General features: G+C 37.5%; 3 protein-coding genes across 5 annotated transcripts in view; 1 reads left to right on the top strand and 2 right to left on the bottom strand.

Annotated features, from left to right (window-relative positions):
• Positions 1-10,137, bottom strand: part of LOC131684057 (uncharacterized) — a 249,954-nt gene extending 239,817 nt beyond the window's left edge. Inside the window, exon 1 of the mRNA XM_058966583.1 lies at positions 10,014-10,137. The gene's annotated coding sequence lies outside the window, so the exon portion shown is untranslated. The remainder of the gene's footprint in view (positions 1-10,013) is intronic.
• Positions 10,138-27,058: 16,921 nt separating this feature from the next.
• LOC131684055 (vacuolar protein sorting-associated protein 37A) lies at positions 27,059-28,343 on the bottom strand. The gene is made up of 3 exons (XM_058966580.1): positions 28,184-28,343; positions 27,925-28,117; positions 27,059-27,868 (listed from the first exon to the last, which is right to left on the bottom strand). Exons 1-3 carry the CDS (start codon positions 28,225-28,227, stop codon positions 27,194-27,196), a joined length of 912 nt encoding a protein of 303 aa, XP_058822563.1. The 5' UTR covers positions 28,228-28,343; the 3' UTR covers positions 27,059-27,193.
• Positions 28,344-30,567: 2,224 nt separating this feature from the next.
• LOC131684053 (FAM172 family protein homolog CG10038) lies at positions 30,568-43,477 on the top strand. 3 transcript variants are annotated; one of them, XM_058966577.1, is made up of 6 exons: positions 30,568-30,729; positions 30,872-30,980; positions 31,051-31,357; positions 42,529-42,886; positions 42,964-43,048; positions 43,241-43,477. In XM_058966577.1, the coding sequence occupies exons 1-6, from the start codon at positions 30,583-30,585 to the stop codon at positions 43,369-43,371; spliced, it is 1,137 nt and encodes a 378-aa protein (XP_058822560.1). In that variant the 5' UTR covers positions 30,568-30,582; the 3' UTR covers positions 43,372-43,477. The 3 variants fall into 3 exon arrangements, with proteins under 3 accessions (XP_058822560.1, XP_058822562.1, XP_058822561.1); XM_058966579.1 differs by having other exon boundaries at positions 30,623-30,729; positions 30,838-30,980; XM_058966578.1 differs by having other exon boundaries at positions 30,668-30,806.
• The last annotated feature ends 28,612 nt before the right edge of the window (positions 43,478-72,089 follow it).

Below are 72,089 nucleotides of genomic sequence, written 5' to 3'. Positions count from 1 at the left end.
ATATAAATTTCTTAAATCACTTCGACCTAATGGATACGGAGGAGTAGGCTTACTAATAAAAAATGATATACAATATGACGATTTCCCACTACCAAACTTAAATCCATTAGAAACGATAGCCATCAAAACAATTAATACTTTCCCGCAGATTTTAATTATATCTATATACATACCACCATTACCAATCAGAAACAGTGATATTAAAGACCCACTAACAAAACTTATTAATATAATAGAAAGAAGTAACTTACAAACAATTTTAGGAGGAGATTTTAACGCACATCACCGCATATGGAACCCATTACAAAATACTTGCGCAAGAGGAGAATTACTAGAAAATATTATACAAAATACTGATTTTATCATCTTGAATGATGGATCCTCAACCTTAATTAAACCCCCTGGTACTACCCCATCTTCAATAGACCTAACCTTAGCCACTTCTAATATAGCACATAAAATAGACTGGACTGTACTACAAGATGAAATAACTAGTAATCATAAAATAATCATGATTGAAATCCAAAATACAGCAAAAGAAACATTTACAAAAAGAGAATATATAAGCAAAAGGAAAGCAATAAAAAAAAATAAATGACATAGAACCCACATCAATACAACACCCACACGAATTAATACCAATAATAAAAGAGCAAATAGACAACTCAAAATATACATTAACAAATCGCAAACACACACCGAAATACTGGTGGAACAATGAAATTGATCAACAACTAAAACTAAAAAATAAGCACCTCATAGAATACTTCAGAAATCAAACATACGAAAATTTAATCAAATTCAAAAAATCAAAAGCTAAATTAAAACAGATGATACGCAAAGCCTCTAGAAAAGATTGGAATAACTTAATAGATACCATCAATCCAGATACTACAACAAAACAAATATGGGATACAATCAAAAGAATAAGTGGCGGATTTCCATCTAAGAACAACATACATATATTAAATGACAAAAAACTCGCCAATCAATTCATTGAAAATAACTTCCCACAAATTCAGACTGTAAGAAACTACACACTTATAGACACAAATGAACAGCTACACATAGATTTTTCCGAAATATACAAAATAATACACTCCAAGAAAGACACATCCTCCCCTGGAATAGATGGAATTTCTTTTTACTTTCTTAAAAATTGCAGACCACCAATAATAATTAAAGATTCTTAATGAAGTAGTAAACTCTGGTAAAATTCCAAACGAGTGGAGAGACATACGAATAGTTCCAATCTTAAAACCAACGAAGGATCCCAACAATGTAGGCTCATATAGACCCCTTGCCATGATATGTGTTATATTAAAACTTATTAACTTCATTGTAAAACGACACCTAACAGAATACATTGAAACGAATAAATTAATACCAACATATTTATTTGGATTCAAGAAAAAAAACTTCAGCAATAAACTGCGTAATGCATTATTATCACATGTGCACGAAGCAAAACGAGAAAATGAAGTAGTAGTAGCGACATTTCTGGACCTAACCAAGGCATTCGACAATGTTAATTTAAACAAATTGATGAAAACTTTAGATGAAGCAAACATACCTGCTGTAATAATGAACTGGATATATCAATATTTAAAAAAACGAAATGTGGTTTTAAAGATGAACGACGCGACCGAAATAAAACGTACGACGAACAACGGAATACCACAAGGATGTCCACTATCACCAATATTATTTAACATTTATACAATGAAAATACACAATCTGGCAGGAAAAGACAAAGTACTCTTTCAATTCGCTGATGATTTCACTGTACTGGTGAAGGCAAAAAATCTTAACATAGCAACGTAAAAAATGAATGAATTCTTAGTTGATATAACACTCTTTCTCAATAACATAGGCATGATAATAAATCCTGATAAATGTGCAACAATAATATTAACCCATAAATTTCACCCTATATCAAACATAGTAATTAATAACCAACCCATAGAATCTAAAGCATTTCATAAAATTCTATGAATATATATCGACCACAAACTAAATTTTAACAAACATATAGAATCTACAGTTATAAAAGCACAACGGAAAATCACCTTACTCAAAATGATAGCCAGACGAAAAAATGGTGCTCACCCGTCCACAATGCTACGAATCGCTAAAGCAATTGTCCAGCCACACATAGACTATGGATTGACAATTGTAGCGTCTGCGTTAAAAACAGCTTTTGCGAAACTAGAAACAATACAACATCTAGCTATAAGAATATCTATGAGATACCTTAAATCCACTTCAAACCATGTTATTCTATCAGAATCAGGAGAATTCCCCCTAAGGGAAAGAGCCGAATATTTAACTTACAAGGAAATAGTTAAAGCAATATATTACCAAATAAGTCCAATAATACCAATTTTAAACAAATTAATTCAAACAGATAACTTACCCAAAAACTCGTCATATCTAGAAAAAACAGTTAATCTTAACAACTTTCATATATTACAAATAGCTCAGGCAATAAAATTTGAACATTCTAATAAACTTCACATTCACTCTGAAATAGAACAACTATCTAAAACAAATTGCTCAAAAGGAACCCAAAGACAAATAGTTTTAAACAAGATAAGAACAGATTACCCGAATCATTATAAGATATACAGGGTGTTTGGTTCATGAGTAAGAATCTCTCGAGGGGTAATTTACTATCATATTTGGAGCAAAAAATCGTTCTACACATACCATCAAATCTCAACCGTTACAGAGTTATTGAACTTTTTGTGTAAAAAACTTGTTTATCTTAAAACACCTCTAACTCAAAAAGTATACCTTGTATTTTAAATCTTTTACTGCCATTGGAAAGGTGAGAAAATTTTCTATTGAATAATGTTCTCATATCTTTCAGATAATTAGTTTTAATTACCTTTTAGTTGTAATGTAGTTAAAAGTTAGTGTTTTTGATGAGGTTTTTGTTAATTTTCTCAAAACAATGAATCATGATTATAGCAATATCTATTATCTAAAAGTTGGGTTTGAGGACGATTCATAATTTGTTCTTCAACATAACATTCCTATCTCTTCTCGTTTCCTTGTAATTTGACTTCTAAACTTTTCCTGTAATTGACTTGCAAGTTCTTAACAGACTCTAATCTAAAAAATATGCTTTATATCGCTATTATCAGGACTTCATTGGAAAGCTGAGAAAATTTCCTTTCGATGTATGTACAGATATCTTTTAGTTAAGTGTACTACATGACTTTTTACTAGCAGTATAACTCAAAATTTGCGTTTTTTGGTGATTTTTGCAATTATTCTAATTATTAATCAACTAAATTTATCGTCACTATTGTTCATTTGGTACCCATTAATATTCTCTACAACTTGTTGTTTGACACTTTATCCCTATCGCTTTTCATTTCGCTACAATTTAATAGTTAACACAGCATGGCCTCATCACAAATGCAGTGGGTTCGAAATCGTTGTTTTTGCATATGAAACGAGAAGATAAAAATGATTTTGCTTCGAAACTGAAAGAGATAATTGAATGGAGTCAAAGGAAGAATTGTAGAACTTGCTGAGATGCATTCATTCCATGATAATAATGGTGAAGCTTATTATTTACTATTTTAAGAAAATAACGAAAATAATAACACTAACTTTAAACTAATTAACTTCTAAAAGAATACTAAATTCACTTAACTGAAAGGTATTAATACATTTTTCTCTGCAAAATTTTCCTGGCTTTCGAATAAAAATAAGAAAAGGTACAATAAGTACCATACTTTTTCAATAAGAACTAGTATTAGTGAATATGAGATAAAAATATCCAAGTTCAATAACCCAAACACATGAAAACAAGACAAGATAAGTGCATCATGTCAAAGAACAAATTATACAACTTTTCAAGACTAACAATTTGAATTATTAAAATAGTGATATTAACTATTAGGATTTTCGCGAAGTGGACGAAAAATCGATCAAAATTGTAAAATTTTAAATAAATTACTGTGAAAAGATTACTTAACCTCTTTAGCTGTAACATTTGAAGACATTTTTCAGTGGAAAATTTTCTCACCTATCCAATGGATCTAAAAGATTTGAAATACAAAGTATATTTTTTGAGTTAGAGCTATTTTAAGACAACTAAGTATTTAACATAAAAAGTTCAATAACTTAGTAACGGTTGAGAATTCATGGTATGTGTGGAACGATTTTTTTCTCCAAATATGACAGTTAATCATCCCTCGAGAGATTCTTAACCATGAACCAAACACCCTGTATACAGATGGCTCAAAAATAAATGGCAGAACAGGCTATGGGATGTACGACCAATTAGAACAATTTTCATACAGTGGTAGGTTAAAAACCCAATTTACGATAATGAATGCGGAGATAGTAGCAATTCTCAAAGCAATTGTTGACTATATAATATCAAAAAACATTGAAATAGCCGTAATTTTCACCGACAGCCAAAGCGCAACTAAATTAATAGCTAACACTATAACTAATGAAAATTATCTAATTTGTAGTATACACAAAAAAGTGAATGATTCACAAATAAAATCTCTAACTATCCAATGGATCCCAGGACATATCAACCTCAATGGCAATGACAGAGCGGATCATGCAGCAAAATTAGGAACGATAAGAACTCAAATCGACGACTTTTCTCTGACCAAAGATGACTCAATACTCAGCCTTAAGAATGAAACACTCTGCTTATGGAACGAACGATACAGAATTATCTCTGAAGAAAAAGGAACATTTCATTACAAAATTTTACCAACACTTCAATTGAAACCATGGTTTCTTAACATAAAACTACCACTCGACCAAACCGTATCGATATCCAGACTACGATCAGGTCATTTAGCGACTAAAGAGAGACTTTGTAGATGGGGATTGATAAACAGCGATAGATGCGACCAATGAAATGTTATAGAGGATATATTTCATATTTTACATGACTACACTAAATACTCCACTCAAAGAACCCAATATCCTATATTACATAATAAAAGGGAAATAACTACAATTCTAGCTGAGAATGATGAACAATATATAAAACAAATAGCAAAGTTCATAAGAGAAACAAAAGTCAGTGTTTGGAACTCAAATATTCATAAAATTGTATCCGGCAATATTCCATTTGCGATATTCGGTACAGTTTTTCTTCATACATATCCCGACTGTGGATTCAAAAGCTTTTTCAAAGATCCCGTTATTAAATTAGTACATTTAAGGGTTAAAGACCCGTCATTTGACAAAAACAAAACTTGGCTGCCATGGATCAACAGATCTGCGCCAAAGCGAGAAGAGAAAAAAAAAACTTACCTTTCTCATTTTCACATTCAAAACTTCGTCCTATAAGTGTACGTGTATCGAGAAAAGAGATTTTAACTAGAAAAACTCTCGTAAGAGAACTGCGGAGAGAGAACAGCATTTTTGGCAACGTATGCCTCGGAATTGTATGGCAACACGTCCAATGTTATAAGGATAGGCTATGTTCGATTGGATTCGTTTTTTGACAGCTAAAGGCGAATCCAATCGATGCAAAATGGAGTCTCCGCAGTTCTCTTTCTAGAGTTTTTCTAATTTTAACTACTAGAAGGAGCGAAGCGCTACTGTCTCCATGTATTCACGTACTAACACATGGGGTCTCGTTCTAGCATATTGTATCCCATTGCTTTGACATGTGTGTACCCGGGGCAATATGTGTCAAACCACAGATAACAGACGTTTGGGCTTGATTTGAATCATGTGTAAATACCCGCTACTGAAATTCTGAATAAATCAGACGTCTGAAACACGTTTGGCAAACGTTTGTAGATGGCGCAGTGATCAATACAATGCAGTTAGAGTGCAGCTGTCAAACAAGTGTAACAATCAGTTGGGCAGAAGGCAATAGTGAAACACGGATTTCCAATGTTTATCAATTTGAAAGTTTACACAGGTTTTTGAACAGATTTTGTTCTAGCATAAACGTCTGTTATCTGTGGTCAAACTATTGGGCCTAGCATATGTAAAAGCGAGATGATAAGTTATCAGTATTAACAGTGACATGCGACGTCTAGTAGTTATAATCTATTTTGTATCGAGTTAACGGGACCATTAATAGATTTTGAATTGGAAGTTGATCATTTAGACAATTCAATAGTGGAAATTTTTTTGGCGCTGTAAAACGAGGAAACATTTATCCCTTTTTGGTGATGTTTCTCGAGCATTTTTGAAGAATTTTTTGTAAATTTTCTTTCTTATACACAGAAAAAAATATTGGTAAAAGTATGAGTATTCCGCTCTTAGCAAAAAACAACCCATGCCTACTATCAGGTTGAAAGTAAAACTTTTGAATTAAACAACAATAATAATCAAAATAAAAGTTTTCTTTGTAAGCTAATGAAGAATAGTAATCAAAATAAAAGTTTTATTTTCAAACTAAGAGTATGGGTTGGTTGCTTTTTGCTAAGAGTGAAAAACTCTTATTTTAACCAACATTTTTTTTCTGTATGTAGGTTTCGTAGTAATTTTGATCAGTAACATCTTTGAACTGAAAAGAGCAGTATTGCGTTTTCAAAATTCAACTTTACGACGTTCAGGGAGAAAAATAAGTGATTAAAATGGTTAAAATGCTTGTTATTACTAAAGAAATTGCTGATCAGTTTAATTAATTATACACTACGTTGAGGCAAAAGTATCGTTTTTTGGGAATAAAGTCTTTTTGCCTCAAATAACTGTGCAAAATTTGGGGTCTAGTGGTTATGATCCGGCGTAGCGCATTGCGTGTAAAATTTGTAAGGGAATTTGCCTGACGGAGCCAACTTTTTTGCATTTTTAATTCTAGAGACCTCAGTTTTTCCTGCAGTATGTAACTAATTACGTATAGTATAGTATATAGTTCAGGATTTGTCTAAAAATTTTACCAAAGTAAGCATAGTCATAGAGCATAGAATGTCTCTGAACAAAGTTATAGCTGTTCAAAATTCGATGTTTGAATTGAATGGCAAAAATCATTTATTTTAACAACACTGCCGGTGTATCATTGGTACTTCAAGCTGAAATAACTTCGTAGTTTTTTTTCGTTTTACTGAATTCGTATGTTCGGATAAATTATTCAAAAGCATTAGGCCAATTTCACAGATGTAGTTAGATGATGAAAAGGGCGTAGGGAGAGTGTAATGGGAGGGGTACTATAAATATAAACACAAGCAGAGTTTCGAACTGAAATACACCTAGGTTTTTTTTAACGCGGGGTATACGAACCGCGTAAAAAACCGCGTTAATTGGACAATCAGTTTAAAAAACCGCGGTAATTGGAAAATCCGCGTAAAAAACGTGTTATTCGAAAATCCGCGTAAAAACCGCGTTAATTCGAAAATCCGCGTAAAAACTCTCAGCAAAGGACTTAGAATACTTTTGGAAGTAGCCATCTTGAATTTCAAAATGGCGTCAAAAATTAATTTCTGGCACCTACTCTTCAAGACCATTCCGAAAATACCCATATTTATTGGGTTATAGCGAATTTTGTTAAACCGGAAGTCGCCATCTTAGCTTTCAAAATGGCGTCAAAAATCAATTTCTGGCACCTACTCTTTAAGACCATTCCGAAAATATCCATATTTATTGGGTTATAGCGATTTCACTAAACCGGAAGTTGACATCTTGAATTTTAAAGTGACGTCAAAAATCAATTTCTGGCACCTACTCTTGAAGTCCATTCCGACAATACCCATATTGATTGTGTTTGAGCGAATTTTGCTAAACCGGAAGTCGCCATCTTTGATTTGAAAATGGCGTCAAAAATCAATTTCTGGCACCTACTAGTCAAGTCCATTCCGAAAATACCCATATTTTTGAGGTGCGGGCCATACGCACTCTTCCAGACCCGTCTCTTCCATCTTTCCGAAAGTCTTTTGCATTCAAAAGGACTTAGAACTTTTTTTGCAAAACCCGTGTTAATTGCGAAATCCGCGCAAAATAAAAACTGCCAAAATTCTTCTAAGTTATTTGCATTTAAAAGGACTTAGAAATTTTTTTCAGACTCTTTTGCATTCAAAAGGAATATTTTTGCAAAACCGCGTTAATTGGAAAATCCGCGTAAAAAACCGCGTAATCTCCTCTGCCCTCACTTGGATCAGTGGTAGTAAAGCCGATAATGATGTTGATTTCTAGGATACTCTTTTTAATGCAATTTGTTGACCGTGATGTAGCTGAATGAGGCAAGACACTAATTTCCGATTTCACCGAGAAATCCAATTTAAAAGCAACATCTGCTTCAGTTGATTGAACAGCATCGAAAAGATCATTGTATACGTATCGTATATATCATATATCAAATCGCAATAGCAAACGTTTTTGAATAATTCACCTAAACATACAAATTGGATAATATTAACAGTAATAATATGTTCACACTACAGAGTTAAAACATGTTATAATAATTGATAACAAGAAAAATGTCATCAAGCTAGCGTTCAAACACGTTTTAACTCGTAGTGTGAACGTAGTATTATACTACGTTCACACTACGAGTTAAAACGTGTTTTAACGCTATCTTGATGACATTTTTCTTGTTGCCAATTATTATAACGTGTTTTAACTCTGTAGTGTGAGCATAGTATAATATATGAAAATTATCTTCGGTCTATTTATCCCTAAATCGATGCTCCTAGATGTATTAATAACCGCTCGTTGGGTAGATATAATAGCTTTATATAGGGTGAAGTGCCTATTTTCACCATACTAAGGAGGGCGCCTCACTGATTCATTAATTACTCGGCCTACAAACAATGGAATGCGTACAAATTGCCATCAACAGCTTTGCTTCGTTGTTAAGTACCAACATAATAACATACATACGCTGAAAACAGTGAAATTCTCGTGTTTGAGCGAAACGTAAACACGAATCGAGTGCCCCTATTGTTGCGCTACCATTTGACTCAATGCGTTAAACAAAGATGGCAGACACTGCTCTAACCAGAGTTAAAAATAATCGAAGCTCTTTTTTGACGGCTGAAAATGAACCTGTTGCGACTCGCGGTGAATAGAAAAAAATATTCATTCAACTATCCATCTTATTCATTCAGTTGAATATCGTACAATATATTCATTACACCAATTAACTAGGAAAATGTTTTCAAATGCCGATAAAGCATATGAAACAACAATCATCATCGCTTACATTGTGCCAGGGCCTACTTTGAAGCGTTTGATTCGTTGCTGAACGGTCGCTTCGTGTAATAATCGGAGACGAATGAAAATATGCATGGATGAATGGGTGGTTTGTTCGTTTGACGTTTTCAGCTGCGTCACTGAATATTGAAAATGAATGCGCCTGAATATGATCAATTTTCATTCAATGAATTTGAATATTTTTAACTCTGGCTCTAACCAACGGCTTCAAATGGGTAGCGTGATAATAGAAACATAGCGATAATGGGCTCATCACCCTACCTGCCGAAGCAGCTTTGATTGTGTAAATTTTGAATTATTTGCCTGGCGTGGGAGGATTTGATTGCAGTATTCATTTGTGTACACGCCGGAACCTAAATACAGGACAGTTTAGGATATTTTGGACAATGGATCGGAGAAGCATCAATCATTAGATGACACGTAAATGAATTAGTAAAATCGAAGCAGGCCGGATCCCAGATCTCGCGGATGAGATGAAAAAGTTTTTCGTTCAATCATTGTATCCTAGTTGGAAACCGTACGCGAAGAAATTCCACTTTCATTCACAGATTCTAGAGCTTTGATGTTAAATTCCGAGCGGGGAGAACAAGACCGCAATCGTTTTTTATCTAACTCCTCTTCATTCTTCTTCAGCAGAGCATATCTTCACAAAGAGTTTGGTACTAATCCGTTTTCACTGTCCTAACTGGTGGAATCGAGGGTATCCTTTTTCCTTTCACGCTATGTAGCCCCGAATGGAACTTTCGACCTGGTCACATAACACTCGCGCACAGAAGCACTTCTACGGATCTGCTCTGATAAACCTCAGGAAAATCCCTGACTCGCGGTGTTGTGCTGGGTGAAAAACCTCTTCCTACCGAAATTTGTGGTCAGGAGCAGGGATGAAATTTCACAGAAATAATTAACAAGAATTTATCGCGGACCACGGAAAAGTTACTGGACATCCGTTTCGACTAACTTCGGCACAAAGAATGAGGGTTGTTATGAAATTTTCCGATGTTTTATCTCGTTTTTCTCGGCGCGAGATGAACTGAGAGAAAGCATCTCTTTGGAGCGTAGTTTTTCGTAGGTGACAGTTTGCCAGCCTGTTTCGACGATTTGTAGTGGGTGGATCGGGTGCTAGCGAGCGCGTGGCATTTTAAGGTTGGACAGAGAATGCGCAAAATTCGCAAACGAAAAAAGCAGTTTTTTTCCACACCGTATGTCGGATCTTCATAAAAATCAATCAGCGTATGTAAAATGTTGTTACAGTACTGCTGATTGATTTTTATGAAGATCTGACATACGGTGTGGAAAAAAAACAGCTTTTTTCGTTTGCGAATTTTACCCTTTCTCTGTCAAACCTTAATAAGTATACTGGAAGTAATACTGAGAGATAGAGCAACATGTACCTTTCATGTTGTGGTTCCTGTGAGAGGCGCAAGTATCAGGGACGAGCTGATAGGGTGTAAGTTAGAATGGAAAAGCATTTGCTTTCTGTACATTATAATATTATTTGTTTGAAATATTTTGCTTCTTTTCTTTTTTATTAACGACTAAAAGTTAGTCAAGTTGTCCTTTTTTAGCATTCAATTAGCAAGGGGCTGGAAGGGGTGAAATATTTGACAATATTAATATTCGTCATAGTACTCAAGGAAGAGCAAGGACTCGAAGGAAGAAAGTTTAGAAAAGCGTGAAATAGGATCATATAAACAAGTTTAGAGTTTCACGGCGACTTAACCTTTTGATTTCTACCGCAGGACTCAGGTTATTTTGGCATTGTTAATAGCGAATCATCTGCAGTGAGTCCATAATTATTGCTACACTTTCAAACATACATAACTTTTTTCATCAAAATTGAATGAAATTTCATTAAATTTTGCCCAGTTTTTCTTTAGAGTTTGTTTACAGTTGTCAGTAAGATTCCGGTCAATATGGAAGAAAATGAGCAAACCGTTCGCGAAAGGATATGGATATGGGTTGTCGACATCTTATCACGCCTCGGGTAAACTGATGAATATACATCATTCGATCGCCTTAAAAGTTCCCTTGAGGTTCTAGGAACAATTGATAATGGAGTACAAGCCAGGAGCTGGACGATAACCGAGAGCCATGCGCACAAAAAAACGAGAGCGCTGATTGTTCATTCCAAGCGGAATCCGAACGTTTCGATGCCGGAATTGGATGCCATTTAAGCCAATATATTCTGATTCCTGAAAACAATACTTTTGGGCTTGATTATAATGTTAGAAGAAAATAAAGAGTCAACAGGAACTCTGTAAATGGTTGTTTAAGGCATGCGATACAACAGTTTTCCAACTCCTACATTTTTTTCCTCCAAACAACTCATTATTTTTAAATTTCATTTAGTTTTTTTATACTGTAACGGCATTAATTTAGCAAGAGGCATGAAAGTGTGAAAATTTTTTTAATATTAAGAGCCATAGTACTCAAGGAAGAGCAACGAGTTGAAGGAAGAAAGTTTAGAAAAGCGTAGAATAGGGTCATATGAGCAACATTAGAGTTTCCAGGCGACTTGCAACGCAAGAGTCAGGATATTTTGGCATTAAATGCGTATCACCTGAGTATGGTTTTTCTCTTTCATTTAAAAGTAAAATTAAAATATTCTGTCGGGGGCTTCCGAACAACTTTTTATTTTAAAGTTTTTTTTGTTTTCCAAAGAAACTGGTTCACATTTTTTGTCCCTAGGTAGTACTTTAAACATTCAAATATTAGAAAAAGTGAGAGTCTGGTGGACAATTTCATTGTATACAACTTTGTAGAAAACTACACCACGATCTAAAATCGCCAGAGAAAGCTATTAAAGTTTTATCAAAGTTTCTAGATTCACACGGGGCCTATTGGTAAAGAAGCTTTATTCCAAAAATATTTTCATTTGTAAAAAACCAACTTAATCCACCTAGCAGTGAGATGAGACATTTCTTATGCAAGTCACTGTTGAAAAATTCATTAGTTTGCAGAACTCGTTCATTACGTTGCAGTTTCTAGTCCTGCACGAAAACCTCGAATAAACTGAATAAAGTATAGAAAATCAATAAAAAAAATAAAACAAGAACTTAAAAACAAAATTAAATTGACTCAAACTAACAAATTGAATGAAACAAATAAGTAGAATGACTGATTATGAAATGAATAAAGGTTAAAAAAATGAACAAAATGAATCAAATTAATCAAAATAACCAAAATAATCAAATTAATCAATTGAATCAAATGAATCAAATAAGCCAAATGATTCAAATGAATAAAAATGAATCAAATGAATCAAATGAATCAAATGAATCAAATGAATCAAATGAATCAAATGAATCAAATGAATCAAATGAATCAAATGAATCAAATGAATCAAATGAATCAAATAAATCATATGAATCTAATGAATCCAATTAATCAAATGAATCAAATAAATCATATGAATCTAATGAATCCAATTAATCAAATGAATCAAATGAACGAAATGGATAAAATGAATAAAATGATTGGAATGAATGAAAAGAATAAAACTAATAAAAAAAGAATTGAATAAAATAAACAAATAGAACAAATCAAATCAAATAAACACAACGGATAGAATTTTTATCAATTCTATTCGTGAATGAAATGAAGAAGAAAATGAATTGATTAAAATGAAAAATTAAGCGACATTAAAAAGTTATAAATAGAAAAAAAAAAAGTAAATTGTGTCAAATAAATAATTTGGATGAAATGAGTAAATCTGAAAAATTAGTCAAATTATTAAAATGAGGAAATGTATAAAATAAGTTAAATAAATGATATGAATAAAATGTACGAAAAAAATAAACTGATCAGATTGAATCCAAATAATGAATAAATAGATAAAATGAGCCCAAATGAACAAAATGAATAAAAATAATGCTGAATGATATAAATAATTAAAACGCAAAGATGTTATATTTAAAATTAGTCAAATATTCAAAATGAATAAAATAAACAAGACGTATAAAAGCCATGAAATGAAGAAACTGAAAAAAATAACTATTTAGAATGAAAATAAAAATGGTTTGGGAATAAAGTAAACGAATAAACGGGTTTATACGAATTTGAAAACTATTGTATCAGAAAATTATAAAATAGTTATTGAAAATCCCATCATGTGAAAAATAAATAATTAGTATGCAATGAACTTTCTACAGTTTTCATTCTTTTTTGTTTTCACCTTTTCGTTTTCGCTACTCTTTTCTTGGCGCCGTCGTTTAAGATTATCTGGTGTTTATACTTTATTGATGGACCTTAATTAGCTTACAGGAACGTGGAACTTCCGATTTGTTTTGGAATTCAATATTGGATAGTAAATTAAGACAAGGTCACATGTTCTTTCAAGCCCTTTAAACAGAGAGCGACAGACGGAGAATGCGATTTGTGAATGAGAAAGGTAGATATTTCAAAGTTTTTATTTGCACTGACGTAAATAGTGTTAAGCTATGCTATGTCGATAGCACAAAAGCCATTCAGTTGATTATAATGCAGTCTCATTCCAGACATCCTTATAGCTTGTATATTGTTTCGTTCAGGAATTATGGATAAATGAGTGCTACACAAACCAATACTACGTGTTTAGTAGTAGCACTGGTTCTTTGGGCCGATAGTAGTTGGTCCGGGTAAACTTTCAAGCACCATTGGAATATTAAACCCTTCCAAGTGTTTGGAGTTGTTTCACTGCGAAATATTAACTTGGGTTGTGACTATTTCCGAATAATGTAAATCACGATGTATCCGAAAACACCATGTACTTAATATACTTTATTAAACAACAATAATCTTAAACTAGTCACATAAAAACCGTTAAACATTTTCGCCTCCGTTATGCACACTATCTTAAATACGTTTATTTAGGCCCAAATGCTTTAGCTTAACGAGGCCGATAATTCATTTTTTTTAATTACATGTCACATGTTAGTGGGGGAAGGGAAAGCTGTATTTAGGGGCGGCTTGCTCCCCTCTTATGTAAGTAAAGGAAAAAGGTAGGAAGTGGGATACATATTGTGTAATTGACATCGTCGTTTGCTGATTGATCATTGTGGCGGATATGCACACTTTGTTGTAGTATTGTAGTTTCCAGCCTGTAATCTCAGGGGCGAGGGGAGGGTCGATATTTCGGATAATTATTGGCACTCTGATGCTGTCATGATGGTCTCTATATTATCTGCATGTGAGGTATGTCATGATGTTCTGGGTAGACGGTTATCAAGAAGGGTATGCACCGAAGACTCGTGAAGCAATGCCATATTGTAGATACAGGGATAGGTTGGTGAGATTCTACTGTGAATGAGAGAGGGGAAAATGTATTAAACTTGGACATCAATAGTTTTCAAAAAGATATAAATAAGAAAAATATAGGGGTGGTCAGTTATGCACACTGTTTGTAGATGATAGTAGCTGATTGAACAATGGTTCTCTAGGGGAGACTGAGGAGACTTGATCCCCTTTTTATTTTTCAATCTTATTCCGTGGAATGATAAAAACTATATATTTTTTGTAGTTTTATATAGTTTCTAGGGTTGACTGATAATCATAACAAAATGACATGCACAGAAAAAAATATTTTGTAATTTTAAGTTTATTTTCATGCACATATTTGGAGCATGAATATAAATGTAAAATTAAGTTCCACCACAAATACACATCACTTGTCGTGCTTTCTTCAACGTATTTTATTATAATTTTAAACGTGGATTGAAAATTGGTTTCATTAAACGGAAATCCAATGCACTTCAATGTGTTTTTACTCGAATACTGCTGTAAAATGAATGACATGTAATATTACACGAATGAAAGTGCAAAATTGTATGCTGTTTGATGCTCCAATTGATTTTAACGTAATTTTCAATTAAATTTTTGATTCAATCTTTGTATGTTTACATTCGTATTGATTTAAATGTCGTTTAAATTTCATTATTTTTTGGTGTGTGGAAATATTATACTGAACATGAGCTATGAGCATTTCTGGAAAACAACAAAAAAATGGAAATTTCTTAGAATAGTGGAGACTCGATCCCTAATTTGGGGACACTTGATTATTTTTTGAAAACGTGTTTAAAAGAGCATGTTGGGTAATAAGCCTATTTTTACCCTGTTTTTATTATCATCCTACCAATCTGAAGTCTTTGGTTAGAGCAGCGTCTGCCATCTTTGCTCAACGCATTGGCTCAAATGGTGTTGTGATAATTGGGGTACTCGATTAGAGTTTTTGCTGCGCTCAAACAGAAGAATTTCACCATTCTCAAGACAATTTTGTTATTATATTGGCTCTTAATAAGAGGCGAAGTGCCTTAAGGCTAAAACCTCTTTAATCGAAATAAAAAAGGCTCTTAATAACAAAGCAAAGAAGCTGAAATAATAAAACTAAAAATGAAATAATGTGGTACCCTCCATAATAGTGCAGAAATAGGTACCTAACCCCATTCAATGTTATAAATGTATTGTGGTATTAAATTGTTGTGATTAGATATTACTATTTTTGTTACAACATATTACGCATCTCTCACCTGATTTTTTTTTACGAATTCCCCAAATCTCTGTGCAATTATTTGAAAGCTGTCGTTATTATGGTTGAGGAACGTCAAATGTGGGATGCATGGTTGCTACGTATACTGTAGTAAACAATTACAGTTAAGTTTTTGTACGATGAAGCGTTCATTTTTGAGTTTTTTTTTGTTATTTTATGACAACAATGACTTCAATTGTTTTGGTGTGAATTTGGTTATTTTTAGTGGTGTGTATGAAGCATGGCGAAGGGGATCAAATCTCCACGAATTTGAAGGGATCAAGTGAACCCATAGCATCTATTTCAGCAAACTTTAGTACAAATATAATTGAACAAAAAAATCAGCTCAATCATAACGTATTCATATAACTCACATTCTCCTGTAATTCTGTATGCAAAAGTATAGTATGTAGTGGGTGACTATACCAATTGTATAAAAGTTTGAAAATTTAGAAAATAAATCTTCTTCAGTTCTTCTGAGATTTTTTTCTTTAAATCGATAAAAATTCGATAACACAAGTCCAATTTATTTTTTTTGTGTTACAGAAACTTATGTTTAGATAAAACTACGAAACTTTCTAGTATATTCGATAAATGTATTCTGATCCGCCTTTGAGTTACAATGATGGGATCAAGTCTCCCCGTGGATCAGTGTCCCCTATATTCTCGACGCTGTCCCATTTACTCTTTGTAATTGAAGACACTCACAAAACGCGGGAATGGAAAAGCTCGCAGCTGTTGATATGGTGTGCGTTATCAGTTGCTGATAACGAGGGTTATCTCGATGGTGAGTTACACACGAACACTACGAAAAAGAAATGGTTCAAATTTTCAGGATAAGTATTTAATTTGTTGGAAACGCAAGCTTTTGTGTTTCGGCTATGCAGTCTGCGGCTTACAAAAACACTATTTTGTCTTCATCCGACGCTTCGGTCGGATGAAGACAAAATAGTGTTTTTGTAAACCGCAGACTGCATAGCCGAAACACATAACACATTATTACAGTCGACATCCATCCAAAAGGAAACGCAAAAGTCTCACTTGACATAATACTGCTCTTGATGGATAGACATGCTTGAGATTACAAGTATTAATTTTCTGTGAATAAATATGTATCTAGTTACATTGGTCACGAAAAGGGTACTGACTTTGTTGGTCCAGAACCAGTTTTACCTCTTTCGATTAGTTGGATAAAGCACAAGATTTTCTCGAACATGCCAACCGCATTGGCGTAGTTTGCAAACTTGCGTTCAGACAAAGACTTTTCTGCCGGATGTAAGTCCGAAAATGTCAAAGAAATTGCTGCAATTTTCCAAGAACAATTGCAGTTTTCTAGTCAGAGCTTTGCAAACTCAATTGGGTTGTTTTTGAATTTTTCCGATGCAGCTGACGTAATCGATCTTTTTTTTCACTTTTTTGTAGCAAATAAACAAATAAAAATTACTATAAAAAATGAATTATCACGACCACACCTTTCATTGAACTATTCCCTATTCTTTGTGGGTGAACGGAGAACAGTGCAAAGGCCTTAGTATAAAGGTACGCAGAGTGTGCAGAAAGTGAAGCCGAAAAGTCTTCCCAGTGAGCAAATTTTCTGGCAGAGACCGCTCTGCTAGATTTCTGTAAGTCTTGGTTTGGCAGCCCTGTCAGATTTCTGCGCGTATCCTGTTGGGTTAGTTGAGCTAGGGCGAACTCGATTTCGCTCGTGTTTTCAGGCAAATTTTGGCAGGAACCGAGCAAAACCCTGGCATAACTCGGACATAAACTGTGCAAAGATCCTGGCAATTCCTATCTAGTAGAATTTAGCACGAATCGAGTAAAACATCTGAAAAAGATGTGGCAGGAAGCGTGCAGAGATCTTGGCCGTACATTTCTGGCTGGATTCTGGATAAAAGTGACCAGCATCGGTTGGTTTAACCGCTTCTGTCAGAAACGGTTGTTGCATTTGAGCGAATTCGTTGCCAGAATTCTCGCACAAATCGCGCAAAATGCTTGCAGAAACTTTGCCAGCATCAATTTCGCTTTGCTCAACTTTTGCTAACTTTCTGGTTGCCACGCTGACCGGGCTATCGAGCAAAATCTAGGTAATATTTGTATCTGAATTCCTAATTGTCATGTATCAGCCCTCACCCTGGCAAACACGCGTCAGCTCATCTTGCCTGGAGGACTTACTAAGCCTAACCGTTCGTATGTTCTAGACCGTTCAGAATACCGATTTCTCCCACAAGTAGGCACCAGTCAGTCCTGCAAGCCTTTCGGATACATAACCACCTCGGCACTTAACGGGGGATTTTACGGGGCACCTCAAAACTGCACCTTGTCTCGAAACTGTTGCAAGTAAATACATTCAGACTATTGAGATGGATCAGTGGGCTATGGTCCTTACTATAAATTCTATAAGGCTCTAGATTCTGCGCCGTCGGTCTCTTAGGTGTATGCGATTAACACCTGTGCAAGAAACTGTCTGCTTAAAAGCAAGCTTGCGAGTTCAGCGCCAGAGCCAGGCAAGGTTATCTGCAATCGCAGCTTTATATAGCGTAAATTAGTCGCTGCAACTGTAACACGGTTTCTAGCTACGATACAATCGGTGTACCGTGTCTTCATACAGCCGTTTGGTTTCCTCATCGTGTTTTTGTTTTAGTAATAGTGACTGATGTCGATAATTTTAGGTACATGTTATCGAAGCCAGATGCACACGGATATTGGAGCTTATTCTCACAATCACGTCGCCTAGTGACTAGAACGAAACTTCGTTCTAGTCACTAGATAACGTGACTGTGAGAATATGGTCCATTGTCTTGTGGGTTGCACACTGCTCTTTGGCTGCTGTCTTAGATCCTTTACCAAATTATTCTATTCAGAAGGGCATGTAATTAATTGATTATTTCGTTTTAATAATTAGTAGTCCTTACTATTTAATTGTTATTTATCAGTGTGCAATCGGGCTGTCTCAACAACCTATTTCTGCAACCTATGTGCATTAACTGTATACCTACCGTCTCTCCGTTGCACTTGACAGTGTGTGCAGTAGAGTGACAGGAAAAAAATGACCCCTATCGGCCCACCCCTGAGTCGATTCCTAGTCCCACCAGGAGTACTTGTTCCAAATTTGAAGTGAATCGGACAAGTCTAGCTACCGGACCAACGTGCCTGAAGTTTGTATGGGATTTTTCGACAGTTTACATGGAGAAAACCCACTATCTCGCATTTTTGCCGTTAGAATGCACTGTATGCATCGTATTATCACTGAAAGTGAAAATAAGAAAGACAATTTAATTGTCTACAACTTTATCGAAGACTGCTAGTCAATCCGGCTTTGTTAAAAGAAGTTATTAAACTTTTAACGAAGTGATGTCTGAGTCAGTTTTCCATGGAGCCTAGCAGTGCATTGTTGTGTATCAGTACTCGATTCCCACGAACTAAACATTTTTGTGAAATAACCGTTAGATTCACCCAGCCCGGGGACAACTTGACAGCTCCCATATATTGAACTTATAAGCAAATTTTGTGGTGATTTGGTGATGTCATGGCGGCTCGAATGGAACAAAATTTAAAAAAGGCGCATTCCATCTATTATTTTCTATATCTGTAAAAATGAACAATTTAAGCATTTCTATCACCAAATTTATTTCGCTGCACAAATTAGAAACTGTCCATACCTTAACAGAAACATAGATTCCATTTTGGATCTAAAAAATCCAAGAAAAATAAATCGATTTTTAGAAATACAAGAAATTGGCTTTCAAAATCGAGTCACTTCCACTTATATTGAAATTTCCGAAAATCTTCGGGATCGAACCAACATTAAATCCTCCGCTAGACACCGTTTAATTAGTTTTCTGTCGGGCTGGAGCTGAGTAATATGCGAAATGAATTCTGAAGGAATCCGTACCAAAACCATCGCAAAATCTTTTGGACAGAATTATTGAAAAAGTCGAACAAAACTCTGGCAAGAATCGAACATAATTGTATATTCCTGGCAGCATTCTTGCTAAAACCGGGCACTACCGGCTTGCTGCCAGAATTCTGGTAGAAGCGCACAAATTCTATCCAAAACAAATTTTGCTAACTGTGTAGATATGATATTATCACATATTTCGTTTATATTCCCAAACAAAATTCTAGAATTCTTGACGTTCTTAATCAATTTGAAACAAGATGTCATATGTTCACGAATTGTTACGCTTGGTGATTTACTTTCATTGGTCAAAATGATTTTCATTCACATTTCTCGGACAAAAAACAAAAATGATTTACCGATTACACACTTAACACAACAATAAAAAAAACCAACGACTTCCAGTTAAATTTATAATAAGATTTATGTACCTTGCTGACAGTTTCCAGTTAGGGATAAATTTATTCTCTAATAATTGTTTTCTTTATCCACATTTTGGAATACGCATTTTCTAAATGTTGTTCTTGCTACATTGACGGCGTTCATAACACACGTAACGAAACACGTTTTTCTCTTGTAACTATTTCGTTTCGTTGTTCGTGGTACTCGTACGGAGAAGGCATACTAGCGCCACCATCAAATTAGTGGTACATATATGAAACAAGCACTATCTGTCAAGTTGTCACCGGGCTGGATTCACCACAATAGTATGTTCATGAGAGTTGTAGTAAATAATACGAGTCATGTTTTGGTTAGAAAATTTTCGTTCCACCTTTTACCGCATAGAGGGCGCCAACACTAACTTTTCAACGAAGAGAGATAGTTATTAGGTGTCTTCTACAAAGTTGTAGAGCAGACATTTTTCAATAATTATTCCGAACATTTCGATATTATATTTCTCTTCTATGAAAAGTTAGTGCTGGCGCCCTCTATGCGGTTACAGTTGGAACTAAAATTTTCTAACCAAAACATGACTCGTATTATTTACAACAACTCTTCTGAACATACTATTGAGGTAAATCTAACTGTTATTTCACAAAAATGTTTAGTTCGTGGGAATCGAGTACTGATACACAACAATGCACTGCTAGGCCCCATGGAAAACTGACTCAGACATCACTTCGTTAAAAGTTTAATAACTTCTTTTAACGAAGCCTGATTGACTAGTAGTCTTCGACAAAGTTGTAGACAATTAAATTGTCTTTCTTATTTTCACTCACAGTGATAATACGATGCATACAGTGCCACCTAGCGGCAAAAAAGCGAGTTAGTGGGTTTTCTCCATATAAATTGTCGAAAAATCTCATACAAACTTCAGGCACGTTGGTCCGGTAGCTAGACTTGTCCGATTCACTTCAAATTTGGAACAAGTACTCCTGGTGGGACTAGGAATCGAGTCAGGGGTGGGCCGATTGAGTTTTCAAAAATTCATTATTTTTCTGGGCATTCTAGTGTGCAGTGCTTTATGGTCACACCTATGACCGCGCACTCGGCTTCCTATGAGCGTTTTGGCGGCTCAGAGGTGTCCTTCCATGTTGCTCAGGGATACATTGCTCCTATACACATACAGGCATACATACGGGCTTACATTCATACATACATACAAACTATTTGGCGCAAGTTTAGAGCGTGTAACGTCGTGTCATCTAGTCTGTCATCCTATGGAAAATCATCCTACCATCGCCTTGGGGTCAACGTCATATTGGCAAATTTCGCATTGAATCCGCTTCTGTCTCTTCCTAATCTCCTTTTTGTCTCCTAGGTCCGAAGCAGATCAATCGACTATTAATTGAAACGGTAAACATACTAGCAGTATTAGTCCTTACTCGCGAATACTTTTCCTTCAACTGTGCTGTTTCTTCTCTATCTTATAACATAACTCGATTATCCCTGTTCTAGTCAATATACATATTCATTACATTATGGACCAGGCAAACCCTTAATTTTTCTATTATTATTATCCTGAGTAGCTATACCAGTGAAGGTATTTTAGGATTTAGCAAAAAGAATCTCTGCCAATAAAGGCGTAAGAAATATTTATCCACTATTATCCATAAAGTTTGCTCGAACCGAATGTCCGCCTGGTTTGACTCGAATAGACCACACCGACCCGAAAGGGTTGCTTATCATTTCTGAGAGCCGGTGTGCTTGGTCGAGTTTAGTAATCATAAGAACAAGTCCTGAATAATTAACTATCTCTTAGGTGCCAGTCCTGCACTCCTTTCTTGAACTAGCCTCATACTCACGATCAAAAGAGTCGACAACTAGTAGGATCCACATGTCCCCCACCCAAGCGAATTGATCAACTAGCAAGTAGGAGCACATATCTACCAACCAGCTAAGAAGACTTCCGAATCAAAGAGAATGGACCATGCCAGTCGAAGGCCACAGGCCCAGCGCCATCTCGTACAGTGTCATTGTCATTTCTTAAGATGAGAACCAACAAAGCCTAACTGTTCGTATGTGCTAGTCCGTATAGATTTTGGTTTGCTGAAACGAAACAAGAAAAGCAAAACAATTGTGATTAGTATCGTAGCTATAATAAATAAATAAACGATTTCTCCTCGGTTGTCGGTTTCCCTGTTCGCAGTCCTTCCTCCTGTTCCTGATCTGTTTGGGCCACTGGCTTTCCATTTCCTTGGCCGTCCCGCTCACCCGCACATATCATAGCAAGAGAAACAAATAAAAGACAAAACAAAACAAAATGAAAATAAATGGACGTCTGCTATCTGTGCCTAAATTGATGTTGCTTCTCAGTTTTGCACGACCCAGGGGGGACTTGGCCTTGATCCCAATGCTCTGTCACCGATGTTACGTGATATTCGTTATGGAATATTCTTTGTTTGGGGGCCATTCATAAACAATGTTGTACTTTTTTTTATCCCTGATCCGCTGATACGTCTAAAATTCATTTTTAGTTTTTATCTCGTTACGTGACGCTCTTCCCCTATTGTCAATATCCAACATCATTTATGAATGGTCCCCTGGTGATATATTTAGAGCAGACAATCCAATGCAAAATAGGATTGACAGGATTTTAGTGCGCTCTTGGCGCCTTGTGACACATCTTCATGTTTGTTATACATACTAAGAATACCAAAGCATGCGATGTGATGACCGGAAGATTAGAGAAGCAACTCCTCCCCTTCCCCCCAATTAGTAGTCCAAACTATTTAATTATTGTAAAATTTGGAGTTGTGCTCAAGATTCTTGTCAATACTATTTCGTTTGACTTATCTGATAATCCCGACATTATCAAAAAATATTGTTCAACCTGCCTGATTAGCAGATCGACGTTATGGCATTAAATTCATTTTTAGAGATTGTATTCATAGCAAATTATAAATTATCCGACTTTGAAAACATAATATTAGTAAAAACGAAGATTTCCTACCCTTTATTTGATTTGATTGATGGGCCCTATTCTCAGACATCCTAGTGACTAGAACAAAATGTTCTTCTAGTCACTAAGTAACGTGACTGTGAAAAAAGGGCCCGATATTATACATAAGGCATTCTCTAAAGTATTTAGAAACATACCACTCATAATACTAATTGTCGCTATGAGCAACAAGAAGCACAAATATTCCACACTATACTCGTATTTATTTTGATTGATATGAAAAGTGATATTGCTTGTGTCACTAAAAACTGGATTCTAACCGCATTGCGCACTTACCATTCTTCCATTTAATTCTTCTTATAGACTGGTTAGTTCGACTGGTCTGTCTATGAAAGTACCATCTCTATCACTTGAAATACATGTTTTTTGACAGCTCGCAGTTTTGAGATCACTCGCACTTTAAAAGTGCAGAGTCCAGGTTGGTGGGAAGTGCGCAATAACTTTTTAGTTATCACCTATGTTTTGACAGAAAGGTGGTCACTTCGAGGTGATCATCACCTTATATAATTTCAAAATTCAATATCAATTCTTCAAAAGGGCTAATAAGATTTTTATAAACAAACTTATTTCGCTCATTATTCCGCTGTCGAGTCAAATTTCATGAAAGATACACATGAATCAACATCTTTACCCTTGGTAGAATCAATTTCAAATGTCTTCTGGGTTGAAAATATAACAAATTAAGAGAAATCAGCAAAACAAAAGTTTGTTTACAAATCTTATTAGCCCTATTCTAATGTTGATATGGAATTTTAAAGTGATGTTAGCCCCACTGCAGTGGTGACAATTTGTGGTGATTGTCCCCTTACGTGATACCAAATATTCAAAAGTGATAATCACCCGGTGATAATCACCTTACGTGATTCCACCCCAGCTTTATCGATGTATGTAATAAAAAAAGATTTTTTTTTTCTCATTTAATGACCCAATTGAGCTAACACCTACCTAAATCCATGAACCAAGTTATTTGCATGAATATATTTAAATACATGCAAACATTTTTTTCTGTAAATCACTACCAGCTAGTGGGAGATAGGATGGTTAACACAAAAGGTTAAACAATTAAAAGTCATTCTGAAGTTTTAAAGGTTGAACATATGTATTGTTGTATTTAGAAAGAAGAACTCTGTCGGTTAATGAAGTAAAAGGATTTTATTCTTCATTTAATGACCCAATTCTAGGCATACTTGGCTCAAATTTTGAAGACTTAGAGTGGCATGGAGAACCATCCTACTATGCATATGTTTACACCTTTTCATTGATTCCAAAAAGGGTGAGTTCCTAAATCCAAAACATCCAAGAGTTAAAGTCGGATAAAAAATGGCATGGTTATTTGCATTTCCGTGTATTTTCATGAAATTCCACTTTGCAGCGGAATAAAGAGCGAAACAAGTGTGTTTACAAAAATCTCTAGCCTTTTTGAAGAATAAATATTTAATATTCATCGACGATGTCAAACATTCAGGAAAAATACTTGGTTTGTCAGGCGATTTACACATGTGGACTGAAAAGCGAAGTTCTTGTGATAACTGCCACTGTCAATCATGAAACTTATGTCAAGGAATGTTTGCAAAAATGATTGTAACCTTTATTTTGAAGAGATTCGGTTGTTTCTTGCTGTTTTACCCAGACCTTGCTTCCTGTTCTTTCGAAAAAATGACCATTATAAACGTGCAAATCATACCCATACATAGTAATTATACACAATTGAAAAATAATGTGCAATCTAAATTAGTTATCGGAGAGGTGTTTCGAGTTCCTCTCGACACTAACTTAGTGACCGGACTAAGCGACGATTGATCGTTAACCTTAATAAAAACCTTTTCTTGCGGAACACCATGCAGGACTAGCGGTTTGCTCAGAAACACACGTTTTGCCTTTCTCAATAGAAAGGTATTGCAATTCCTCAGAAAACCGACTTTTAAACGGAGGCCCGGAGGGCCGAGTGACATATACCATTCGATTCAGTTCGTCGAGTTCGGCAAATGTCTGTGCGTGTGTATGTATGTGTGTGTATGTGCGTCTGTGTGTACGCGAACACAATCTGACTCACTTTTCACAGAGATGGCTGAACCGATTTTCACAAACTTAGTCCCAAATGAAAGGTGCAACGATTTTAATAAATTCTGCAATGAATGTATAATGGTGAAATTTTTTCCAAAATGTGACCACAACTGCTTCGATTTGTAGTACTAGGTCACTGACAGCCATTCAAAGTCTTTTTGGTCACATTGGCCACTATCATCGGTTCCGGAAGCCCCGGCGGAAGTATCCAAATTCAGAATAATAGTCACATCGGTTTCTCGGAGATGGCTAGACCGAATCAACCAAACTTAGTCTCAAATGAAAGATGTTGCGTCCCCGTAAATGGCTATTAAATTTTATCCCCAACCGACTTCCGGTTCCGGAGTTACGGGTTGTGGCGAGCGATCACATAGCAAATTGTGATTCAAACCGATACTCCGATGAAAGCAAAAAAAGGTAAAAATTTCGCTAAAATGTCTCTCAAACAACTTAAATTTGCTGTTCTAGGTCACCGACGGCCAACCAAACTTTCGTTGACTACATTGACCACCATAGACGGTTCCGGAAGTGCCCGGGAAAAGCGGCCATCGTTCAAAATTAGCAAACTCATATCAGTTTCTCGGAAATGGTTGGGCCGATTTTCACAAACTTAGTCCCAAATGATAGCTATAGCTTATTCCCATATAAGCCGGAACCCAAAAAATTTTTCAAAGGGGGGACCCCATGAAATTTCAGGAATCGAATTCGTATTTTTGATTCCAAACATCTTTAAAATGCATGAAACGTCGAGATTTTATGTTATCACGACATTTTTTTATTTTTATAAAAATCGACCTTTTGGGACTTTGCCGATTTCGCACCTTTTTCAGTTAAATATTACCGTGGCTGTTTTTTCTTTTGCCAAATTTGAGAACTCGAATAAGGATTTCTTTTCTTGTATATTTGTCATGTCATGTATAATAATAAAATATAATATATGCATTTGAAAGCTTTTAATGAATATAAACAACGCAAACATTGTCGTGTTCATGATTGAGAAAGGCACAATTGCTCCGCTACAAAAATGTTTTTTTTTTAAATTTTATCCACTGCTGATGAATAAAAAATATTAGGCAATCGTTAACCGGACCCACAGGAAAATTCAGAAAATACTTGAAAATGAGAAATAATTGAAAGAACATTATCGTTCAACATTAAATAAAGTAGACACAACAATCAGGGATACAAAATTTGATGGATGATGTAAAACGCGTGACCGGTCCTGAGAATCATTTTTTTAAACATATACAAGGAGGTATCGCTCGCGATGTTCTCGGCTGCTATGCATTTGTGAAGGAGAATTATCAACAGAAAATTTGTCTCGAAAAAAATTATATCAAACCTTCGAGGAGACTCCAACTGAAAATATTGCTACTGCTAATAATGCTAATAATACTTATCAGCCCCTAATTTTGTCAGCTTTTCGACCCGATCTCGTCAACCAGCCAGGGTTGTGAGGCTATGTATACAGACTAATGTTGAATATTTTAACAGCTTTGGTTAATAAAAGAAAATAAATAAATATGTTTTGTCATTGCACCAATTTTGTCAACTAAAGATACACCAAAGGGGCTGATAAAAACGAGTCCTCGGCGTATTTGGTTTTGATCTGCTGTGTATTCGGTTATATCCGGTTGTGTTAAAAGTTCACCGTCGTTCAGAATTATATTTCAGTGGCGCAGCCAAGTCTGTACCCCTGCTGCGAGTCTGTTGTAGTTGGTCAAGGCTTTCAGCACAGCAGCATATTTTAGCCACTGTATCATATACATCAAAAATCAAGTCGGACAACTTTCACAAGAATGAAGAAATCCATCACCTAGAGAGTCTTTCAGCATGTAGGTGGTCTAAAAGAACAAGCTTTTTACATTTACTTCACTATATCTTGTTTTTCTTCATTCATGGTTGCAACCCGTAGCTTTGATCGGGAACGTAATTATTTCTTGATTCTGCGCAAATGAAACGGATCGATTACAAGTTGGGGATTTCTGTTTGGAAATGTGATATTCAACGTGTTAATCTGTTCACATATGAAATAATAATTAATTTACTGCGGCCACTACCAGTTTAATTTGGAATAGTACAAACACAGATAGTAAACAACAACAAATCCTATATCACATGGGAAATTTCCCACCCAGGGGAGGTGATTAGTTTGGCAAACCACAACACATTAGAACGCAGCACGTTCCAATGCTGTCAGCTGTTGTGTAAGTCTTTCTTCCTTTGCCTTTCGCATCGTGAAGCTCTTCCGTGTCTCAATAAACCCATGCAGAAAAGTAGCAACATCGGTATCGCCTGCAAGAAACTTTTGAGCTTCCTCATCACTCTTGGCATCCGCTGTGGAAACTGCAATTTGCAACAGTTCTTTTATGTGCTGCGGTGAAAAATCTTCAGCCTTTCGTTGGTACTTTTGGTTTGAGGCATCGTATCGTTCGCCTAGTTCTTTGAAATCTAGCAGCAGTTTGTCCAACCGTTCCCGTCGTTCTACAATCTGTTCCCTTTTGGTAATGTTATCCGTTGCTAGAGTTTCTATCTGATTCAGCAACTGGTCCATTTCGTTGCTTTGGGTTTGTATAAATCCCAGCTTTTCGATAAAATCTTCCAAATAATCATCGTCGTTGTTTAAACGACTCAGTTCTTCCAACTGTAGAGTCCTTAGACCGAACACGTCTTGTTCCCCAACGGGGGAACCCGCATTGCGTGCATCTATGCTGGTATCTTGAGTGTTTCCGTTTCCGCAATGCTGAGACGTGGAAGGAGCATCGTTTAGTAGCGAGGGTGGATGTTTTTCGAATTCCCGACTGACGGCTTGCACCACACGCCCAAGATCGGAGTGTATCGTATACTGATGAACATAGGTTACGTAAATTGACGAGAAATAGCAGTTACTGAGTTACTTACATTGAGAATTCCTGGTGCATTTTCTATTTCACCTGTGCTCGCGTTCACCCACGGGTGGTTCAAAATTGGGCTCACGATTAGTTTAGGCTTTTCGTTTGGGAATCCTGCTCCCAGAAGAATGTTGATCGCTATTTCCCGTCCACCAGAGTCGAATGTTACTAAATACTCCTCGTTCTCTTTTACTTCCTGAACACTATGATTCACGAAACAGTAAAATGTTTATTTTAAAATTGGGTGAGTGATGCAAACAGTTACTTACTTAAGGTTGAATATCTTTAGCGTATCAATCTGTCGTTTTCGCATTATGGCAAAATAGAAATTTAAAAGACTCCCAAACTTTTCTTTCTTTTGCTTTAAAAAACTTACAAACTTGCTGTTTGGTGCAAAAACACGGTATCAGCGAATAAAGAGAACAAAACAAACACGATTTGTAATCAATGGCTTGTCAAATCTGGGAAGCGTTCACAAGTTTCTGAACAGAATTGCCAGATATAAGATGTTCAAATTCAAGAGTACTTATTCAAAAGGTCCTAAGTGACATTGAGCTCGAACTGAGAAAAACGAGTTTGAAGTTTCATGGACCTAAAACAAATCTCTATTAGAGAACAAATATGCGTTTTGATAGAACAATTATGCCAATATAGTCTAAGGACTATGCTCTTTAGGTAAATAATACTAAAAACATGAAATGTTTAGCGCTAATGTAGTTTTTAAGCGCTTTAGAATGATGCGTCCTTTTGAAAATTATAGGACCTTTCACATAGGTCTTTTTTCGGGTCCAGGAATCATACGACGCTGCACATACGGCTTTTTTCAGCAAAGGTAGCTCTTACGACGAATATTGAATTTCTTCAAAGTTTTCGACAAAATGAGCACCGGAATACGAATGTTCTTCATTACTATGGTAAATAGTTGCACTGGATTTAACAGCAGTATTGCAGAAAAAAAATGTGGGAAACTTTAGTTTATATTAACAAATCATTGGCTGGAAGTGGTTAAAACCAACGAATGACATGTTACTTTAGAATAACTAAGCTTTCCAATTATCATTTAATTTATTATACTTACTAAATTCAACTTCGAAAATAAGTCGCATGAACAGAAGAAAATAATTTCTTTTATTTTGCTGCTTAGGACGTTTTTACTAGGTACCTATGTGCAGTGGGAAAACATAGAATGAAATGAATCTTGCGTCGTTTTTGCATGGCGCCTATGAGCAGTTGCAGAGGTTTTGAAATATTTCGCGCATAGGTCCTTTCATTTTAAAAGGTCTCAAGTGCAAAATTTCAAAATATGATCATGAAAACTTTGCGACTTTTTATATAATGCTTGTTATTTTGATAAATACTGAGTATAATGAATCCTGGTTTTCGGTATTCGTTAGCTATGCTGTAATCACATGCTGTGCTGCAAATAACTCAGTTTGTTTACATTTGTCACTAAGGACCATTTGAATCAGCACTCTTGAATTGGCTCTTGACCCTCTTGACGGATATTCTTTAGTAACATTTTTGATGGAATGAAAATGAGATATAGTGATTCAGAGCAAACTACAATTATGAACTCGATATATTGTGTTAGTTGAAATAACCGCTGGGTACATGTAAAAGATATATAGAAAAGTAATGCTACAGCTAACAGTGAAAGCTGGGAATGTGTGGAAAATGGTATAGTGAAGACACACCACAACTTCGAAATATTAATAAGAGTGTGGTGCCTTTACTATGCGTTTGCCGGGTTCACCGTTCGTGCTTTCGAATGTTCGTTTGCTACAATTTGCGTCGAGAGATGGCACTGTTACAATTGCCAAACATAATTTTGACGGTAAAATGTATCCACTCATCCAGCTACTCATCTGCTGATCGACTGTTTCGAGCCGGCCCGGTGGGTTGATATTTATTGAATATTTAGATGGAATCAAATTAATTCTCGACAAACATATGATTACGGCCTAAAAGCCAACTGTCAAAATCCACTTTGAATGGAAATTCCGGACAAACCGTTACACGCCAATCACAGATGTTGGTAGTAAACGAAAGAGAAAAGTTTTCTCTTTCATAAACTGTTGTGAACTGTGTTCGACTAATAACGGTTTGTCTGGAATTTCCATTCAAAGTGGATTTTGACAGTTGGCTTTTAGGCCGTAATCATATGTTTGTCGAGAATTTAACTTATCATGCCCGTATTCAATGAAGAAGAAACTATGATATGAGCGTTCATGAGTTTCAAGCGTCATGCTTAAAATTGTCAAATCCTTATAAAATACATTAAATATAAATATATAAATTTAGGCTTCGTTTCACAATAATTTATTATAAGTCTCTGTTGGTAAAAAATTTCAACAGATTTGTATATCAGAATTCTAAAATGTGTATCAAAGTTATGCTTGTAATTCAAATAAATCTATAAAGATAAATAAAAATATAAAAATTAAAATATAAAAATGGCACAGCTGAGCTGACAAGGAACCGTGTGGAAAACGGCAATATGAAGACATCTCGCAGCTGGCGTTTCTCGCGTTCACCACGTGCTTTCGAGTGTTCATTTGCTATAATTTGCGTCAAGAGATGGCAGCATTTTAATGGCCAAAATGCTTTTAAAGAAAAAGTTGTACCCACTCACGAAAGCTCCTCATCAGCTGATCGACCATTACGGTAAATGGGACTCGTTCTCAGAAATTTTGCGAATATCGCTGTCAGATGGATCAGCAGATGCCGGGAACTGCAACGACAAAACCAAAACAAAACGCTCTTGTACCCGCGTATTCACGAAGCTGCTCGCGACGGTGTAATAAATAAACAGAATGTAATTATAAATTTGATATGTTACTTAATCAAAACAGTGTGTTTTATGTAATTGCTATCCTGAGTGCAGTTCAGTTGGTTAATATTCGAATTTTGGCGCTGTTTTCAGCGATTGTATGCGTTCCGTACTCCGTTTTTTACAGCCGAGGAATTTTGCCACCACTTACAGAGACAGGATGTTTTCACAAGGATCCGGAAAACCCAGAACCTATCCAACAACGTTGGAAGGGTTCGGATATGGGTTCAATGATGGTAAGAAGCATTCATTATTAGTGGGTGGGTGATTGGTTGATGCACGCTGTGAACTATTTATAATTTGTAGAAGGAAAGCTGAAGAAAATTGACGCGGAAACTGGCAAACTAACGGATAAGAGCTTCGATTTCAACATTTACACATCTGCTCAGGAAAATCAGGCTCACTACGAAGCGCTGGGGGAAACTATTACCGATGCCATTTATGAAAGATTGGAGAATATTGTCGGTATGAAGAAGATTTACATGCCGGATGATATACCACCAGAGGAGGCGACTTTTATTTACAGCACTCAGGAGAAATTAGCAAAACCGAAGAAATTGTTGGTGCTGATACATGGTAGTGGGGTTGTTCGGGCTGGACAGTGGTCTAGGAGGTAAGTGAATTTGCATGATTCCTGCTGCTGGCCGACACTGCGTCGTTGTAATGAATTAGATGGAATTTATTAATCTGGGGATACGGTGTATTGTTTCTTAAGGTTGGTTTGGCTTTCCCCCGCCTAGAAGTTTTTAGTCTTCTAAGACTTTTTTTAATTACTTGGTTTCTTTTTACAAAGGTTCTCACTTGTCTCTTTACTTCTCAAGCTCGGTTTTTGTGCGCGATCTACTTTTCGAAGTATAAGAAGGCCTATAGGAAAAGCTTAGGACGCCTTAGCCCACATCAAAACAAAAAGTAGGTTTATGTTTGCTCTGTAACATATCCTGTTGACAAGAATTTTCATTCATTTAACGCTGATAAGCCGTTAACAGTGACAAGATCACATTTTCGCCTTCCAAAAAACCGTAAATGCTCCATGGTGCGTTGACGAGAACGCAGAATGTTTCATTTCAAAATATGAGAATTATGGGTAAAACCGACACCCCATAAATTTCCCTACACTCAAAAAAATGGAAACGTTATGCCTATTGATTTTACACATAGCTTTTTGCAATTAGCAGAGGCAGATAGACACTATTTGCTGGCACATAAAGCTAATGTAAATATTTATTAGAAATATTAATCTTAAATTCACATTTCATAACTATAAGGCACATAAAACCCCATTCTACAACTATACGCACATATAACTTATGTGTGTGCATACATAGTTTATACAGTTGAAACATGGAAGGTATGTGTGCGCGTGGTAACATTAGCATATCTTCTTCATATGGATTTTAAGTGGTTTGAAGCAAATAGAATTAACGTTTGGATTTTTTTCAGTGTAGAAATCGAAATTTCGTTATGACACTTTATTATTGGTACGATCATGTAGAGCATTTGAAGACAAATTGGATTTACGTTAGTAGGTCGAATGTTATAAAAATAAACAAAACATGTGATAGCAGCGTTCTTACTCGTCTGGATGTTAGATTTTGTTGGTAAATTTAAAGGTTTTAACTAAACAAAAGCTTTTCAAATCACCGCTTTTTTCAGTTCCTATTATTATCGGCCTTTTCTATGACAGACTATTTTACTGAGAAGTGTTTGTCACTTATAAGTGGATGAATCCTATTAGCAGAATGTGGAACACTTACAAAATCTCTCTTACGAAATAAAATGACACTGAAGGTTGCAATGATTTGCGTAAGAATTACTTGGAAATATACCAAGAAATAATCCTATAGCATAAAATATTCTTGTTTATATCACTGCGCTTTTGAACTCTCTTCCCCTCACTACTTGATGAAGCTACGAAAAGCACATATCGTCGCTGTTGTGCTATGACAAGCGCCATTTAGCACTTTTCGATAAAAACGATTTTTAAAGTTTGAGATTGAATATCTTAAAATTTATAAATGCTAGAAGCTTTTCGGAGAAGTCAAAGACGATACTTCTATCTTTTCTGAAGTAATCTCTCGATTTGTGTGAAGATCGGTTGACTACACTTACAGTTTTTGCTTAAAATGTAAACCAAAGTCGCTCGCATACGTGTCATAAGTGTGTATTCATGATAAAATATGTATGACGTGTCACAAATGTGCACAGAAGATTTCATATAAAAATGAAAAAATTAAAAAAAAATGCGTTATAGATCACTATGTCCAATATTATACTTTTCCATGCGATAGCAGCAATATCAGGTTGCAAAATGATAGTATTGGAAAACAAAGTTTTCCCAATTTTCCAGCTTTATTCAGAAAAAAACAATAAACAAAAGTTGGTTTCATTGACAATTTAGAGACAATGTCTATCAAACAATGTTATTGTTGACAGGTGACTAGACGAAACAAATATTCTTCTTGCATAATCCATCACTACATTTCGGTATACTTTCCAAAACAAATCTCAAAAGGAAATTTGTTCAATAATCTTGAATATATAAGCCAACCATTCCCAGAAATAAACTATGGTAGGAAATGTTTTGCTCCCAAGACAAGAACCTAGCTAATGCTTATGGTTGATCTGCATAGGAATTACCTATGTCATCAGAGACATCTGTTGGCTTGCTATAAGCTTTTCGGCTTATAGCAAGCCAACAAACTAAGAATGTTGTCTCTTTTTTCTTTGTCATAAGATAGCACAACTCGATCACTCGAGAAATTGGCGCTTGTCATAATCGTGTTTCGCTATATCTCAGTAACCCAGCAGAATTTCAAAATTCTGAAAACGCGACTTTATGGAGATTTTAAAATTTAGTAACATGGCATATCTAACTCAGTTCACCCCAAAATGGCGTTTGTCATAAGATAGCACAACAGCGACGATATTTGAACCACACATACTCACACTTTATTACTCAGGCATTCATCACATTTTTAAAAAATATTAACATTTCAATAAAGTGGAGAGAAAATAAATTAAATAGGTGTCGATCTTACCTCTATGGGGTGTCGGTTTTACCCGGTGCTTATAAGAAGTTACTTTGTTTTTCAACTTTTACAACCTATAATTTTCAATGAAATTAATTTTTCGAAGCGCTGACAAAATTCAGCCTTGTTAAGAATTTTCTGAAGAATAATTCTGCGTAGAAATTATAATTGTATTGGTTTCGTGGTAACCCAGAAAAAGTGTTAACCCTCCGGAAGTCGCGCAAATGGCTCACTGAACGAGCAGCCGCTGGTGCGCTAAGACGGTTTTCAGAGCAGCGTTGTGTCGCTTTTAACCATAATTCCCCTACCCGAAGTTCTGCATTCTTTGTTGAAGAGCCCATGCAAAACTAACTCACACATCACTTCTCTTGACAAAGCTGGTCTTCATAAAAGTTGTAGGTAATCTATTTCATTCCACTTGCAGTGATAATCTGCTGCTTACAGGAGAATTTATTAGAAAAATGTTAACTACACAGTGCGGTCAGAATCGAATTTCTAGTGCATCACAACAATATTATTTTTGCGCAACAGGCGTTTCGTAAAAACACCTTTTTTTAGTCCAGGGTAAAAAAGATATGGACCAAAACCATAAAAAATCCAGGGATTTCGTGTTACATAAATTAGGAGTAATTATCTATCATAATTCCATTGTCATTAATGGACTCAATTCATTTTATGTTTCTCGAATGCTATTAGAGAGAATGGCGTTTTAGCATAATTTCCAAAAGAGTAGGGTAAACTAATTTTCTTACCTTTCATCAAATAGTTGGATTACATGTGAGGTTCTGCTATTATTTGGCAATTTCAAATTTAACTGTAACCTTTGGATTTGACGAGACTTACCATTTAGACGCGATGTTGTCAATGTTGGATATAACAGCTGTTTTGTTGATGTTTTATTCCGTGTAGACAAACAGTGTTCAATGTTTGTCATTTATTTTGTTTCATTCGCTCTCAAGAATTTGTAACCGGTACAATTTAGCACTAGGTGGAAATATACCATTTATTGGGTATTCACTCTGTAGAGTGTATTTACATAAAGTGTTTACATAAAATTAGACTCACTGCTGTTCAATATGTTCGTTCATGTTTTTATGTAAATTTCATTTGTTTTTTAATCCATGAACGTTTTTGTTGACATAGCTAGGTTAGACAATTTTTGTTGCATGTTTGTGAATTAACAGTAGGGTTTAGATAGGCTTCAATTTTCCACTTGCTGGCAAAAACGATTGCTGAATACGCTACTCAGCGGGTGACAGCGACGGTGCTGGTGGAAGGTGGAGTGGCATATTGACATCGAGCAAGAGGTAGCCATCGGAAAAAGTAGAGTTAGCTTCGAACCACGTTTGTGGGCAGTCGTTTTGTGTCTCGATCGAGATCGTTTTTTTTGAAGATTCACGGCAGTTCGTGTTTGGTGAGTAGAAATATCTGCAAAAGTGTCTGCCTGTGGTTCGAGTGCTCTTGTGTGGTGCTAGATCGCCGTTTGTGGGAAGCTAAGTGTAAAGGAGCATTCGCTTCCCCGGCTAACCGTGAAGGATCTAGAAGCACCGATCCGCCCTCGCTGGGAAGGATAAGCCGAACGAGCCTTGCTCTCCTTCCCAGCTAACAGCCAAGGAGGGCGAAGTAGGTAGGACAACGGGTCCGCCTCGGAAGAACACTGCGGTGTCTTCCGGGATTCTTTGCGGGGAGCAAACGAATCCGGTGATTCGTCACCATCGTCGCTAGGGAGGTTCCAACAAACGAGCCACGCTCACCTTCCTAGCTAATTGCAAAGGACTGCTGCCGGAGCAGCGAACAATAATCCAAGGAGAACTCGGCCGTTGCTGTCCCGGCCGGTCGGACGAGGCCACCCACCTTTCCACCCAGCAGTAGCAGCTCAACAGCAGCAGCAGTGGAGAGAATTAGAAATAATAAACACGGTAAAATTTAGTTTATTTGTTTTTCCTTTTTTGTTTGTTGTTACGAAAATCCGAAATTCTGTAGAGGCACCTAGGCCGCCCTGAAAAGAAGGATCCGCCGGGCAAACAAGAACAAACCCCTACTTACAAATTATAATCATGGCAAACTATTAAATCGATTCATTCGGCTCTTGTTTGATCTCATTGAGCTCATAATAATTAGTCACTTTTTCAGTGAATCGGAGTTCTTTAACCCTTTCATGCCCAATTTTTTTCTAGTGCATGCAGGATTCCAAAACTATTTTTCCTTGAAAACGGTGGGGCCAAGAAACACGAAAAGCCATTTTTCATAAAGATAGGAGCTTCCCTTGCAGTGCTAGAAACTGCTCAATTTTTACCTTCCAATGCTCCATACAATTATCTTAGAATTTTTATAATAGTCCACTTGCGTGGAAAACGTAGCCAAAGGCACTCTAAATTGATAAGTTTTATCAGTTTTCAATAATATTGCAACATAACGAAGATATATGAAAAATTCACTTGCCGTTGTCAACTTAGACTGTCCCTGGCAGCACTGCTTCATTGGAATCAAATCAGACTAACTGCAATGACTTCAGTTCTAGAGCTGATCCTTATAACTGTTAGTACTCAAATGAAAGGCAATAGTCACATTTATTAGCCTTACTTGTTTTTGTGTGCCAATCTTGCCTCAATCAAAAGTTATAGCTGTTTAAAAACGTTGTTGTCCACAAACAACATGGGCATGAATGGGTTAAAAAAGAATCGCGGTTAATTCATTCTTTTTGAAGAGTCGATTCTTTTGATCGATTCGTGATGCATTTGCCCATTTCTATTTTATGCACTTCTAATTAGTCTCTTTGCATCTTTTTTTCCGCATGTTATGTTTCTTTCTATTACTATATCTTAAACTAGATCCATACTAACATTCACTAACACAATCCATTGCATATTCTCTCATATACACTCAATCTTTCCCATTCCAAACGTACAAACGCTCGTGGCCTTCGCGGTAACACAAACATGGTCACAAACGTTAACATCCAATTGCAATCATTCACACATACGCCCGCGATCTCGCCAATAATAAAACACCCCGGTAATTAAGTGAACGTTTTAGCACCTATAAATTCACAAACGCAGTCTTAAGCATTAACCCACCGCTCGCGCGATCATCAATCGGTCACGTCCGGAAGTCTCTACCGTCGGTCCTAGCAGCCTGAACTCAAGTCTTCAGTTGGATCAATCAAAAAATGACGCTCGTATTCACTAGACAACACGTTCCATGGCATCATAACCAAGAACTCTCTCTTCTAGTATATGAACCGTATACAAAAAAATAAGTATCTGATTCACGATCCGCGCGATCATTCAAAAACACGAGAATATGCGAATGGCCTCACGGTTATAAAATCGAATTAATTCACGCCAAGTTACACTATAGCGGAAGCAACAAACACGTGAATATACAAACGCTTGAGCCCTTCGCGATCATCCACACATACCTGTGCTCGTGATCTCGCAAACCTGATAACACCACGGAATAGAGTGAACTTTTTAGCACTTATAAATTGGCATCACATAATCACAAAATACATTTATTTGATACGTGACGAATGAATTTATAATTTAAAGTCACGTAAATTAAACACACAACATATATTTGATATCAAACCTTATGCAAAAATATGTATTTATTTCTCAGTCAACAATGCTGAACAGTACTGTTCAATGCACCTTCGTCACATTCAGCAGCGCAATGATATGTTTTATGCGGTAGGATGGTTAGCTTCGAGTACACGAATAAAGGGCGAACACGAAATTATTGCGACACCGAAAATGTCATGCCAATTTTCTTATAATGTTTAAAATCAAACCAAAATTTTAGGGTAGTTTTATACATATATTTACTTCAAAAATCAAAAGAAAAGTTAATCGATGGAGCCTTGAGTGTAAAATTGAACGCATTTTCGCTTGATGCCCTACATCAAAGTCTTTACAGTGTCATCCTGTACCAGTTTCTCAGTTTTTTTTTCCATTTTCTTAACATGTCCTTCTCGTCTTTGACTATCTTCTTGCGCTTCCGAAGTTCCCGCTTCATCATTGCCCAGTACTGCTCCACCGGGCGCAGCTCCGGACAATTTGGCGGATTCATGTCCTTTCGTACAAAATGGACAGAATTGGCCTCATACCACTCCAGGACACTTTTAGAATAGTGGCATGATGCCAAATCTGGCCAAAATAGCGGAGCTTCGTCGTGCTGCTGCAAGAACGGCAAAAGGCGCTTCTCGAGGCACTCAGATTTGTAGATCTCGCCATTTACTGTGCCCTTTGTCACGAAAGGCTCACTCCTCAGTCCGCAAGAGCAAACGGCCTGCCAAATGAGATATTTGGGCGAGCTTCGACATTTTCTTCTTCTTAAATTTGTCGTCCACATAGAACTTGCTCTTGCCGGTGAAAAACTCCAACCCCGGAATTGGCTTAAAATCGGCTTTTATATACGTTTCGTCGTCCATCACACAGCAACCATATTTTGTCAGCATTTTCTCGTAGAGCTTCCGCACCCGAGTTTTAGCCGTCGATTGTTGCCGCTCATCGCGGTTTGGGAAGTTCTGTACCTTGTATGTATGTAGTCCAGCTCTCTTCTTTGCATTCTGAACGTAGCTCTGCGACATGCCGATCTTTTTAGCCAAATCACGGCTTGAGACGTTGGGATTTGCTTTAATCATCCGCTTCACCTTTCCCTCCGTCTTTTTGTTCTTCGGTCCCGGTTTTCTTCTAGCTCCTTTGCCGTGGTCCAACGTCAACCGCTCCTGGAACCGCTTCAACACTCTGGAGACGGTTGAATGGTGAATGTTCAACATTTTTCCCAGCTGCCGGTGCGACAGGTCAGGAAATTCCAGGTGTTTGGAAAGAATTTGTTCTCTCGACTCGCGTTAATTCACCTACATTTTCGTTGAATCAAAAAACACGACTTCGAGTTTGACAGCATGTAAACAATACACATCAATGAGAAAGTGTGCAAAATTTGGTTGATTTTTACCCAATGGTAAAAAAGTTATGTTGAATGTGTCGCAATAATTTCGTGTTCGTTCTTTATTCTGAGTAAAAATATATTTAGTTATGTTTTTCTTGTGTTGAAATTCTGGATAGTCGGCCATCAAGTGATTTACTTTTTCCCTAAACTACCGCAATTTGAACTCCAAACACCCGGCCGTAGGAGTATTGCTAAAACTATGATCTGGTCTGATATCTACAGGATTTGGTTCATGATTAAGAACATCTCGAGGGGTGATTGACTGTCGTATTTGGAGAAAAAAAATTCTACACATTCCATCAAATCTCAACCGTTACCGAGTTATTGAACTTTTTGTGTTAAACCTTATTTGTGTTAAAATACCTCTAACTCAAGAAGTATACTTTGTATTTTAAATCTTTTCGTCCTGGCTGCCTTCCCAAAAGTCAGAAGACGCGTTCAGAGAATGAGATCTGAGGTAGAGAAAGTGTAAGTTAACATTCCGGGCGGCCAGGGACGCTTTTAAATCGCGAGATAGTGCTAAGCAAGTCCATCTGCTACAAGGAGCTATGCAGAGAAGTCGACGTTAACCCTTGGGGCTATGTTTACCGTGGCGTTCTGGCCAGGATCAAGAGTCGCCAGTCGAAATGGGAGCTGACAAACTAAAAATTACCGTGGAGGGTCTTTTCCCGAAGCATGACCCAACAGCCTGGACGCCTACATCGTACTTTGATGCAGACGGTGAAAATGCTGGTGATAATCGAGTTTCCAACGACGAGCTTCTTATAGTGGAAAAAGGGCTGAAAGCGAGGAAAGCTCCTGGACCGGATGATATCCCCAACGTGGCACTGAAGACTGCGATCCTGGCGTTTCCGGCCATGTTCAGTATAGGCCTACAGAAATGCCTAGACGATTGCTACTTCCCGGATAGATGGAAGATCCAGAAGCTGGTGTTGCCGCCAAAACCAGGGAAACCAGTAGAAGATCCAGCATCCTATCGGCCTATATGCCTGTTAATATTCTTGGTAAGCTCCTGGAAAGGATCATCCTCAACATGCTGATGACCTATGTAGCGCTGCACAGAATGCGTGTTCCGTACTATATGTGCAAGGTTCTGAAAAGTTACTTCCAGAACCGAGTCTATGTCTATTGGTCTATGAAATGAACATGAGGAAGAGGTCGATTAGGGTGACGGCGGGAGTACCTCAGGGCTTCATTCTCGGCCCAACGCTTTGGAGCTTAATGTACAATGTTAACACCTGTACAGCTTAGGGGAATTGAGATCGTCGGCTTTTTCAGATGATGTTGTACTGGCAATAACCGGCGAGAACCTTGAGTAAGTGGAGATGTTGACGGCAGTTGCAGCTGACTCACCATATGACCGAGGTAGGGGTGGTCAGCAACCGTAAAAAGATCCAGCGTGTCTAGATCAGCGTCGGGACACAATCCATCCAATCGATGCGTGCGCTGAAGGACCTGGGTGTGATGGTCGACGATCGGTTAAATAACAACAGCTATGTCAACTATGTATGTGAGGATAACGCATTGGCAAGAACCATGCCAAATAACGGAGTAGCAAGAGGCAGCACGAGACATCTCCTGGCGGGTGTTTCATCCTCAATACTGAGGTATGGCGTACCGGTCTGGGCTGCTGCGCTGAACTCAAAACGGAACCGGACGAAGTTGACAAGCACGTTTTGCCTAATGGCTGTTGGTGTCGCGAGTGCGTAGAGAACGATTTTGTCAGAGGTGATATGCGCAATTGCCGGGATGATCCCCATCTGCATCACTCTGGCTGAGGACGTGGAATGTTACCAGCGGAGAAATGCACGTAATGCAAAGAGACTGGTCCGAGCGGAATCGTTGGCTAAGTGGCTGCAAGAGTGGGATAACGCGGAGAAAGGAAGTTCGACTCACCGTTTCATCCTAAATGTGTCTGCTTGGTTACATAGGAAGCATGGAGAGGTGAACTTCTATTTGACGCAGTTTTTGTTCGGGCATGGATGCTTCCGGAAATACCTACATCGGTTTGGACACGCTTCGTCACCCCTTTGCCCGGAGTGTGTGAACGTGTAAGAGACACCGAAACACGTGGTCTTCGAATGCCCCAAGCCTGATATAATAATAGACAATATCGTCGAAGAGATGTGCCGCGACGAGCATATCTGGGACGCTGTCAATAGAGTTGTTACGAGTATACACTCCGAACTGTAGAGGAAGTGGTGTAGGGACCAACAAAGTACCGTCATTGGCTAGGACGCCGCCGTGGAACTACAAATCAGGTTTCGGGAGAAATTCCGCCGCCGGGAAACTCTCCGACGGTGTAGACTAGGTCCTCCGCCGGGGACCAGTTGAGTAGTACGCGATGTAGCACCGGATTTAGGGTTGTCGAGGCGCCAATGAACCGGACGTCAGGCTTCACCGGAATCGCCGGACCGGCCCCGACACCTACCGTGTAGCTCGTGAGTAGGCTAAATCCACCGCCGGGGATTAGACCGAGTAGATCGCGTCGAATAGCTAGAAGTGGGTCGTTGGGGTGCCAGTGAACCGGAAGATACGCTCCACCCGGAATTGCTGGACGTACCTCAGCACTTACTGGTTAGCCCGTTGGGTAGGCTAGGTACACCACCAGGGACTAGACCGAGTAGACGAAGCAGGGAGCTAAATGGCTCACAGATACGTACATCGGCATCAGGAGAAATCTACCGCCGGGGAATTCACGGTAGGATAGATTTGAGGCCGTGGACTACCCAACAGAATTGGTACAAAAAGGGGAGCTAATGGGCTCACGAAACAAACACCGCTAACGAAAAAAATTCCATTGTCTGAGAACTCCCAGTCGGAGTAGGATAATATCTGAGTTGATCTCGACAAAGGGAAGGTTAATATCTGAGTTGATCTCGACAAAGCTGGGAGCTAAATGGCTCAAGGAAGCGGGTATCGGTACCGGGAGAAATTCCTCCGTCGGGGAACTATCGGTCGGAGTAGGGTGAGTTTACCGTTGGGCACTATCCAAGTAGATCGTGATAAGGCCGGTAACTGAAGTAACTGAATCACTCACTAAATGGCTCAAGGAATCAGCACCTAACCGGTTCACGGGAACAAGGGCTATTGGCGACGTGATAGATGCAGACAAGAAGTAAGAGAAGAATCGAGAGTTAAATCAAGGCTCGTAGGTCGAGTCATTCCATGAACCAAGTGAGGCTCCGAGATACAGCAGAAAAAATCCCCCCCAAGAAGTAATACCTTGACGTAATTCCGTGGGGAAGAAGGGCGTGAAAAGCAAGGATTGTTTTTAGTGGTTATGCACGAACGTGGGTGATGAGTCCCACACAGTGCCAATAAGCTACAAGCCAGGCTTTTGAATCTTTTTAAACCTTACTATAAAACAACACACACAGACATTTGCCGAACTCGGCGAACTGAACCGAATGGTATATGTCACACGGGCCTCCGTTGTAAAGTTTTCAGAGCAATTGAAATACCCTTCTATTGAAAAAGGTAAAAATATGCACATGCCAACGCACACACAGAACCATTGGTCTATCTCGACAAACTGAGTCGGATGCTATATGACGGTTTTGCTTTTTGAACGAAGCCTAAGATACCCTAAAAAGATACACTTTTTGCATTTATCAAGAAGTCAAAGAAGTATCTTGTGGATTTAATAGTATCTCGTGTTAGGCTACTACTGATGAATATCCCTGATATCTCCTTAACCAAACATTTACATAATTTAGACACACTCGCACTATTACCTATAATAATAAAGCATTAATAGTTGATAGCGAATATGAACAATAATCCTCCGTTCTCTTTTCAGTCTTATTATCAACCATTGTCTGGACTCCGGAACGCAAATCCCCTACATCAACAAGGGTCGAGATTTGGGTTATGAAGTCCTATTGACCAACACGAACGACAACTACCGGAAGGTAGGCTCCTCCTCCAAGGGAATCAAGGGTAGTCGAAATCCTACGGAACACGCTGTGTCCGTGTTCGAAAAGCACGTGATAGCCACCGATCCGGAAGCAGTTGCCATCGTGGCCCACAGCTATGGTGGTGTCGTTACAGTGGAGCTGGCACAAAAGTTCCCGCAATTCTTCAAGGAAAAAGTGTTTGCCGTTGGTTTCACCGACAGTGTTCACTCGTCTTCGCTCGTACCCGAAGTGTTGATTGGGGTGAGTGTACTGCTTGAACTGAATTAGCTCAATCGCATTAATAACATTCTCCCCTATTTTATGATGATGTTCTGAAGATCGGCCGCAACTGGGTAACCTCGAAAGAGCCACTCGACACGACGCTTACAATTTCCAAGCACGACCTACCGCGGTACTCAGCAGGTGAGCCCACTAGAGCACGTGTTTCTCATTTCGTGTTTGCCGGCCTGATTTGCCTGTTTGCTCACCATGATTAGCCGTATATTGAAAATTTTGCGAATCACTTAACGGAATAATAACCTGCGAAAGGGCTGATCTTGTTTCAAGCACCCATGTATCATAATTGATAATCGTTTCCCTATTCTTTATTTCAAGGTCATATAAAGCACGAGATGACATCCTACTCCTGCATGGATGCTCTGTTCAAATTTTTCGAGGAACGATACGAGCAGTTCAAAGTGAAAGACGCCGGGCCGGATTCCAAGAAACTCAAAAGCGATCTATAATCTACAATGTTATTTCTCCTGCCACGTTTACGAACAATTCTTGTAAGAGAACGAGCTGTTTGAAACTTCTTATTGTGCGAATAAAATTAAGTCCAAGAAAGTGACAGTATTGTTCTTGTCGTTCAAGTGTAAATTAAAGTATCTCTTAATCTTAATTCAATTCTGTCGTACCGGGAAAAAGCGGGAAGCGAAGCAGTACCGCTTACGGAAATTCGATTTCCAGCAGCAGTTTATTTACGCAACAATTATTCAAACTGCTGTTGATGCCGAATTATCTTGATTTACTTCGTAATAGCAAAAACTGCTTTCAGCAGGGATTTCTTGTGGTGATGCCCATTATGGTAGCGCACTATCTGTGTGTACATTACGACAAAAGGAATATAAAATGAGATCGCTGGTTAAATCTTTGTCTCCTTATCGGAATCGCATTGTAACCCCTCTTTTCTGCTATCGTGCAAATTTGAAGAACGGAGACCAATTTGCATCTGGGTAGAGGTAGATGAAACAAAGTATGTTGCTGCTTTGCCTTTCTATACAGATGGAAATAGTTTCGAGGAGGGGGTAAACCGTTGAACACAATCAGTTGGAGAATGTTTGCTGGAAGTATGACAATAAAATAATATGGCTATTTTTCAGCTCCTGGTTTCGGTCTGTTGTTGGTTTGATTGGTTTATGCTGTGATGTTGGATTTGCCCTCGATGGACATAGATTTATTCACACTGTAGAAATTCTAAAAAGTTAAAATAATACTAAATAATTTGATAGTTTCTAAGTTGGGGAGTTGACAAGCTCCGATATTTTATGCCGTGGTTTATGGGGAAAATCCTTATATATTCAAATATGCATAAATCCGATCAATATTGAAAGTATTTTTGAGTCGATTCTATGAACTTTTAACAATAGGGGTTTTCGCCTGTTTTTCTGGTGTTTATTTGTTGTACCGCCACCAACAGACCTCTTGGCCCCAATGGTGGTTGCTTAAAGGATAGGGGAGGTAAGGGTTTCAACGTAAAAACACTTGAGAATTTGTTTTAGAAATTTGGGTGAAGCGTATTGATCAAAACTTTTGAACATTATAAATTATCATTTCAATAACATTCTGTGATGTTTTCCCCTGCCCTTTGGCTCAGTAAGGGGAATGGGCGCGTTGTGCCAGATTGGTCGAGGCACAATTCGATTGTAAGTCGGTGAATGCTTGACGCGCAAAAGTGCCTGAGCCGATGGCAATCACTGTCAAGGATCAATCGAAGACTTTGAAATGGAAACATGTACCTCATTAAAAGCAGTTTAGTTTACATTGTCATAATTTGCCAACTGCTTCGAGTAAATAAACTATAATATAATATAATTAAAAGTAATTAATATTCAAATGTGTATGTATCACAAAATATGAATAACCATGTTCCTGTTTCATGTCCGTGGAACCATACTGAGTGGCCAAAATAACTTTATTTATCCATAACACTCACCTTTTTCCTTTCTATATCGTTTTAGCTCTGCTAGTGTCGCACAAATCAGCGCCCTCACCGGAAGGCTAAGTATGGGAGATCTGTGGATATCCCTTTTAACCCGGGAGATTCGGAAACAATGAATAGGATGAAGAAATACGTGTATATATGTATGTGTATGTGTGTATATATATGTGTATGTATGTATGTGTATGTATGTGTATGTATGTATGTGTGTATATGTATATATGTATATGTGTGTATATGTATATGTATGTGTGTATATATGTGTATGTGTGTGTATGTATGTGTATATGTATATATGTATGTATGTGTATGTATGTGTATATGTATGTATGTGTATATATGTGTATGTGTGTATATATGTATATGTATATGTATGTATATGTATGTGTATATGTATGTATGTATGTATGTATGTATGTATGTATGTATGTGTATGTATGTGTATGTATGTGTATATATGTGTATGTATGTGTATATATGTGTATGTGTGTATGTATGTATATGTGTGTATGTATGTATATGTGTGTATGTGTATATATGTATGTGTATGTGTGTATATATATATGTGTATGTATGTATGTGTATGTATGTGTATGTATGTATGTGTGTATATGTATATATGTATATGTGTGTATATGTATATGTATGTGTGTATATATGTGTATGTGTGTGTATGTATGTGTATATGTATATATGTATGTATGTGTATGTATGTGTATATGTATGTATGTGTATATATGTGTATGTGTGTATATATGTATATGTATATGTATGTATATGTATGTGTATATGTATGTATGTATGTATGTATGTATGTGTATGTATGTGTATGTATGTGTATATATGTGTATGTATGTGTATATATGTGTATGTGTGTATGTATGTATATGTGTGTATGTATGTATATGTGTGTATGTGTATATATGTATGTGTATGTGTGTATATATATATGTGTATGTATGTATGTGTATGTATGTGTATGTATGTATGTGTGTATATGTATATATGTATATGTGTGTATATGTATATGTATGTGTGTATATATGTGTATGTGTGTGTATGTATGTGTATATGTATATATGTATGTATGTGTATGTATGTGTATATGTATGTATGTGTATATATGTGTATGTGTGTATATATGTATATGTATATGTATGTATATGTATGTGTATATGTATGTATGTATGTATGTATGTATGTATGTATGTATGTATGTATGTATGTATGTATGTGTATGTATGTGTATGTATGTGTATATTTTTTTTTTTTTTTTTTTACAATGGAGAAGACCTTTATGTCCTAGCCCAGTACACGTGCTAACGGTAGGGTCCAATCTACCACACGGGGTGCACTGGGGGCGTGTCGGACTCGAATGGTGACCAGCCATTAATACCGACTAAACTCCATTGGGCTCCGCCATCATTCCTCCCAGGAACTACCTCTCGGTATTACTTCTGGGGGGATGGCTGTACTATATGTACTCATTCACTCTCACTCACGCGATCATACATCCTGTATGAGGCTTACTTGGGTGCTCAATCACACTTTGATTCACTCTCAAACACTCCCACATGAGGCTGACTTTTGTGCTCACCTTTTACGTTCCATGCGAGGCTGACTTGTGTGCTCACCTTACTCATTCCTTGCTAGGCTTACTTTTGTGCTCGCCCTACCCATCCATGTGAGACTGACTTGGGTGCTCACCCTATCACCTGATTCACTCTCAATCGTGCCACTCTATTGTACCTTTGTCACTCCCTCTGGCATCCCATGTGGGACATTTTTCTTAGGCCCCACTTCTGACATACCATGCGAGGCTGACTTTTGTGCTCACCTTTTTCATTCCTTGCTAGGCTGACTTTTGTGCTAGCCTCTACCAACCTGTGAGGCTGACTTTTATGCTCACCCTTAACATGCAGTGTGAGACTGACTTGGATGCTCACCCTTTCACTCCTCTGCCACGCCATGAGGCATCGATAGCTTAGTTCCAACATACTACGCTACGACCCTCCCGTCTTGGCATGAGGCAGTCCACTTATACGCCTATACACTCACTCTTCTGTCTTGCTTCGGGGTGGCTGGGTTTACCCCTTACGCGGTTGCCATTCGCTGCGCCAACCTACCTCGGCATGAACAGACCATTCACTCTCTTATTTTGCGCTTGGCCTTTTTCGCTCCAGCTAACCAATCACTAGTTAGCCGTGCCCGCCGTCTGTTGCTCGGTTCGCCAGATTACCTGTAGCCTACTGGCAATCTGGATGGTAGCAGCCGAGACTGCGTTCCACTTCTCCACCGTTTGACACATCCGCTGAATAAGGGAATCCGGGGTTGTGTCCCAGCCACAGACGTCAAGCATTGCTCTTCTTTCGACGTCGAACCGATGACATACGAACAGTATGTGCTCGGCAGTTTCATCTACACCTGGGCAGTCCGGGCAGACTGGGACCTCCGCGTGTCCGAACCTGTGGAGGTACTGACGGAAACAGCCATGGCCTGACAGGAATTGTGTCAGGTGGAAGTGAACTTCCCCATGGGGTCTTCCCACCCAGCTCGATATGCTAGGTATCAGCCGGTGGGTCCACCTACCTTTCGAGGAGTTGTCCCACTCACGCTGCCATCTGGCGACCGAGGTCACCCTGGTGCGCTCGCGGGCTCCCCTATTTCCACGTAGCTCAAAGCACTCCTCATCTTCCCGAATGACCAGCCCGACTGGCATCATGCTCGCTATCACGCAGGATGCATCGTGTGATACCGTGCGGTAGGCAGATATCACTCTGAGGCACATCACGCGGTAGGTGCTCTCCAGTTTCTGTAGGTAACTGGTTACCCTCAGTGCTCTTGACCATGACGGGCCGCCGTACCTGAGGATAGATACGGCAACGCCTGCCAGTAACCTACGTCTACTGGCGCACACCTTTGAGCTGTTGGACATCATTCTCGATAGTGCCGCAACAGCAGTCGACGCTCTCTTGCACGTATAGTCGACATGGCTGCCGAAGGTCAGCTTGTCGTCTATAATGACTCCGAGAGACTTCAGACTTCGCTGTGAAGTGATCGCGACTTCTCCCACATGGATAACTGCATGTTGTGCCGACTTGCGGTTGTTGACGATAACTACCTCCGTCTTATGATGAGCGAGCTCCAGGCCTCTCGCGCTCATCCATTCCTCCACCGTGCTAATCGCGTGTTCGGCGGTTAGTTCTACCTCAGGAATTGACTCCCCGTAGACCTCCAAGGTTACGTCGATCTTGACCCCAGGAGGGAACTTCAGTCTCAGAACCCCGTCATACATGAGGTTCCATAGCACCGGGCCTAGGATCGAGCCCTGCGGGACTCCGGCGGTAATCGGAACCCTTTTCTGACCGGCATCGGTCTCGTATATCAGTACGCGGTTTTGGAAGTAACTTTCCAGGATCCGGTACAGACCCACCGGTAGGCTAAGCCGGTGTAACGAGAGCGCGATGGCATCCCAGCTTGCGCTGTTAAATGCGTTCTTCACGTCAAGTGTCACTAACGCACAGTATCGAATACCTCGCCTTTTTCGTTGGATCGCTATCTCGGCAGTATTTATCACTGAGTTGAGAGCGTCCACTGTGGACTTACCCTTCCGAAAGCCAAACTGGTTGCTTGACAGACCGTCCGTACCTTCCGCGTACGGGGTGAGCCTGTTGAGGATGATCCTCTCAAGCAGTTTGCCAGTCGTGTCTATCAGACAGATTGGTCTGTACGCCGATGGGTCGCCTGGCGGCTTCCCGGGCTTCGGCAACAGCACCAGTTTCTGCCTTTTCCATCTATCGGGGAAACGGCACTCGTCAAGGCATCTCTGCATAGCTAGCCTGAACATGTTCGGGTTCGCTATGATCGCTGCCTTGAGAGCGTTGTTCGGAACTCCATCCGGCCCTGGAGCTTTGTTCATTGCTAGGGATTTAGCCACTGCGAGTAGTTCTTCATTCGTCACTGGAGCCACCATTTCGACCGTGCCCGCACTGTCTCGTAGTGCAGGTGGCCAGGGGCTTGTGGCTCGAGACGGGAAGAGTACTTCGATAATCGTTGCCAACCGGTCCGGAGACCGTTCTGGGGGTGAGGAGCCCCCTTTGGTCTTGGCCATCACAATCCGGTAGGCGTCACCCCACGGATTCGCGTTGGCACTCTCACACAGGTTGTCGAAACACGCTCTCTTGCTGCTTTTAATAGCCTTGTTAAGGGCTAATTTCGCAGCTCGAAACACTTCACGGCGGTTCTCTCTTGCATCCTCGGTGCGAGCTCTTTGCATCCTACGTCTAGCTCTGAGACAGGCTGACCGTAGAGCTGCAATCTCGGCACTCCACCAGTATACCGGGCATCTACCGTTTCTTGGCAGTGTTTTTCTCGGCATAGTGGCGTCGCACGCGCGTGATAGAACAGCTACCAGCGCATCCCCGCTTAGACTGTCGGTGTTGGCCTCCAGTCCCAGGGCCGCGGTGAAAGCTTCGCTGTCGAAGTGATTGGACTTCCACCCGCGTACCTGACAGGGATCTCCCGCCCTCGGATGCTGCACACCATAGTTGATCTTAAAGCGGATTGCTAAATGATCGCTATGGGTGTAGCCTTCGTCTACCCTCCATTCCATGCCTGGAGCCAGACTCGGGCTGGCAAAGGTCAAATCAATCCACGCCTCCACTCCGTTTCTACGGAATGTACTAGCGGAGCCATCATTAGCTAGCACAGTATCGAGTTTCGCAAACGCTTCCATTAGCGCTTGACCCCTGCTATTTGTACAGCGGCTGCCCCACTCCACTGCCCAAGCGTTGAAGTCTCCCGCTATTACTACCGGTTTCCGGCCCACGAGGTCCGACGAGAGCCTGTCGATCATCTGGTAGAACTGTTCTATTGGCCACCTTGGTGGGGCGTAGCAGCTGCAATAGAACACACCATTGATCTTGGCAATCGCCACACCCTCGGCGGAGGGGTGTATTACCTCTTGAACCGGGAACCTTCCCGTTGTACAGATTGCCACCATTCCAGACCCGTCCGACACCCAATTGCCGTTGCCGGCAGGGATGCTGTACGGGTCTGATAAGAGGGCGACATCTGTCCTCGACTCCGAGACCGACTACCACAGCAGCTGTTGGGCTGCTGCACAATGGTTAAGATTTAGCTGTGTGACTCTCACGGCTTCTTCTTATTTAACTCGCCGAAGGGACACGAAGGTCCGCCCATAGCATGTTTATGGGCTTGCTTCTTAGCGGTGCAGATAAGGCACTTATATGCCTTAGTGCACCCCCGCTCTTTATGCCCCTCCTCGCCGCATCGACGACATAGCTTGCTCCTGTCTAAGCCTTTGCATTCGTAAGCTTTATGGCCGGATTCTAGGCACCGATAGCACCTGTCCACTGAAGGCGGCTGGGGTATACTAATAGGGCATACCGACCAGCCGATCTTCAGCTTCCCTTTCTCGGTTACCTTTTTGGCATCCGCATTCAGTAGCCTGAGGTAGGCTACTTGGGTGCCAGAGGGTCCGTCCCTCAATCGCACAGAGGCCCGCTCGATTGTGACGCCGCATTGCTCCTTGACGGCTGCGACGACGTCTTCTGCGGTCGCGAACTCGTCCAAGTGCTTGCACTGGAGAGTTGTTTCCGCACCTAGCGACCTGATTTGGGCGCCCTCACCAAGGACCTCTTGGGCCAAGGCCTTATATACTGCACTTGATTGTGCGCCTCGCTTCAGCACCAGGAGCATCTCTCCCGTATTGGTGCGTCTTACGCTACGCACATCCTGCCCAAGGGCCGAGAGACTTTCGGCCGCCTTCATCGATTTAAGGACATCGGCGTATTTGTCCTTGTCGGTTTTTAACCACAAGGCTTCGCCTCTGTCCTTGGCCTTCCTCGCAGGCCGCGGTACCTCCGGTTTCGGTGCCGGCTTTTTCTTGGTAACCAGCGTCCAGGGGTTTGAGCCCCCCTGCCCCGGTCGTGTCGGGTTGCTGGTACCATCGCTCTCCACAGCGAGGTCACTCTCGCCCTCGCTTACCTCACCCAGGCGGCGTTTGACCTTGACGGTTGCACGCCGAGTGGTGTCGGTTTTGGCACCGTCTCCTGGCGACTTCCTAGGGCGCTTCGCATTCGATGCCGTCTTGCGATTGCCCTTTCCTTTTCCCTTCGAGGGGAACTCGGTCGCCGCTCCGATCGACGTGGCTGCTCCGTAGAAGGTAAAGGCCACTGTCTGTGAACCTCTATTGACCTTCTCTCTTTCCTCCCTATTGGAGGCCACTGTCTGGGTTTCTCTGTCGGGCCTCTCCCGACATTCCACCCTCTCAACATATGCCTGCTGTTCCTGTCTTGCGACACGAACAGCTTTCCGGAGCTCCAGAAGGCTCAACTTCAACTCCTTGGCTATGTTCTGCTTTGCGCTAGCGAAGTCGATTATAGCATCGAGTTGCTTCGCTACTTTGCGCATCGCAGCTATTGGCCCCTCCGATGCATTGGTAGGGGTATTGCCTACCGCTGCTGGGGGGTCACTGGTGCTTTCGGGTGCAGCACTCATCGCTCCGCTACTCTCCCCACGGGGGGGAGACCTCGCCAAACCACCTCTTGCGAAGGGGTTTGGCACCTCCGTCTGTTTATTTTTATTTTTATTTGCCTCCATGTATAGTCCCACGAGTAGCGCGAGAAATATATGTCCGCCACGCCAGAGCTCCGCATTAGCGTGGTAAGGGACGCTTACTGTGGGGGTTGCCCAGGTACCCCACAGGCTCCGTTAACGATCGAGCATCTTTTTCACCCCCTCGATCACTCATCCCTCGGCACGGGTCGCTTCACGCCTTGGAATTGGGGTTATGCCCTACCTTGCTTTACGTGGTGATCTCGGCCCGGATCATCACAACCATCCTCCTTTACCAGGGCTTTGGACCTGTAGCTCTGGATCTCAATAGTTCCATGTACGTATGTTATTACAGACATGCTACTATTGGGATCCGTCATTCGCTAGCGGAGTTATGTATGTGTATATATGTGTATGTATGTGTATATATATGTGTATGTATGTGTATATATATGTGTATGTATGTGTATGTATGTGTATATATGTGTATGTGTGTATGTATGTATATGTGTGTATGTATGTATATGTGTGTATGTATGTATATGTGTGTATGTATGTATATGTGTGTATGTGTATGTATGTGTGTATGTGTATGTATGTGTGTATGTGTATGTATGTGTGTATGTGTATGTATGTGTGTATGTGTATGTATGTGTGTATGTGTATGTATGTGTGTATGTGTATGTATGTGTATATATATATATATATATATATATATATATATATATATATATATATATATATATATATATATATATATATATATATATATATATATATATATATATATATATATATATATATATATATATATATATATATATATATATATATATATATATATATATATATATATATATATATATATATATATATATATATATATATATATATATATATATATATATATATATATGTATATATATGTGTGTATATATATGTATATATGTGTGTATGTATGTGTATATGTATGTATATGTGTATATATATATATATATATATATATATATATATATATGTATATGTGTGTATGTATGTATATATGTATATGTGTATGTGTATGTATGTATATATGTGTATGTGTATGTGTATATATGTATATATATATGTGTGTATATATGTGTATGTATGTAAGGAAAATAACATTCTGTGATGTTTCCATGCAAAAGAGCCCTATTCTCACAGTCACGTCACCTAGTGACTAGAAGGAAATTTTGTTCTAGTCACTAGGTGACGTGACTGTGAGAATAGGGCCCAAAATTTCGACAAGCGATTCGGTGACGAAACTTTTTGTAGAACGTCTGTGGAAAAACACGGTTACGGTGTTAACTACCATTCAAAAGCTACTTAACTGATTTATTTCAAACTTTACATACACATTCGACATAGTAAACTAAATGTACCTAGAGAATTGCTACTAGCTGTTATTGCGTAGAGATCGAACGCGAGCTTGCAGATCCAGGCGTCCGAAAATTGTAGGGCTATCCACCCTGGCAGACAGTAAGTCCGAGCGGAACAGGGCTCGAGAGCAGTCTCGGATGCTTAACGTGTAGGGTTGCATTAACTGACAACGATTTTTGTAGCTCGGCAGCTGAAATCTGTTTTGCCAGACATATCGGAGTGCAAGGCGTATGAACCGGCGTTGGACGGCCTCGATTCTGCCGTGTCGATTTATCGGCCGGCTTCGTCATCGTGCATAGGCTAATTGAAGATATGTAAAAGTAAACGCCAATTAATGTTAGTGTAGTAATAGTTGTATTTATTACTACCAGTGTACACTTGCTATGTGCGTATGTCTACCTGTGTATGTGTTCGTCTGAGTATTTGTGACAGTTGGGTTAGGGAATGGATGTAGAACTGGCGTATATGATAGAATAGTGCGTAAATCTTCCTGGGATCCGTTGGTCACTTTTTACCGGTGTTCAATACGTGCATTCGATTCGATTCATCCATTCCCGGTCAGCATAGCATGTTAAAATTCTAACAAAATGTAATTGTCGTTAATGGTAAATTAATATCATTTGCTGATATTAAGATGAGCTCAAGTAGTTTGATCGCATGTTACATGTGTTCTTTCTTCTACTTCATTAGTCTGTTTTCGTTGTACTTCTATTAGTTTGTTTTTCCGTTACTTATCTATACCAAAAACAATAGCGATCAATTTTTACGCTTATAATTAACTAGCTAATACCCATCGCGCGTTGCTGCGACTTTCAACGAAATAGGAGGAAAATACAATTTGTTCCAAAGCGCCATCTGGCGGGCAGATAATCCGAAACCAATAGCACACAAACACGCTCCAGAACAAATGCCTACTATGTATAAATTTTGACAGCAATCGGTGAAGCCGTTTGGGAGTCCATAAATCATATACATACAAACATTGACTTTAATATATATATATATATATATATATATATATATATATATATATATATATATATATATATATATATATATATATATATATATATATATATATATATATATATATATATATATATATATATATATATATATATATATATATATATATATATATATATATATATATATATATATATATATATATATATATATATATATATATATATATATATATATATATATATATATATATATATATATATATATATATATATATATATATATAGATCTCTTTGCATATTTTTTCTTTATTCGGCATGTTGTTTACTTTTATTAATATATCATTAATTAGATTCATATTAACACTCACTAACACAATCAATTGCATAATCTCTCGTATACACTCACAATCTCTTCCACTCCAAACGTACAAACGCTCGTGGCCTTTGCTACAACACAAACCTGATCATGCTATTGCAATCATTCACACATACTTACGTCCGCGATCTTGCCTACATTAAAACACCACGTAATTAAGTGAGTTTTAGAACCAAAACAATTACAAACGCGGTCTCAAGCATTAATCCACCGCCCCCACGATCATGAATCGGTCACCCGGAAGTGTCTATCCCTAGTCCCAACAGTTCAGACTTATGCCTTCAGTTGGACCAATTTAAGCACGCTAGCAGACGCGACAACACGCAAACGCTTGACCTTCGTCCACGCACTATTACGTCCGCGATCTCGCAAACATGAAAACACCCCGGCGATTAGGTGAACGTTCTAGCATTTATAAACTCATAAACGCGGTCTCAAGCGCGGGTCTACAAACAAATCTGTTCGCGCGATCAACAATCGGTCACGTCCGAATGTTTCTTACCTCGGGCCTATGGTAACTAGAAAAACAAGCATGTTAAACTGGCATCACCCAACAATGTGCAATCTCGAACGTGCTCGCTTGTATTCCATCATCTGTTTTATGGAAAGAATGTTTCAAGAGGTTCAATATATGAATCAAAAGATAAGTTATACGTTTGATACTGAGCAACAAGAAATAAAGAAAAGCAAAAAAATCCAATTTCTTCAAAAACACACAGTTGATAAAAAAGAGCACAAGTAAAATTATTTTTATGCAGTTAGGTAGAACACAATAAATATTTTTCTAAATAGCATTGTAAAATACTAATACGGACATGAAAAGTGAAGCTTACTGGGAATAACAAAGTATATTTTTTAAATAAAATCGCAATACTTGTTTGCATTCTATGACGTCATGCTCGTTTGGCTCGGAAATTTGACAGTTTGTTTGGCTCGATAAAAGTACCTTCGCTGGTCTATTATTATGAGTGTCTATAACAGTGGTTTTCAACCTTTTTCGTTCCATGTACCCAGGGCCGCAGAGAGAAAATACGGGCCCGGGGGGTCCAACGTACGGGCCCCCACCACTGTTTATTGCCTGAGTACAAAAAAAGTTAATGTTTGAAATTCATTACTGTGGGAGTTTTTTTAAATACCTTTTCGACAGTTTTGGTGACTTTGAAAAGCGTCATTTTTATCAATAGTATTTATAAAAGTACGGAAATGGAAAAATTAAAAATGTAGTTATTACAAAAATTAAAAATATCTAAACGGCGATCAACGGCAATAGATAAAAGAAAAACAACAGGAAAACTAAATATTAAAAGAATGTAAAAAAGAGCTCCAAACAACAAAATCAAACAAATAAACAAATTAATGTCAATTGTCAAAAAATGTTTAATCTAGAAAAACCAAAATAAAATCTATAAAAAATTGATAAAAGAAAACAGGTAACTAGAAAAAACATATTCGAACATTATTGAACAAATGTTGAAAATAATGAAAAATCGATAAGAATAATTTTAGGAAATTTTAGGAATAAATAAAAATGAAAGAAAAACTACTAAAAAGAATACAAACATTAATATAAAAAATGCATAAAAATGAAAAACTCGATAAATCAAGAATAATAAAATTTATTTAACATTTAAAACAAGACATATTTAAAGCAATAGAAAAAGTAAATAGAACGTTAAGAATGCATAAAATTACAGGAGTGTATATAAAAGACAAGAATAAAATAACCATAGAGAAATTAAAATAAATGGACGAACCGGCAAATTTTGAAAAACTGGAAAAGTGGAATGATGAAAAGACAAAAAGTAAAGAAAATTGGATAATGAACAAAAACGGAGCAAACAGACAAAATGAAAAACAAAGATAGTAGGAAAAAGCCAACTTGGTGTACTATAGAAACACAAAAAATGGAGAAATTAACACTAAGAAAATGAATAAAATGGATTAAATTATTTAAAGAATAGAAAAACACTAGAAATGAAATTTGAAATAAATTAAAATAACGAACTAAATGTAAAATCTAGGAAAAGTGCGCATAGTGTTAAAAAAGATCAAATGTTTTTTTAGGAAAATAAAAAAAATCAATATAAACGTACAAGAAAATGGTCAACAGAAAAAGTACTTTCAAAACAGGTTAAATGGAAACAATGAAGAAATAACAATAACGAATAAAATCTTAAGAAAAAGGTATAAGAAATAAATAAAATTATATTAAACAATCAGTGGGAAAAATAAAAGTACGAAAAACGAAAAGTTAAAAACATAAGGAAGAAAATAGGAGAAAGGTAAAAATTAAACAATAAGACAAATTGGAATGAATTTGAATAAGTAAAATTGCTTATGGAAATGCAAAAAAATATGAAAATACGGAAATAGAAAAAGGCTATGATAAGAATAAATGTAGTAAATAGACAAATTCTAAAAATTGGATGGAATGAAAAAAGAAACAAATACAAAAGCAGGGTATTAAAATATGAAACAATTAGAAAAATTAAATAAAGAGAGCAGAATTTTCTCGAAAAATTGTGAATAAAATGAAATAACAGAGAAAAAACTATAAATTAAAGTAAGTGATAGTGATAGCAATAGAAAAAAGCAAATGTAAGGAACGTAAAAAGATGGATAAAATAAAAGAATGGAAATACATAAAAAAGGCAGAATCTTAAAATTGTAGAAATACAAATACAATCCACAACTTGAAAAAAAAGATAAATGAAATTTTAACAAAATAAAAAAAAAATCCATGTAAAAAAAAAAAAAAATGAGAAACATGGATCAAATTTCAAATAAGGGTTGGGGTTGGATTTTACGCTATGCTGGTTTCGAAAACATTCATAATCCTATAAAAACATGAATTATTCTTTATTTGTGTTGGTGTGTTAGCACACCTTAAAATATTTTACAAGAATGTTGTAACTGATTTCTAGTAAATAGTTCAAAAATAATTACCTGAACGAAGACACGAAATTCGTCTCCAAAAACCGGTGTGGCAACCCTAAGCAGGGTTTTTTTTCAATAATTACTTTCGATACTAATCCAACGCTTTCGAAGATTGGAAATTCAATAAATCAAAAAAAATAGAAGGTTGTCTACAAGACACGACCACTTGTTACTTGTTGTTACTTTTCTTGTTATTGTTCACTGATAAAGATACAGAATTGATTATTAACAAGCACAGATTTAAGACAAGCTAATAAAAGGGATTTTTGCATAATGTATGAATATTTGTTTATGTTATGATTCACTGGTAACCCAAGTAACAATTGAAGTTTTATAGCACACTACAAGTGCAATCTAAGTTTTATGAGTGGCTATAAAACAACCTTAAACCCTAATTTGTTACTAGGGAATGGTACAGAATTAACAAGCGCACAATTAATACAAATTAATGAAAGGAATTTTCTAATTGAATTCTTTTTCCATTATGTATTCGTCCTAATAAGGACTGTTTGCTGATAACTATGTTTTGTGATACGGAACGAGAATCCTTTGAAACGATTCGAACCTTGCCGGCGATTCGCTTCTGCTACGTACACACACGAACATTTTCCTTTCGCAGCTCATGTCAAATAAGCACTGAAACAAGGTGATCTCAGATGTATCTGAGACCCTACCTGCAGCAGTAGCAATAACCTACCTCGTTCCATCAGCAGAGTAGGTATGGCAGTGAATTAATTCGGCCAGAAACATTCCTTTTATGTCATGCGATGAAATGTGTAAGACGTTTATGAGTGTCGAAATGAGGTCTGTGTTAGGGAAAGAGTTGCGCAAGTTTGTGAAAATTGTATATGTTTTCCCTGCGGATTTACGGATTTTTCAATAGTGTGCTAATAAAACACACAGATAAATTTGATAACAATTTTTTACTGGCAATTTTCTAAATCGATTAGTGTTCGAATCAGAGTCGAAAAATGTTTTTTTCGTTTACCAAAATCCGACGAAAATGACGAGCGAGCGATGCTACTTTCTAAACCACTAGAACATTACGAAACCGAAAATGAGACAACGGCCTACGACAAAGCATGCGGGTAAATTCAATTTCATTATTTCCTTCACACATTCGTTTTCGCTTCGAAATTAAGAACGACATTGGTCTCTTCGATATTGCACATAGCGCTGGCCAAACGAAAAGAAACTAGTAACGATATTTATTTGTCGTTGTTCGATTTGGGAGAATAACAAGCTAGCGATGATATTGGACGACTGAAGGGGCAGTGGTGTGCGTATTTCCTGTATTTGCGGCGTTCTAGTTGCATTTTATGATGAACATTGCTATAATTTCATTTAATGAAAATTAAAATAAAAATCAAAATTACTGATTTGAAATTAAAACGAGATTGAATTTTCGTATTGTCAAAGGAAAACGAAAGTCACTACTTCTGCTACTCGCATCCATAGAATCGAAAGAAGAAGGGGCGTTGCCTTTATTGTTTCGCTTTGTGTGAATTTAGTAACGAAGGAGGCAGCGAAAATACGAAGGTGAATTCAGTGAATTTCATCGTTCATTGAATGGGTATGAGAATTTTCGGCCCTGGTTCGAATCATGAAAATCTATAAACAATTAATAAAACGTGAGTGAAAACTTGGTATGTCTTCATACATTTTTCCAAAGCATTTACAATAATACGGATTTTTCAATAGTGTACAGTTGAAATACCAATTTAAAGTTGCAATCAATTTTCAAGATGGACTTCTCTGAATCGATTGGTATGTAAATGATGCAATTCCATCAACAATTAACAACGCTGCAGTCGTTTAAAATTATGCCACATTTTCGCGACGCGGATCGAATTTTAGATTTTAATTTTACACCTAGTCTCAGCCCCATATAGTGTAGTAAAGCATTTTCAATGCTAAAAATCGATTTCATATTGGCGAAATTTGAAGACAATCTCATGACTTCTAATCAAACCATTTAATTGTTTAACCCCTACAAGTCTGATTATATTTTTGTTTCGATTATAGACATTTTAATCTTAAGGTCATTCGCTTCTTCATTCAGATTAGGAATTTTCCTATAAAAAACTCTATTCCTGTGTTGGGATTCGAACCCAGGTGAGCTGCGTACATGACATTCAATGTACAAATTCCGCTATGCCCGCTCGATTCTGATCTTGTTTCGATGCGAGAATTAGGTTGGTATAAATATAGTTGATTTCAAATATGCAGTAGTTTAGAATTTTTCGCTATTCTAGTTACCTCATGCACAAGATATTGAATTTTCAATTGCATTCTCAAATAAATTTTTGTCGAAAAAGTATTTGTCAAAATTTTAGTTTCTGTTAAAAATCCGGGCCCCCTTCAAAACTCCGGGCCCGGGGGGAAACACCCCGGTCCCCCCCTCTCGGCGGCCCTGCATGTACCCCTTTCCGAATATTGATCACCACTACGTACCCCTTTCTGAAAATTGTTTACCATCATGACCCTATCGTAAAAAAATGATTTTCAAGTGAACGAAAACCATAATTTTTCAATCAGAAACCTGTTCCTGGGCACTATCAGTAACCCGGTTAAACCATTCGGAATTTGATTCGGAATCCTTGGAGTCAGTAGGGATTCCAAATCAAATGCAACAACCGATTCTGAAACCGATTGAGTCGGAATCGGTCAATAGTCTAATTTACCCCTGGGGGTGAATTCACTCCCGGTTGAAAACCACTGGTCTATAACGTTAACGTAAAAACGCTCGATCCTTTCGCGATCGTGAAATCCCTACGCCCGCACATATCTGAACCATGCAATGAACATCACAATGAGAATGACGGCCCGCTGCAATTGGCTTTAAGCAGTGTTTTATATATTTTCTTTTTTTATAATTAATAAATTTATTTAGGCCACCGCATTTGGGCTCGACGAGACCGATTGTTTGTTTTTTTACAATAAATAAAAAAACAGCTATGTAAAATTTTCGGTCTCGTTCAGGCGCAGCTTTCTGCTGCGTGTTGAGATCCTTTTTCTAGGGGGCAAAATATTGCCAGTGTTGTCCACTGCAATTTGAGGTTCGATCCGTTTGTCTTCTTTCGCGTTGTCGTTCATGTCCATGTCCTCATCCGTACTACTTTCCTGCTGCTCGAGGTCAGATGTTCCAGTTTGTGTCTTACTCTTATCGGTCGTTATTGTATGTTCGTATTTTTCGGCATTCGTTTCGTTGTGGTTGTTACTGGTTGTTGGTGCTTGATCCGGACATGTTGGTTTTGCAGCTGTTAGTGGTTTAGCGTAAGATGGTTGTGTGCTGATTTCAGTTGGATTTGAGTTTTCCTTAACAGTTTCTACGCAAGGTTTTCCGAGGTGCAGCTTCTTCGTGTAGAACTGGCACGTAGGAATTTGCCCTGGGTACGTGACTAGTGATGTCTGTTGAATAAGAGCATCGTCCCTTCCTAACACTGTGAAGCTTAAGTAAGAGGGAATTGGCTTGGTCACACGCATTCTCACCACAAGAACACCGTTAGGGATGCCCGGGAAAAAATTCCTCCGTGTATCGTGTGTAACGGAGTCTACTTCTCCGTATTTTTGCAAGCATTTTTTAATCGCGTCGTCGGGGGTACGCGTAGCCAAATCATGGACCCGAACTTCTACAGCGCCGTTCTCGATGTATACGGGAATGCTATATTTAACATTGCCGCATTCGGCGGTGTGCTGCATGTTGTTTCGCGAGGCGAATGACTCAGCTTGGTTAATGTTGTTGAACGAAATCAGCACGCAATGTTTGATATGATGCATTTGTAGGATTTTCACTTCAGCCAGATTGAGTTCCATCTGCACTTTTAATGACTGTTCCACTTCCCGAATGGCTGGTCTTACGGGGCATTTTGAAAAATCAATAGCAACATAGTTCGGCCGCATCTGGGTTGCTTTTTGCTGGGCACCGTCACTCATCACTAAATCGCACAGTAGGTATAGGCTATTGTTATATGGACTGCTTGTGTGATAGGCACCGATTGATTTTTAGGTAGAATTGACTGTTTCACTTGTGCGGGACGATTTTTTGCTTCTGCTCAGGGCGAGATGTGAAGAAAAACTGTAGCAGTGTTTTAGTGGGTGACATTTCCCATCTCGTCTGCAAATGTATCCCTAATCCCTTGATTCTGACGGGGAGCCCTTCCCGAGACCATTTCTCTACAGCTCCAGTAGAACAACAAAAAAAAACAATTTCTAGCGCTAATATTGAGGGATTCCATAAGAAACCGCCCGGTCGCAAAATATGATAATCGTCAAATCGAACAAAATTTTGCAATATTTTGATACAAGAAAAATTTTTCAAAAGGGCCTTGACGTTTCTAAGTGCATAATTTAATTTTTTTGTTCGTTTACTGTTTTTCAATCAGCAAAACTATCTGTGAACGAGTTACAGGGAATGAATACTACGTGCAATAAATTGAACAAAAATCTTCTAAAACACAAAAGTTTTCGAGATATTAGGAATTTTGCCCCAACAAAAACAATTACTTCGTATAATTATGTCCTTTTCAAACACGGTGTTCCTAAAACCGTTATTAACAAAAAATGACCATAAATTTGTCATACGGCATTCGAAAGATACAGTATCCAAGCATCTTCTCAGTGAATTTCAAAATGATCCATCGAGGGATTCGAGAGAAATTGTAATTTGAAGTTTTATGACACGTTTCATAAGGCTACCAGCAAACACCCACGGGTTTGGTCCTATCTCTACAAACAAATTTTTTTGTCTACTTATTTAGTACGTGGCATTCGAAAGATATAGTAATCAAGTATATCTCCTGCAAGTTTGAAAATATTTCATTGACGGAATCGAAATTTATAACGGCTTGGATGTGGTATGCGGTCATAGATGGGTTTTCTACCAGACTTCAAGCGTGAATCCATGTTTGTCCATTGACTATTTAGATCGTTTATACGTGCCGCGCTTTTTAAAGGAAAACCTGACCATTTCATTACATAAATATAATGTACAAAAGGTGTTATTTATATGGTACACTGAAAAAATATGAAAATAGGGTTGTCTACCAAACGTTAAATATAACGCGTAAATTAAAAAAATGGATAAAAGTCGGAATGTTTACTTCAAAAGGCCATATTTCAATGGTTTGTTGACCGATTCTAATTATTTTTTCATTATTGAACAAGTAGACGTTTCATCGTTAATTTTCATTAAGAAGAATATAAATAGGAGTTGGCTACTTCAAACAATAGACAACATAATTTTCCTCAATTATATGTATTATCACTATTTAGTGAATATCTTTGTATTCAAAACGATGACCTATACATTAGTTGAATGCAACGAACGCAAACTACAAATGATGGAAAAATAAAACCATAAATTTAAAAAATATGAAGGTATGTGCTGATTCAGATCAATTTATGTTATGATACGGTTTTTGTTGGAAATTTTGTACAATCGCTGGTTGGGTTGACAGATGTTGAAACTGGTCAAAGGGGATGTTATTAGTACAAGCTCATCTGCTCATATCTCTAACTATTGTCAGTTTTATTGTCGAATTGAACTTATCACGAGAATTTGACATTCAGATGTTTATACAGCAATTGCAATCAACGAGTATATAAAAATGGATAGGCAGCTATTTTTAAAACAAAAATATTTACTAAATAATGATAATAAATATAGTTGAGATCAACTCGTCGCTGTTATGCTATCTTATGACAAACGCCATTTTGGGGTAAACTGAGTTAGATATGCCACATTACTTTTTTGAAAAATCTCCACAATGTGGCGTTTTCAGAATTTTGAAATTCTACTTGGTTACTTAGATATAGCGAGAAACATGATGAGAAATTGTGAGTTTTTTGCTTCAAATCACTGTATCTAGGGATTTGCTCAAGTTATATTGAAGTTTTATATGTTTTTATGTGTGAAAATGTCTGAGGAACACAATGGCATAAACATTTTCAAAAGAAAATTACACGAGTTGTGAGAAAAACACAGTTTTAGTTTTAAACTGAAAATAAAGGATGTTTGGCAACACTGTAACCAAAAATAACATTTTTTTCTAGATTCCCTGACTCATTTCCTTCAAAATGCATTTCACCGATTGTATATAGACCATATGAACGCAAAGATATGAATAAAAGTTAAAAATGGATGATTTTTTTCTATGGAAAATTTTCTATGCATGATTATGACACGTCATACAATTTTTGTCATCAATACACGCCTACAACCCAGGGACAACTTGACAGCTAGTGCTTGTTTCATATATGTACCACTGATTTGATGGTGGCGCTATTATGTCTTCTCTGTACGAGTACCACGAATAACGAAACGAAAAAGTTTCAAGAGAAAAGCGTGTTTCGTTACGTGTGTTATGAACGCCATCTATGCGGCTAGAGCAACATTTAGACAAAGCGTATTCCAAAATGTGGACAAAGAAAACTATTATTAGAGAATATAACTGGAAACCGTCAGCAAAGTTGCATAAATCTTATTATAAATTTAGCTGGAAGTCGTTGTTTTCAGCAACCTACTTTCTTCCGTCCCAAAAATGTTTTGGTGTTCTTGTAGTGTGAAGTTTGTAGTCGGTAAATCATTGGTGTTTTTTTTCTCGAGAAATATAAATAAAAACCTTTTGGTCAATGAAAGTAAATCACCAAGCTTAACAATTCGTGAACCTTCTTGTTTCAAGTTCATTAGTAACGTCAAGAATTCTAGTATTATGATCGGGAATATAAAGAATATATGTAGGATTTTCTACCCTTTTATCAAAATTTGTTTTGAATGGAATTTGTGTGCTTCTATCAGAATTCTGGCAGCAACCCGGTAATGTTTGCTTTCAGCAAGAATGCTGCCAGGAATGTCCAAATTTATTCGACTCCTGCCAGAGTTTTGTTCGACTTTTGCAATAATTCTGTCCGGAAGATATTGCAATGGTTTTGGTTTTCCCTTCAGAATTATTCTGGCGTTTTACTCGGCTCGGCAGACTGATATAAACCTAACGGAACGGCATCTACCGAAGGATTTCATGTATGAGGCGATGTTGATTCGATCCGGAAGATTTTCGGAAATTCCAATATAAGTGGAAGTGGCTTGATTTTGAAAATCATCCTCTTGTATTTCCGAAAATCGAATTTATTTTATTTTGGATTTTTAAAAATCAAAATGGAATCTATGTTTCTGTTTGGGTATGGCAGAATGAGGACAGCTTCTAATTTAAACAGCGAAATATACTTGATGATAGAAATGCTTAAATTGTTTATTTTTTACAGATGTGGAAATAATAAATGGCCTGCGCCTTTTTCAAATTTTGCTCCATTCGAGCCGCCATGACATCACCAAATCACCACAAAATTTGCTTATGAGTTCAATATATGGAAGCTGTCAAGTTGTCACCGGGCTGCACGCCTATGACACGTGTGAGTGCAACTTTTGTTTACATTCATAGTAAAAACTCGCAACATAGTCAACCGATCTTCGTAATATTTGAGAGATTAATGCCGAATAGATAGAAGCATCAATTGTCTTCTTTGGATTGTTTATAGCATTTACAAGTCTCAAGATATTCAATCTCAAACTTTAAAAATCGTTTTTCTCGAAATGTGCTAAATGGCGCTTGTCATAAGATAGCACAACAGCGACGAACTATATCGCCTATTTATTGATGTAGATGACTCTGTTTTATATTCTTCTAATGTAAATTAGCAATGAAACGTTTACCTGTTCAATAATGAAAAAATAATTAGAATCGGTCAACAAACCATTGAGATATGGCCTTTTGAAGTAAACATTCCAACTTTTATTAATTTTTTTAGTTTTCACATTATATTTAACGTTTGGTAGACAACCCTATTTTCATATTTTTTCAGTGCACCATATAAATAACACCTTTTGTACATTATATTTATGTAATGAAATGGTAAGGTTTTCCTTTAAAAACCGCGACACGTATAAACGATCTAAATAGTCAATGGACAAACATGGATTCACGCTTGAAGTCTGGTAGAAAACCCATCTATGACCGCATACCACATCCAAACCGTTATAAATTTCGATTCCGTCAATGAAATATTTTCCAACTTGCAGGAGATATACTTGATTACTATATCTTTCGAATGCCATGTACTAAATAAGCAGACAAAAAAAAAATTTGTTTGTAGAGATAGGACCAAACCCGTGGGTGTTTGCTGGTAGCCTTATGAAACGTGTCATAAAACTTCAAATTGCAATTTTTCTCGAATCCCTCGATGAATTATTTTGAAATTCAATGAGAAAGATCTTTCGAATGCCGTACGACAAATTTATGGTCATTTTTTTGTTAATGACTGTTTTAGGAACACCGTGCAAATGTTGTTTGCGTTACTTAATCGTGAAATGTCAACAATCTGTTGTCTGTCGTTTTAAAGACGCAAAATAAACTTTTTCAGTGTATTTGGATCATAGGGAAGCTTGTTGAAAAAGTTTTCCTAACAACAACTTTTGCCATATTTTTATAATTCGTACTATTTGCATTCAAAAATATAATTGTCTTTTTGAATACGATTCTAAACTCCATTTTTAATCAAAATGCTCATAACAAAAAAAATTCTGAAACGGTTTAGTCATCAGACCCCATGGTTGAATAATATTTTGATTGTTTTCGTATAGCTTTCAAATGGTTTACAATATCGCTTTGACGTCAAAGTGAAGGTGACAGGAAATATTATGGGCCTTTAGAAAAACCTATTTTTATACTAGCTGGAAATATTTGGGCACGGTTATCATACTTTGACAGTGCATGTTTACTATGGCGGACTTCCGGCTGGCGTTACCCTTTTATAGAAATTTTCAGCAATTTTCGATATAAGCAAGGGGTGAATTTTTCCTCGGGGGTGCATTAGACTGCCCAGAAAAATAATGAATTTTTGAAAACACAATCGGCCCACCCCTGATTCGATTCCTAGTCCCATCAGGAGTACTTCCTTTAAATTTGAAGCAAATCGGACAAGTCTAGCTACCGGACCAACGCGCCTAAAGTTTGCATGGGATTTTTCGACAATTTACATGGAGAAAACCCACTAACTCGCATTTTTGCCGCTAGGTGGTACGGTATGTATCGTATTAACCCTGTAAGTCAAAATAAGAAGGATAATATAATTGTCTACAACTTTGTTGAAGACTACTAGTGAATCCGGCTTTGTTAAAAGAAGTTATTGAACTTTTAACGAAGTGATGTCCGAGTCAGTTTTGCATAGGGCCTAGCAGTGCATGGTTGTGTATCAGTAATCGATAGGTTTAGCCCAATAGTATGTTCAAAAGAATTATAACATAAAATGCGAGTTATGTTTTGGTTGGGAAATTTTAGTTCCAACTGTGACCGCATAGAGGACGCCAACACTAACTTTTCATAGAAGAGAGATAGAATATCAAGATTCGGAAGAATTATTGTAAAATACCTGTTCTACAACTTTGTGGAAGACACCTATTTTTTTCTCTTTCCGTTGAAAAGTTAGTGTTGGCGCCCTCTATGTGGTAAAATACATACCATAGAGCTAAATCTTCGGTTATTTCACAAAAATGTTTAGTTCGCGCGAATCGAGTACTGATACACAACTATGCACTGCTAGGCCCCATGCAAAACTGACTCAGACATCACTTCACTAAAAGTTTTATAACTTCTTTTAACAAAGCTTAATTCACTAGTAGTCTTCGGTAATGTTATAGACAATTAAATTATCTTTCTTATGTTCACTTACAGTGATAATACGATACATACAGTGTCACCTAGCAGCAAAAATGCAAGTTAGTGGATTTTCTCCATGTAAATTGTCGAAGAGTCCCATACAAACTTCAGGCACGTTGGTCCGGTAGCTAAACTTGTCCGATTTGCTTCAAATTTGGTACAAGTACTCCTGGTGGGACTAGGAATCGAATCAGGGATGTGCCGATAGGGGTCATTTTTTCCTGTCACTCTAGGGTGCATGTTACCCCAATTTTCGAGAGCTTGATTAATTGATTCGATTTATCGGCCAAGATAATCGTTTAAGTAAGATCAATAATCGATTAGGTAGTAAAATCTTAGTTTCCCAACAAACATTTCGTGGTTTTTTAAACGTTTTAACAGTTGCTTTATTCAGCTCTAGCTGAACATATACGTGTAATCATATATCGTTTATCTCACCCTTAAACATCCGGGATTTGGAGAATTTATTTAGCTTGTCTGATTAAGACACATTAAGGCTCAAGTTACCTCAAGGCTTGGTAGTATGCGTAAGAAAAATTGTGTTCAGCTTTGCCACCAGATTATCCATTTAAACCTTTTCAAAACTCTAAAAGAAGAATATCAGTCGATTTATTAGGTCATCACGATTCAATTCATGCAAAATACCTGCTGGAAAAACCATCGGCTTAGCTGGATGGTGCTTTTGAAAAAGTGGCTGTGATTTTTTATCACACTACCACACCGAGCTGGGGTACGCAACACAACTGCGCAATGAAAAAACCACAGCCACTTTTTCAAAAGCACCATTTAGCTAAGCCGATGGTTTTTCCAGCAGGTATTTTGCATGAATTGAATCGTGATGATCTAATAAATCGACTGATATTCTTCTTTTAGAGTTTTAAAAAGGTTTAAATGGATAATCCGGTGGGAAAGCTGAACACAAATTTTCCTACGCACACTACCAAGCGTTCAATTCTAACACATGCTTAAAAAAGGTAACTTGAACCTTAAAGAACAATTCTTTAGCATGTATACAGCCTGAAGGAAGTCATAGTTCAGCTTCATCAATAAACCTTTTCGTTACCGCTATTCAGATGAGAAAATGATCATATAAAAATTATTAAAAAACACATTTATTTCAAGTTACGCTATCAATCTCTTTGGAAGCCATATACTTTTATTAGTGTTACGTTCAGGCATGGTAAAAATCATTTCACGAAACGATCAATTTGAAATCATCCACCAACACGCTCTTACTGTGAAACCCAATCTCGGCAACTCTTCTTGTGCAGAGTTACGCGTTGATGCGAAAGCGAGAAGCAAAACACAAAACTGAAAAAAAGTGACAGCGCCCGGCTATGATTCATTCTCCATCGCATACGTAGTGTTTTGAATGAAAGCAGAAAGGATCGCAAATGAATGCATTCTTTCATTCACAAAGATTCATTTCAAAACATTCACCGGATCATTCTAATACAAAAAACTTGGCGTTATTGTTTATAGACCTATGAAATTTTCACTTGGTGATCTCTTATTGTTGAGTAAGTAGTTTACAATGTGCTGGTGAAAAAAATAACTTCTTAAAACGCTTCCGTGCATATCACAATATCAATTTCAAGTGGATTGTAGTGCAATCTACTTCTCAACATTGATTATAGTGTACATTTGCACTATAAAGTTGACCTAACCCAACCAGAGAATACAATGTCACATTCATTTGTGAACTAAAAGTTGATTCACTTGTGAATGTTTACAATACACTCTTCCGATTCAATCCGCGAATGAAGAACACGATCTTCTTCATTCAACATAGTACGTGTCATTCTTTTACCTGTCTCACATCTTCGGAAGTTCATTTCTACCTACGTTCAGTTGTGTTCTTTTGGAGAGTTTTAATCGGATCGTGATTGAACGACTGGCTGCTGTCAAAGCAATGAACGGATTTGCCAAGAATCATGCGAATGAATGATAATTCCCATCCCTGGTTACGTTACAATTAGAGAAAAATTGTATTACCTTGTTGGAAGTCACATCACGCTGAATAGAGTCTGTACAAAGACTGTACTAGCCTTTTATAGATTTGAGTGAATCTAGTTGGCTTGGGTTCGAGTTCCAACCTACGATAATTTTTTTCTGCGATAATTTTTAGAACATTTGGAAATTTTAAATTAGACAATTTACTAATTTCAAAAACTAATGATTCTAGACGTTTTTGTATCCAAGATGAGGACTTACGGATCACAAAACTTTTAGACCAGTAAAAATGAGTGTCATATGAAAGTGGTGGTAACTGAATGATGTATTGAAACCATTTATAATTCCAAGGTGGCAATCTCCTTGATTTATTTGGCATACCATTTGGCAAATGGTCCATGGAAACAATTCTGGTGTCAAAAATGTACAGCATCGTTCGAACAAAAATTTTCTCTTGTGTTCAATAAGTAAACAGACCATTTTGAATTAAAAGGTAAATTTACGTAAACAAGGGTGCGTATGATTTGGCAAGCTTTTACATTGCAAAACTGTAAATCGTTGGTTTCACATGCTGAAAACTCAGTAGATGTAAAACAACAAAATAAATTTGCTGTTGTTATTGCTTCTAAACCATAATATATGAAAACATTTCGATTGGAATATACCGAAACACTTAGAAAATATACTGTTTCTAGCTTGAATGATTTACGCGTACAGTTGTCGCCAATGTAATAATCATGTTATTCAAGGGACTTTATAGTCCACAGATAGTTTACTTCGAAATAGGAATGGGCGATGTAGACGAATTTTTCAAAATCGATGTTGTTAACTTAAAAAAATTTATCTGGTAAAATCGATTTTTGTTTCAAAATTGTCATTGAATCGGGATTTTTTTTGTTTCTTACAATCGATCTTTTTGTCTCGAAAAATCGAGAATTTCCGGGATACCAGTATAAAACATTACTTATTACTCGACTGTGCGGGGATTTAGCTGGGTTCAACTAAGTGTGTATGTATATGCAAGTCCTTGGTATGAATTATTTTTTAGGTTTACTAATGCATCGAACCAACTTGATAGCTTCTTTTTGTTAGCAGACATTTTTACAGGCCGAAATTGAAATTGCAAATTAACTGCATGAAATTGTAAAAATGAATAAGTCAAAGGAGGTATAAGAGCAAATGTAAAGGTAGAATCAACCTTTTGAAGACATGTAGTGCAGCTTAATGATTAAAGGTAATAATATTGGTAACAGCATCATTTATTCAACTCGTAATTCAGTCTAATTAAGATGGTTTAATAAAAGCATTAATGCTGTCGCTGCAACATTTGTTAGTAGTATAGTTCAGCCTAGTTTGAAGTGGCGAATACTGGAGATTAAATAGGCTGAATAAACTGTTAATGTTTAAATAGTTCAGCGAAAGTATTATTCAGCTTAAATAGCCTTTAATCTGCTTTTAATCAGCAAGTAGTTTTATAGTTCAGCTCCTAATGTTTGTTGGGTTGTCAACCAAAAAAAGGTCGCTGGGTCCATTTTGATATTTTGAGTCGCTTGCATTTTTTGTAATGCGGATTTCATATTACGCGTTAGCACATACCCTTCATGAATTAAGTTAGAGATTACAGAAACTGAGAGTTTTGGATTCATATGCGTGCTTTAATATTTTCAGTGATATTTTAGAACATTTGACGAAAAGAAAAAATCACCAAAAATAGTTATGTTGAAAAAGTCCTACCTATTTTATTACCAAATACAAAACATGCATTGCTGGAAAGTAATTTTTACATACAGGCCAGTTGATGCCCGTTGTGACTAGTATTTTTATTGTAGTACTTTTCACTGTCTTTCTCATAGAATCGAAATGTCTTCCGCATATTTCCACATCTCCTAGTAGATGACGTTCAAAATGCCGATATATTAAAACTAGTTAGTAGAAATAAATTTCCTATCTCACTTTTAGGTGGATTAATCACAATTTTGTATACATCAAAAGAAGGAGGCTTACATTCCAAAAAAGCATCCCTAACACACCAAATGACTAAAATCAGCTTCTAGAGTACAATGAATTAAACGCACGTTTTGGTACCATTGCGACCACTGTGCATTGTAAAAAATAAAGAAAAACATAGAGTTTTGCAAATCATTGCCTAGAGCTGTAATAGAGTGCCACCAAAATGTAGCGAAGGTCCTAAGTGTTCAAACTAACACCTTCGTCCGATAATTTTTTTCGCATCTATCCACCTAAAAGGGTGATTTGCTTAGGTAGGTCCGAATAGCCCCGTATTCCCCTACTAATTGACGTACAAAACTTTAGTTTTTTAACAGAATATGATTCTTAGTATCATTTAAAAACAAAATGCATTTAAAAAAAAACTTCCAAAATGAGATAGTTGTCATAAAATGTCAATAATCTGATATTAGTCATTACAGTGGCAGGAGCGGATCCAGAAAAAAAAATTTCGGATGGGATCCGAAATTTCGATTTTGAAATGTTCATTGTACAATACGTGATATGTAATAACCTCATTTAATTAAAATCAGTTTTGGTGGTCGAATCTGGTTTGGAATGATTTTGAGTTTAGAACGAACTTAAAATAGAAATTATTTTAATTTTTTTCAAGAAGTTAAAACATTTCGAGGAGGGGGGGTCCGGACCAGGGATGCTACATTGAAATCTGTGTTTCGACCAAAAAAATCTTGTTACCATCTGTGATGACTAAAGCAGGAAAAAAAATCTGTGATAAATTTCCAAAAAATCTGTGATAAATAACAATATTTCCAAAAATCTGTGAAATTTTCAACAAAATGCCAACAATCTGTCATCTGTGAAAAAGAATCTGTGATCAAAAATCTGTGACATTACAGAAAAATCTGTGAATATGGTAACCCTGGTCCGGACCCCGGATCCGCCACTGGGTCATGGAGAAGCTTTCAATAAAAAAGTCCTAACAACTTTTAAACAACAACATAATTCATACTACTAGCAGTCAAAAACATAATTTTCTTATGGAATGGCATTTAAATCAAAAATCTCATAACAAAAATTTTCTGAAATGTAGTAGTTCTCGAGATATTTTAAATTTTGTTTTAATAACACAATTATTTTCCTAAGGTATTTGCATTTCTCCATCAACAACAATAGGATTCCAAAAAGGCCCATCAAATTTCCTGAAACTTTTTCTTTGACATCAAGGCGATATTGTAAACCATTTGAAAGCTACAACTCCGGTTCCGGAGTTATTGGATGAAGAGTACGGCCAGAAGGTGATTTTCACGCCACATGTGATAAAATTTAGCAGAAGAAAACAATGCGAATT

This window comes from Topomyia yanbarensis, chromosome 2 (assembly GCF_030247195.1).
Source record: "Topomyia yanbarensis strain Yona2022 chromosome 2, ASM3024719v1, whole genome shotgun sequence".
In the NCBI taxonomy this organism is placed as follows: Eukaryota; Metazoa; Arthropoda; class Insecta; order Diptera; family Culicidae; genus Topomyia; species Topomyia yanbarensis.
Note: the sequence above shows the minus strand (reverse complement) of the source record. Positions and strands in the feature narration are given on the sequence as shown.

Coding starts and splice junctions, on each gene's coding strand:
- LOC131684055 (XM_058966580.1), bottom strand. CDS start 28,227: ATGCGAAAACGACAGATTGATACGCTAAAGATATTCAACCTTAA. Junction 28,118..28,183: donor CTAAAGATATTCAACCTTAA/GTAAGTAACTGT, acceptor CGTGAATCATAG/TGTTCAGGAAGTAAAAGAGA. Junction 27,869..27,924: donor ATGCACCAGGAATTCTCAAT/GTAAGTAACTCA, acceptor TATGTTCATCAG/TATACGATACACTCCGATCT.
- LOC131684053 (XM_058966577.1), top strand. CDS start 30,583: ATGGGACTCGTTCTCAGAAATTTTGCGAATATCGCTGTCAGATGGATC. Junction 30,981..31,050: donor CGGATATGGGTTCAATGATG/GTAAGAAGCATT, acceptor TATAATTTGTAG/AAGGAAAGCTGAAGAAAATT. Junction 43,049..43,240: donor CCTACCGCGGTACTCAGCAG/GTGAGCCCACTA, acceptor CTTTATTTCAAG/GTCATATAAAGCACGAGATG.